The sequence below is a fragment of the Podarcis pityusensis genome, assembly GCF_964106645.2.
Source record: "Podarcis pityusensis genome assembly, chromosome: 6".
NCBI classification, from domain to species: Eukaryota; Metazoa; Chordata; class Lepidosauria; order Squamata; family Lacertidae; genus Podarcis; species Podarcis pityusensis.
The window spans coordinates 98,255,485-98,318,882 of record NC_138030.1 but is presented as its reverse complement, the minus strand read 5'-3'; the positions used below and the strand labels follow the sequence as shown (position 1 = coordinate 98,318,882).

General features: G+C 45.8%; 2 protein-coding genes and 1 long non-coding RNA gene across 5 annotated transcripts in view; 2 read left to right on the top strand and 1 right to left on the bottom strand.

Annotated features, from left to right (window-relative positions):
• The first annotated feature begins 8,085 nt into the window (after positions 1-8,085).
• On the top strand, positions 8,086-45,686 carry LOC308479925 (cysteine-rich protein 2). 3 transcript variants are annotated; one of them, XM_081010964.1, is made up of 8 exons: positions 8,086-8,151; positions 29,402-29,496; positions 36,187-36,244; positions 37,539-37,676; positions 39,417-39,485; positions 40,940-41,034; positions 43,989-44,046; positions 44,501-45,686. In XM_081010964.1, the coding sequence occupies exons 1-8, from the start codon at positions 8,109-8,111 to the stop codon at positions 44,566-44,568; spliced, it is 624 nt and encodes a 207-aa protein (XP_080867090.1). In that variant the 5' UTR covers positions 8,086-8,108; the 3' UTR covers positions 44,569-45,686. The 3 variants fall into 3 exon arrangements, with proteins under 3 accessions (XP_080867090.1, XP_080867089.1, XP_080867088.1); XM_081010963.1 differs by lacking the exon at positions 8,086-8,151 and adding an exon at positions 27,157-27,190; XM_081010962.1 differs by lacking the exon at positions 8,086-8,151 and adding an exon at positions 28,539-28,575.
• A 16,396-nt stretch (positions 45,687-62,082) lies between these two features.
• CRIP1 (cysteine rich protein 1) overlaps positions 62,083-63,398 on the top strand; it is a 9,287-nt gene continuing 7,971 nt past the window's right edge. Inside the window, exon 1 of the mRNA XM_081010966.1 lies at positions 62,083-62,254. Within this exon, the coding sequence (XP_080867092.1) occupies positions 62,215-62,254 (40 nt within the window). The 5' untranslated portion in view covers positions 62,083-62,214. The remainder of the gene's footprint in view (positions 62,255-63,398) is intronic.
• LOC308479931 overlaps positions 62,441-63,398 on the bottom strand; it is a 14,661-nt gene continuing 13,703 nt past the window's right edge. Inside the window, exon 3 of the long non-coding RNA XR_013987900.1 lies at positions 62,441-63,398. This exon is cut by the window's right edge and continues 1,909 nt beyond it. This is a non-coding gene — a long non-coding RNA (uncharacterized lncRNA).

Below are 63,398 nucleotides of genomic sequence, written 5' to 3'. Positions count from 1 at the left end.
CTTGCTTCAGGCAGATTTAAACACAAGGCACGCCTGGTAGCAAAGTGTTTTTCCCAGAGGCCAGGGCTTGACTTTGATGAGGTGTTTGCACCTACTGCACGGAGGGAGAGCATGCACTTGCTCCTCGCCATTGCAGCGAAACGCAAGTACAAAGTCAATCATTTTTATATCCAGACTGCATATCTGAATACAAACCTGGAGGAAGAGCTGTATATGTCTGAAGTGCCAGGTTTTGAGACAGGCGCAGACAAGGTGTATAGGTTACACAAAGTTATGTATGGCTTACACCAGTCTGCCTACAATTGGAACAAGTGCTTGGACAAAACCCTGGTATCTTTAGGGTTTAAACGCAGCATAGCTGACAACTGCATGTATGTTCATGGGGCAGGAGACAAGCAGGAATTCTGTTTGGTTTTCATTGATGACCTTTTGCGTATGGCAAAAGAAAACAATCAAATCAAAAGTTTTTCCACACAACTGGGCAAGAAGTTCAAGGTTAAAGATTTGGGTTGTGTTCAAACTTACTTGGGCGTGGATGTGTGCAGGGCTACTGATGGCAGCTTTCTGCTGAGCCAGAAAACTAAGATTGTGCAGCTGCTGGCAAGGTATGGCATGCAGAACTGCAAAAGTGCAAAAACTTTGCAAAATCGTTGCAGGAGATCTTGGGGTCTTTACAAGGCCCCAAAGGTAAAGGTGGTTCCATTAAATTGCGAACCACCTGAAAGAGTCAAAATGTTTATTCGGTTTTACGCCCATCATAAAGCACAACACACAAAACAAATCAAATAAAACAGCGGTCTCGTACAAGCCACAAGTAATATAACACAATTCACAGCTCACAAGGACAAATATTGGCAAATCAAAACAGAAATTTAAGATTAAAGTTAAAAATTTAGGCACTACGCTAAAATCAATATCTGATGTCAATATCAAAAATTCTTATAACTATCAATAATCAGCTAACATTCCCTTCCGTCTCTTGTACGAGAGAATGGCTGTTAGGAATTTAGCAACCTGTAGAGTAATATAGGGATCTACATCTTGAAGAACCCAGGCAAGCTGTAGGTCTACTGGTTTGTCAGCCATAGGCTGGATTATGGAGTTTAGTATACTAGCACGAGCTGAACTGTACATAGGGCAGATAAACATAACATGATGTAAAGATTCAGATGTTTTCATTTCACAAGCACACATTGAAGGGACTTGGCCCTTAGTGAATCTATGTCTCAGCACGTTTGTTGGAAAAACATTGAACCTGGCTCTAATGAAGGCATATCGGTGAGATGCGGCTATAAGCGATGTTAAGTAGGACGGAGCACGATAGATAGGGGTTATGCCGAGATTTAACGGCGAGCAGGCTCCACCACCAGCTAAGAAATTTTGGTATAGCTCCACATCATCCAGCCTTTGATTTATACACCTTTTTGCCGCGTTTAGATCCAGTTTGAGCAATTCCGTGGGCGAGATCTCATAGGACAGCAATTTGGCATGGATTTTTCCTGACCACAAATTTGTGAAGTCATCCCGCCACATGCATTGAATGAGATAGTGGTTCGGGAGTTTATGCCATAGGGATATCCAATAAATCAAAACTCTCCTCCATAAAACTAACTCCACTGAGGGGATCTTCATTTCTAAGCGAATAGCCGCATTACTTACTGTCAGGGGTTCAGGGACAGAGGCACAGGGTAGGCAGGAGATGGAGAGCGATGGGGATGAATCCCAGGACAGCGAGGAAGAGGATGACAATGACTCTAGAGATTCCATGAGTCTTTCCAGCGAATCAGAGGATTCCCAGAAGGGGGCGCCGGTGGTCAAGGCCAGGGGAGCCCCAGGGGGGACTTGTCAGGAGCAGGGGGCCAGCGGGGGATCCCAAAGTGGCAGCTGGGCGTCAGGACCAGCCTCCCCGCCAGAGTGCAGCGAAGGGGGTGGAGGTTTCAGTGTATCAGGGGAGGCGGCTCCGGCAGTAGAGAAAGGAGGGAGGTCGGAGCAAGCCACCCTCCCGGAAGGGGAGGGGAGTAGTGAAGGGAGTAGCGTAGCTGTCAAAAGGAAAGTTAGAGGTTGGGGGCGCGCGCCAAGTTCAAATGTAGAGGCGCGCGGAAGTACAGGGAGCCCGGAGGAGGGGCCAGGTCCCAAAGCCCGCAGGAGGGGGCAAGAGCAGTCTGATTCCGCGTCGGAGGAATCCAGGAGGGGCGAAACCCCAGCGGGCAGAAAGACCCTGCGGAAAAGGAAAGAGAGAAAGAGGTGGAGCAGCGCAAGCCTCTTAAACTGGTGCAAGGGAGGGACGGATTCAGAGGGGACTTCAGCGGTCTAAGCCTAGCAGACGTAGGGCTGCGCGCCTCGGATCTGAAGCAAACAATGAACTGCAATAAACACTTTTGTATATAAGAAAAGAAAGGCGTTGGTCTTTTGTGAGCTGAGACTTGAGGCAGCCCTGACACTTACGCATGTTGGTAGTTTTAAAAGTCGGCGTAAGAATTGGCTTTGAAGCGACTCTAAAGGTGAGAGGTTTGCAAAGGCAGCCCATAAAGGTGCAGCATAGGCCATTGTGGCCATCACTTTGATGCTATACACTTTCAAGGCCGCAGGGATGAATAAGGCCCCCTCAGAGTAGAAAAAACGGAGGAGGGAGTGTGATAGGGCTTTTGTCTTGTTTTGAAGATATTCAACGTGCGCTTTCCACCCTAAATTATATTGAAAATAAATTCCTAAATAATTAAATTTATGTACTTGTTCGATTTTCGTGCCCTCCAATTTCCATGAATATAATTTTCGACTCCTTGAAAATATCAGTACTTTGGACTTGGTGTGGTTGATAGACAGATGATTAGAATGGCAATATGACGCAAAAATCTTTAGTGCCCTCCTTAAACCCACTCTGGAGTAAGAGAGTAGTACCGCATCATCTGCGTAGAGAAGTAAAGGACAACGATAATCTGCTATACGGGGGGTGTGGATAAATTTTTGTGAGTCGATTAATGGGTTCCTCATATCACTGATAAATAAGTTAAAAAGAAGAGGCGCTAAAATACAACCCTGGCGTACACCCTTATTTACTGGCACTGGGTTAGTTAGGTCTCCAGCAGGGGATATTCTTACCCTGGCCACGGACCCGGCATGAAGTTGGGAGATAAGCCACAGGAGCCTTCTATCTATTCCCCAGCAGGCAAGTTTATCCCATAGTAATTGCCTCGGAATACTATCAAACGCAGCTTTCAAATCTATGAAGGCTGTGCAAAGTTGGCCCCGTCGAGGTGTCGAGTATTTCCGGGCTAAGTGATAAAGAATAATTGCCTGATCTGTTGTGGATCGGTTTAATCTAAATCCAGCTTGCTCATGCCCAATCAGGTCAGCCTCAACTGACCACTTCATCAGCCTTGCCAGCAAAAAACGGGCATATATTTTCCCAATGGACGATAGCAGACTGATATTCCGGTAATTCCCTGGGTCACCGGGAGGGCCTTTTTTGTAGATAGGAATTATAATGGCCTCCTTCCACGTTCCTGGTATTAAGCCCGTGGCATTTATTGCATCAAACGTTTTAGCTAAAATCCCTGCCCACCATGCAGAATGTAGCTTTATAGCCTCAACAGGGACCAAATCTGGCCCAGGGGCCTTACCAGTTTTCAGCTCAGCTATCAATTCTAGGATTTCAGCAGGGTCGGTATTGGGCCAGACGGGAAGGGGATTAGAAGGTCTCCAGTGAGTGGCCGGAGCTTCTGCCACTGAGAAATATTTTCTCAGGAACTGCTCCCATGTAGGGGCCGGGATCACCGTTAAGGGGTATTTCGTGTTTCTTCCCTTTATTAAGGACCAAAATTTCCGGGAGTTATGAGATTTTGAGGCAGAAATTATAGTCTGCCAGCGATTTAAATGCCATTCCCGTTTGGCCGATTTCTGGGCCTGTTTGTATGCTTTTTTAGCCAGGGAATAAGATGGAGGTAAGGCCAGAGCGCCGGAAAGTTTATAGTCATTATATATTGTATGTAGATGGAGTCTGGCTAGTTTACAAGCAGAGTTGAACCAAGGGGCGCCAAATTTAAAATAATCGTTTTTAACTCCATAGCTTGGAGAAGTAAAAAAGCGAGTTAAAACTTCTATCAGGCAAGAGAAAAAATTCATACAGGTAATAGGATCACGCGGGACTATTCCTACGTCCGGCTGATTGCCAGGAAACTTTTCTCGGATAAAATCCGTATATCTATGGGCGAGGGCAGGGGACCATCTAATCCCCTTTATTTTAGTGGACGGCTCCACAATCACCTGAAAGAGTCTCCTGCTACTATTTTCTGCAGATGCAATAGAGGCGGTGAAGAAAGTCTTCTTCACCGTCACCATCGCCTCTTGGTAGGCTCGACATTGAGCTCTAACCCATGTCCAGTCCGATTCAGAGTGAGTTTTCCACCACCAGCGCTCTAGCCGTTTCAGCGATTATTTCAACACCCTCAGCTCTGTGGGAAATCATGGGGCTGTCCGGGCTCCATGCAATCAGAGAGGACGCATCAGAGCCAGACAGTCAATAGCCCTGGTTAACTCCATATTCCAATGGGTCACCAGGGAATCAGCTGAAAGGCCATCAACATGGGATAAAGCATCCCCTACCACTCTCTGGAAACCATTTGGATCCATTAAGTGGTAGGGGCGAACCATCCAAATTGGTCCCATCTCCCTGCAGAGGGGAAGGGTTGCGGAGAAGTCCAGTTGCACCAGGAAGTGATCTGACCATGACACTTTTTTTGTTTCACATTTACTTAGTGTCAGATCACCCACGTCACTAGAGGTGAACACCAGGTCTAAGGCATGTCCGTGACTATGTGTTGGGCCAGATGTATTCAGGGACAGCCCTATGGAGGCCATGCTTTCCACGACGTCCTGAGTGGCCCCTTGTAAGGTCATGTTGGCATGGATGTTAAAATCCCCTAGGTGTCTCCAGGAGAACATCTGCCATGACCTGAAGCAGCTCAGGCAGGGAATCCCTGGTGCAGCAGGGAGGTTGGTACACCAAAAGGAATCCTGCTCCAGCTGGTGGTGGTTGAAGGTGGTCGAGTGAAGAGGTTCCATGAATACCTCTACGGCAGGACTTTCGACCTCATCACCAACCACAAGCCGCTCCTGGGCCTCCTCGCCGGTGATCGACCAACTCCACCAGTCCTCTCACCGCGCATGCTACGATGGACTGTTTTCCTGGCTGCCTACCACTATCAGCTCGTCCATTGCCCGGGAAAATCAATGGGCCATGCCAATGCCCTCAGCCGTTGCCCTCTTCCAGTGTTTGTGGAAGACCCGGCTCCTGCTTCATTGCTCCTCCTCATTGAGGATCTTCCGGCAGCGCCTGTATCGGCTGCCACTGTGGCCGCCGCATCTGTCCAGGATTGCACCATCAGCCGTGTGCTCAACTGGGTGTGGAGGGGGTGGCCACAAGGGCAGACTCAAAGATTAGTCAAAATGAAGGCGTTGGCTTGGTGTTACGTCTGGTGGCCTAACATGGATGATGCCATCACTGTCTGGGTTTCTGCCTGTCAAGCGTGCCAAGAATTGAGGCCTGCGCCACCAGCAGCTAAGGGACACACCTGGGAGATGCCCAAGACACCCGGGTCGAGGGTGCACATCGATCTTGCTGGCCCCTTTCACGGCCGGACCTTTATGGTAGTGGTGGACGCCTATTCCAAATGGCCGGAGGTGGCCCTGATGCCCTCCCCCACTACCTAGGCCGTTATCCGGGTGCTGTGAGGCCTCTTTGCAAAGCATGGGTGTCCTGATGTCCTTGTCTCCAACAACGGACCACAGTTCACGTCAGGCACTTTTGAGCGGTACCTTTTGGGACTGGGCATCCACCATGCCCGAATGGCACCATTTCATCCATCCAGCAACGGGCAAGCGGAGAGAATGGTGTGCTCAGCAAAAGAGGCACTGGCGCGCCTGGACCAGGGAGACTGGCACGAGCGAGTTGCTGAATACTTGTTTGTGCAACACATCACACCTCATGCGGCCACAGGGCGGAGTCCTGCCGAAGTACTTATGGCCCGCCACCTCAGATCTCCGCTTGACCGGCTGCACCCGGACTTTGCCGTGGCCGAACCCCCGGGCTGTGCTAACGCGCCACAGTCCTTTGTTCCAGGAAACCAGGTCTTTGCCTGGAATTTTGTGGGGGGCATTCCTTGGGTGCCAGCCACAGTAGTGGGAGTCACTGGACCTCGCTCGTACCAGGTGGCACTCGAAAATGGAGGTTTGTGGCGCTGGGACATAGACCAGCTTAGGCGCAGGGTTGGGGATTTGGACACTACCGCGGTGCCCCCAACCACGCTTGTGGCTCCGTAACAGACACTTACAGATGGTGAGGCTCCACCTACACCTCTCTTGCAGACTGCGGGCGGGGAGCCAAACCAAGCCGTTTCAGAGGGTCTGCCGAACTCCCCATAGACTCAGATCACTGCCGTGCCTGACATTCCGCCAACTCCACTCACAGAGGTTCCACCCACAGCAGTGGATCCAGGGGACTTGGGTTCAACGCCACCTAGGGTTGCGCCACAGCCTCAGCAAGAATTGGTTGGCCCCCCGGACCTGGGTACCGGTCCCCGCCGGTCCAGCAGAGTTTCCAAGCACCCAACCTATTTAAAGGACTTTGTTGTTGGACATGTAACACTGTCGGTCTAATGGAAGTGGGTGAAATGTAACCGATATGTTTTTTGCCTAATTGAACCATTACGTGTAGTGCTGTATGTATAAAAGGAAACCATTACGATTGTAACTAATAATAAATAATAATAATAATAAATTTTATTTATATCCCGCTCTCCCCAGCTGAAGCCGGGCTCAGGGCGGCTAACAATAATAAAATAATACAACATTCTAAAATCATTTCATTATAAAATTAATTCAAATCAAATTGATGGCAACCATTGGGCTAGAGTTCTGTGAAGCAAAAACTAACGCCTTATCTCAGTGGGAATGGTTGTTATGTACTGAAGTTTTCACCCTGGGCCAGCTGGGGGATTTGGTAGATAGTTTTCACTCAGGTAGATAGTTTTCACTTATTTGCATATGCAAATAAGGAATTGAAAGTGACATTCAGTGATTGGATCGTTACAGAAAGTTGTTACTGTTGTCATGTAGTTGAGCTCTATATAAGCAGGTTGGCTGAACCCTTCAGCCCTGTTCTGTTCTGGCCAGTGAATAAACAAGAGCTGTCTGAAGAATTGCTGTGTCGTCTGATATGTTCACCCACAACTTAACACCACCAACTGCTTAAGGACATTTTAAAACACATTAGACACTTGGAACAGGGAAGCAATAGCAGAATAACCCCTGCACTTCCCCAAGATTTTGTTCCAAATGAGTCCAGCCCAGGGACTGCACTTAGGCAGGAAGATGGGCCTCCACCAATGTAGGATGGGAGACACCTTGCTTGCCAGTAGTTCATGTGAAAAGGATTTAGGTGGGGGTCTTATTAGGCCACAAGCTGAACATGAGTGGACAATGTCATACAGCAGCAAAAAAAGCTAATGCTCTTCTAGGCTACATCAACAGAAGTCGAGAGTCCAGATGAAGGGAAGTAAAGTACCATTCTATTCTGCCTTGGTCAGACCACACCTGGAATACTGTGTCCAATTTAAGGAGGAGATTGACAAGCTAGAACGTGTGCAGAGGAGGGCAACCAAGATGTTCAAGGGTCTGGAAACCAAGCCTTGTGAGGAACAGTTGGAGGGGCTGGGTGAAGACGAGCCGCAGGGAGATAGGATAACCATCTTCCTATCCCTCGAGGGCTGTCCCATGGAAGAGGGAACCAGCCCCGGGCGAGGGAAGGGCACCGCCGCCTGCCTCTCCCTCGCCGGCTTCTCCCTGGGGGGGGCTCCGCCCGGAGAGGCGCGCCCCGCGGGAAGCGGCGCCCAGCGCAGCCGCCGCCCTGCCCCGCCCGTCCCTCCGGCTGCCGGGTCGGGGGGGGGGCCCGCTCCTCGCCCGCCCGCCCGCGCCACGGGCCCCGCCCCCTCTCGGTCCGGGCGGAGCGCGCAGCCAATGGGCGCCGGCGGAGGCGGGGCGCGGCGGGGGGGGGGGTCGGGCGGCGGCGCCGGAGACGCTCCACTCTGTCGCTCGTCCGCCTCGCGCACGCCATGGCATCCAAGTGCCCCAAGTGCGACAAGACCGTCTACTTCGGTGAGTGGCTCCTTCCTCGCCTCCATCCCTCCCCAAGACGCGCCCGCCAGAGCGAAGATGCTGGCTGCCGCGCCCGGGCGCTCTGCCCATGCTCAGAGGCCATGCCCGGGCGGGGACAAAGCAGAAGAAGCCGGCGGGCGCCGCCTTGGCGAGCTTTGCGCTTAGCCACGCCTTCGGTGGCTCCTCGTGCGTGCGCGGTCCCCTGGCCGCGCCATCCTCTGGGGCGAAGCGCTTCTTGCCCCCGAGCCCGAAGGAGCTGCTTCTGGGCGCAGCTGCGCGCGCTCGATGGAGCCTCCCTCCTCAGAGGCAGAGTAGCGCGGAGTATCCGGCGCCCTCGCGGAGCAGCAGGCCCGCCTTGCGAGTGCCCAGAAGCAGATAGGCGGCCGCTCTTGGGAACTGGAGAGACCGGAGCTAGACCCGGCAGGGATGCTCTTATGCAACAGCCAAACCTCAAGCCGCTCCACTAGTCCAAATGTACGGAAAATACTTTCTCGTTATCGAATCATTTGCTCTCGCAGGCCTCCTCCTCCAATCATTTCTCCTTGTCAAAAATTCACTTTTCCACCCGGCGCATTCATTCCTGCCAGATTCCCTCTCCTACTGAAAGGAAACAGTGGACGTGTCTTCTTCATTCTTACAGAACTCAGATTGTTGCTAGGTTACCCGCTCCTCTTTTGAGCACAGGGCTAATCATGCAGATGTCTCCTAAACAAAATGGTCAATTAAAAATGAGCAGCAGCAGCCCCCTCGGTCTGCAAGAACAGGCCGGTGGGTGTGAGAGAGAGAGTGTTGGGTGAAACCGTTTGCTAAGAGCATGTCGAGTGTGTTGGCGGTTGTAGAAAAATGGAGCCACTCCCCGACTTCACCCCATCCCACTTAGCATACCATAGGCTTGCAGTGAGCGGCTGCTACTGGCTCATTCCCATTTTTTGTTGTTATTGGAAGCTGTTTCTAGGCATGCAATGCAGGTGCCTGAGGTCAAGGAATTGAGAGGCATCCTGCATCCTTCTTTAGAACCTCTGTTGCCAAGAGCAGGACAGAGAGAACTGGAGCCTCAGTAGGATGCAGTGGGGCTCCCCATGCATAGAACCACACATTAATTTTGTATATTGCACGAGAGTTTGGAAATCTAATGTATCCATCTTTCAGGCAGGACCATAGCTAGGGGGTGGCAAGGTGGGCCCCGCCAGGGGCGCAGGCGATTGGGGGGCACAAAATCGGCTAAAAATATGTCCATAAATATAAATATTGATTATTGCCACATAAGAAATGATTTTACATAGAGGGTGAATTGAATGGGTGGAGGGGGGGTTGGAGAAGAGGGGGCAAGAAGAGCTCATTTGACCATGGCTAGAGGGCGCAATCTGGACGGTTCTGCCAGGGGTGCAGGATCACCTAGCTACAGCTCTGCTTCCAGGATGACCAGAATATCATATTCTCTGCCCCAAATGCCATTAATACAGAATGAAGGTGAATAAGTGAGACCCGGGCAGTTCATGAGCCACCACGTGATGGGTTTCTGGACATCATTTTAGGGTCCTTGGCAGCTTGACTGTTTTCGTGTGTTAAATTAAGCAAGTGCTGAACACCTCAGAAAGGCAATTTCTAAATCTTGGGTGTTGGTTTGTTTAGTTCAGTCGGTCAAAGGAGGCACGAAGAATGCAGGCAAGTCCTCTTTTACTGCCACTTTCTTGCCTTTGTCAAGGGAACGTTATGGCCTCTTGTTCAGCAGCAGATGGTTCAAAATGTGGGTTTGTAGCCACTGCATAATGGCCCGGCCAGATTCTGTTCTCTGTCTGGACAGCTTTTGTTCTGGGAATTGCTGTTTTAAATTAGACTGCCTTTAGGGGACCCAAGCGCTCACCAGATCACTTTCTAATGGAATTAGGGTGCAGCATTCCCTTGTTACACCCAGTCGGGCATCAATTCCATGCTGAGGATTTGCTGTGCATTGTTCGCTTTTCCTTCCTGGAATTGTTGAGGCTCTGTGAAGCATGACATCACAATGGTATCTTTCCTGCTTGTTAAGGAGTTATGCATAAGCCAGTGTGCTTGTTTCTCTCCCACCATCTGCAAGTAAACACACAAAGGAAGACGAATTCGCTGTTTTCTATTTAAAGACATTTGTGTGGGGGTGAAAAAACTCATTACCCCTTTCCTTGGGATCATGTTTGTGATGGGAATAACACATATTCTTTCTTCTGCTCTCTGGGGGAGTTCTGTTCTCTTGAGCATGATATGAGAGAGACAATCTATTTTTTTTTAATGACTCCTGTGAGAAATATGCATGGGAAGCATTAAAGTCAGAACTGAAAACCTGAATGAATTTCTCAGGAAAGATACTTGACCAGTTACTGGCCTGGTTTAGGCAGAACAATACTGGACCAGGAATTAGCCATGTGGTCTTCATTGCACTCCCAGCTTTGACAGAGCTTTCCTGGTTTCTTAAGTCATAGTTTCTCTTGCTATCCAAACTGGGAAACTGGTCTGAGTGATCTTGGAGATGCTGTTTGATATCCTGGTTTGTTGGTAGTGCTCAGATCCCAGTATTTCAGTTCAGATGTTTCTGGAAGCAGTGCTTTAAACAAGAAAAGCTTTGCTGAAGCTGGATGTGTGAGCAGAGGAAGATGGTGAGGTGAATAGGGAGCACACAAACATACAAGTTGTTCCTGGTACAATAAGACAGGTATCTTCAGACCCAGGACCCGCTTTTAACCCCATGCATTTGGGGACTCATTTCTTAACATTTTCCCTTATGTGATAGTTCTCCTGTTTGTGGCCCAGGCCTCCGCCTACTAATGGGTCCTCAGAAATGGTTTCTGTTGTCCCTTCTTTAGAGATATTTCCTGAAAGATTTATTCCCTCATGGACTTGTGCTTTTACTAATGAAATGCATCAACAAGGTTCTATGATTCTATGCGACAATGAATTCTTATATTGTGCCTGGCTCTCACTCTTAGCTGTAGAAATCACTACAGTGGGACCTCGGGTTAAGTACTTAATTCATTCCAGAGGTCCGTTCTGAACCTGAAGCACCACTTTAGCTAATGGGGCCTCCTGCTGCCGCTGCGCCACCGGAGCACAATTTCTGTTCTTATCCTGAAGCAAAGTTCTTAACCTGAAGCACTATTTCTGGGTTAGCGGAGTCTGTAAACTGAAGCGTATGTAACCTGAAGCGTATGTAACCTGAGGTACCACTGTATTGTGTTTGGAAATACTTAGGTCATGTGTACAGTTGTACCTTGGAAGTCGAACGGAATTCGTTCTGGAAGTCTGTTCAACTTCCAAAACATTTGGAAACCAAGGTGCAGCTTCTGATTGGCTGCAGGAAGCTCTACTATTAATGAATTATACAAATGGATGCCATGTAGCATAGAACAAGTCTTTTGGGTAGTGCCTCTCGTGACTCAAAAATGCCGGTCAGTTTTTCTGACTGGACTATGTATCTGCCATAATCTGTTCAGCCATTTGTGCACTGATGTCTAGTGGGCTGCTAGTTCTGATCTGGCCGCTGCTAGGCCAGGAATGTTTTGGTAGGAGTTGGTATGCAGTCTATAATTGATGTTTGACAGGAGAGTCACTGTTGGGAAAGGTGGCAGCTCGTGTCTGGAGATGGAGGAGGGTGGCAAATATCTCTTCCCCAAAGTGGGTGATCTTTGCGCAGGTCCACCACATATGAATGGTGGTGCCCAGCTTGGAACAGCCTCACCAGCTGATGGTGATAGAAGGGGAGTCAATCTTGTGCAAACAAAGGGGTGTGCTGTGCCATCAAAATATTGTTTTTAGTGTCATCTCCTGTGTTTTGGCCAATATAGATTTGAGCGGTGGGTTAACCCATAGCCTGTTCCATGTGTCTTCATCAACCTGGGTTCCCACATGGCTCTACAAGATATGGATGAGCCCTTCTTTGTGTCAGTAGTTCATAAAGCTGAGAAGACATACCTTTGTGTTATTGATTAGTTTGGGTGCAAAAACGTCATCTGTGAGCGCATTGCTTGTGAATGAATCACAGAACTGGGGTTGCAAAGCCTGCCTACAAAAGTTCTTAGTTGTATGTATTGTAGCCAGGAGTGAGAGACTGAGTTTGGAAGCTAGTGCTTCTTCTTTACCCATTGGTCTCTATGGAGGATGTCCTGCAGACTGCATATGCCTTTTGACTTCCCGTCCAGCTGCTATCATCTCTTCCAAGCTTTGTTTATTACAAACCCTGAAAGTTAAATTTAAAAAAAATTGGGAATATAATTAAATATGTAGCAAATAAGTTTGTCTCTGAAAAGCCTGGCAAGCTGATAAGCAACAGGTTCCTGAATGTTGGTTTTCTCTCAACTACCTATCTTGACAGTTAGAACAAACAAATGTGTGGATCACTGTTTGAGGAAAGGTTGGGAGCCAAACAGTGGATCTCTCCCTTTTTCACAGTTTGAACTGGATGAAGGAGAGATTTGAGATTTGAGAAGGAGGAGAGATTTGAGAAAGTTGTCTTGAACCTGAATTACACTAGTCTTGAATCTGCCATGGGTGTATTTTTTCTCCAGGATGTGAATTGCAATGACAGTTTCTGAAATGTAGGTTCCTATTGCTTGTTGTTGATGCCTCCCTGAAAAAAACAGAAGGAGTTTGATTTCCATTTTCTCTTTTGTGGACTGAGGGAGAATTATTAGCTCTCACAGTGGCTTGGGACATAACAGGGGGTTTGGCAAAAGACTTGGGAATCAAGTATGAGTGAAGTTGTACAACCCTTGCCAACTTCTAGGTTTGCCTTATTCCTTCTCAATGCCTTCATTTTGCTTTAGGAACTATTTGCACCACTCCTTATTGAATCTCAACTCATAGAGTCTGATTAGGAGGATCCTATCTCTCCTTAATAAAGCAAGATATGAACAAGCCTTTTGCCTGTTAACTCAGCTCCTTCACAACTCCCTTGACGGAGTGAACAATCAGATGAGGAAAACTCTAATTAATCATGAACCACTTCAAATAGTAGTTTGAACTGTAGTTTAATATTCTGGCTTCTTCCAAAGCTGATGACTATAGTTTCCCAGTTTGGAGCACATGGGAAGCTATGGTTAATGAGAGACTTTCTGGATTGTTTTATTATTCATTCACTACACTCCATTGTCTTTCAAGACAGACAGGTGTGAACACAATAGGCAAAAGACTTGTTCTTCTTATTGTCCCATCAAGGATCCTGTTTCACATTTTTGTTCATTTTAAAATAAATTCTGTCAAGCACATTTTTGTCAAAGAATGGCTGAAAATTTACTGCTTGGGGGTGCTGTGGTGTGATGTGCCTTTTTCATTAAGAAAGGAGGAAAATGGGGGTTATTGCATAGAGTACTGAGGACTCATGTACCTCATGTGGTACCTCAGGTTACAGACGCTTCAGGTTACAGATGCTTCAGGTTACAGACTCTGCTAATCCAGAAATAGTACCTCAGGTTAAGAACTTTGCTTCAGGATGAGAACAGAAATTGCGCGGTGGCGGCACAGTGGCGGCGGGAGGTCCGATTAGCTAAAGTGGTACCTCAGGTTAAGAACAGTTTCAGGTTAAGAACGGACCTCCGGAACGGATAAAGTTCTTAACCCGAGGTACCACTGTACAAGGAAAGTGAAACGGAAAACAACTCTCTAGTCTGCTTAACCTGACAAAGACGAAGGAGGAGCAGATGGAGCGCACAGTCATATTCACAGAGGGGAAATAATTGTCAAACCAAACTGTACCCATTTAAAGATTGCCAGACTCATTCGCACAGAAACAACTAGGTCACTTGGTAGCAGAGAGATAGTTGTGGCTGAAGGTGAGCTGCAAAGAGCAGGAGCTAATCACTGTATGAAAAACATCCTGAGGTCAACTACCTGTAATGCAGAACAAGTGTAAGATAACTTAGGTTTAATTTTTAAAAGAGAAGAGAGAAAGGTCACTTTTGGAGCAGGAATTTGCATTGGGGAAAGAGTTTTAACCAGAATGAGTTGATTTTTTAATCAAGGCAATGTATTAGTTTCAAATCCCTAACAAATATTAGCATGGATAAATCAAAGTTTCTCATTTTGTAGTACAGATTTCCAGAATGAGCTTGCATTGTATACAGTTTGGACCATAATTTGAGAGAAGCAAATTTGAGGAGGTGAGATCCTGAGTGTTAGAACTTTTACGTCCACCTGTGCTCTCTATGGGGGTTTTCACCCTTGTGCGATCAGGCAGATTCCTGAAGAGGGTTTTTCTGAGGCTTATAGGAACGAAGTGGGTCTTTTGATTAAAATGTACCTTTGCAAAAACAAGGGCTGATGGAAAGTGGAAAGTGGGATGGAAATTAAATGTTTACAATGTTTGGTTCATAAATACTCTGAATTTGAGAAATGAATATTTGGACAGTTAGTTGAAAGGCATAAAATATTAGATCACCCACATTGAGAGTGAAATGAAACCTCTAATTAAAGCTCCCACCCACAAAACAGAAACTGACTAATTTAAAGACAGTGGAGAATGCAGTTATGCATTTGTAAAGTTATAAAGCAGGGCTAACCTACAACTGCAGGGTGAGGCTTCCTTGTGCTTTGACATGGAAAAGGACATTGCTTTTTGCGACTGGCAATCAGCCTTTTGCAACTAGATGGAGATGTCCAGGAGCCACCCTTGGCACCTAGCGTCTCCACCTGTCTGGCTGCAGTCAGCTGGTCTGCTGGCCCAGCGGCAGCAAAAGACACACATCCTTTTCTGTAGCACTACCCCTGCCAAACACCTAATTTGCCCAGCAGTGCCACAGCAAGAGATGCATCTTTTGCTCCCATGCTACCCTGCAGACCACAAATTCACCCAGCAGATTTTTTGGTTGTTGTTGTTACAGGGCTTCCTGGTCTGGGAGCAAGGCAGCAAAAATAAAGGGGGGGGGGGAGAGGAGCGCCTAGACATTTTACTTTTAGACAGACCACAATCTAGGTCCCAGGAGCCCCACGGCTCCTAACATTCCTATCCCAGATCCTAACACTGGGTGTTAGGTTAGGGACAGGAAATGGTTTCCTTCAATATGATATAATTATCCCCTTTTACTATAGAGGGCCTAGGCTAAGTGCCTGCCCTCTTTTCCCCAATGCCTCTCCTCAGAGTGTCTTCTTCCCACCAAACTATGAAAACCCTCTGAGGCTGCTGCTTCCCAGAACTTTACTGGGTGACATGCCGCTGCCTACAGTTTCTTTCCTGGGCCATGCTGCCCTTCCGCAGGCCTTCCTGATGTTGCATGCCTTGCTGCAAGGGCTGCCTGCACAGTTGGGAAGGACCCCAAGACCTATATCAAAGCTCCCTGGCTCTCAGACCACAGGTGCACCTTTTGCAGATTTGAAGAGGTCTTGGCCTTCCTCTAGAGGAGCTTGGAACAAGCTCTCTGTTCTGTAGCTGAGCTGCTGGAAACTGTCGTCACAGCCCACCAGCCACCACATGCCTCTGAATGCATACGCCCAGCCAGCTGCTGTGTAGCAGCAGGGGAAAGAATGACATCCGTGGAACTGCCACCTCTTTGGAAATGCATGCATTGGATATGGTCGAGCTTAATCCCGTGTGTGGAATTAACAACTGCATATAGATACCCCTGACCCTTGGCTACGTCGCAGATGCTGGCTTCCCCCCTTCCTTTCCCACTAAGTTGCCTGCTGTGTCTTCCAGCCATGAAGGCAGGGAAGTTGGAAGAAATAAAGCAGGCTGTCATCTTTTTACTTTCTGAACTGTTGCATTCCGTACAGTAGGAAACATTTCTCTGCTTCATGACCAGCTCACTTTCCTCTCTGGAAAGAACACTGGGCTTCTGTCCTGGCTGCTGGCAGGCTGTCTCTGGGGCATCATGTTGTTGCTGCTTTCTGCACGGGCTGCTTGTTAGAGGCCGAATTTTGCTTTCTGGGTTGGATTTTGTTTCCTATGTTCCCTTTATGAGCAGCCCAGCAAGTTGGACTGATTGTAGTCTGGTTTCTTTCTTTTTGCTTTCCTTTTTATAGCACACCATCACTTCTTCCCTTATTTTGCTCCATTGATTTTGAATGACAAAAACATTAGCAGTTTCTCAGATACTTAAAATGAAGTGCTCTTTGAAAGCTTATGGTGTTTGTGGTTTAAGATGCTACAGAACTTTTTTTTTTGGCTGCAACATGGGTAATGTGGCTAATTGTACAGAATTTTGTACCACTGAAAACAGTACCACAGTGAATAGCTAAGCTTGGTGTGGAGTATGAAGAGAGCAAGTAGAAGCATTTTTAGATTTTCCCTTAAGATTTTTTTGTGAAGTTCCAGAGATTACATAAACATCATGATCTGGTTTAGGTTGAAGCATATAGTGAACATTTGACGGGGGTGATACCATGTGCACGTGTGCATGGAACAGCAAGTGCCTGGGTGTTTTCATTCCAAAGTGCTTTTTTCATTTGGGTGCTTTTTCTCTGGATTTGCCATCTTTTGTTTACTTACTATGGAGCAGCTACATGATTTTCAGAGTAAACCTTCAGCGTTCCGCCCCATCAATTTGTAGCTAAGATAGGCTTTTTACTTCCAATGCTTTGCAGGACTCAGAGGAAACGGCCTTATTCCAAGTCAGACCATTGATCCCTGTAGCTCAGTATTGTTGACTATTAGCAGCTGTCCAAGGTTTCAGGTGGGTGTCTTTCTGGTATTCTACCACCCAGCTATGGCCCTTCCCACTATTTAACCATTGAAAAAAGCAAATAAAAAATAGAGGACATGAGTAATTTTAAGATCTCCCCCTGCAGGAAGAAAAAGTGTCATCAGGGAAATTTCAAGGAGCAGATCAGAAGTACAATACTCATCACGAATCCCTAGCCCAGATCAACAGGAAGCAATAACATAGGCTGAATTTGCAAACAGAATCCTTTCACTTAGCAACATAATGGATCTTTGCTAAATGGGATATACTTGCGAGTAGACACTATAGAAAGAGCATGGTTAGAAGGGCATCTTTGTTGGGTAATCTAGAAAGCTATATAGGACTGTGTGGACCACCTTTTAATCCCATGTCCAGGTTATTGTAGAAAATACTGCATCAGCTGTGCTGAAGGGCTTTAAGGGAGAAGCACCTTCTGTTTCTCTTTACTTTCCTGCAGAGCTTCAACAGTACCATGGAATGAGCCATGAAGAGCCAGTTCTCCTTAGACTACTGTATTATGCAGTAGGGTGTGGTCCTTACCAGCTGCTGGGAATCCTTCATGGGGAGAGTGCTGGCCCAGAATGTGGCCTTCCTGTGGGGGTTGGTTTGGCCATTGTGAAACAGGAGGCTGTGCTAGATGGGCCTTTGGTCTGAACCAACAGGGATTTCCTTATGTTCTTAATTTAAACCTTTGAAAAAAGTGTTCACTGAACCTCACTGCTACATCCTGCAAAGAATGGATGAGAAGCTGAAGAAACCATGTCCCTCTTTTCTCATAGTTTATTTATTTATTTTTACAAAAGACTTCCTTCTTAAGTCCAGCTCCTTGCAGCAAACAAAGAGAAGGATGAAGAAGGGAGAGGTGGCTTCTGTTCCACAAGTTGGGCTTCAGAAGGAAGTGCCATCAATGTCTCACTGCTCCTGCTGTTAAGCTGTGGGTGAACATATCAGACGACACAGCGATTCTTCAAACAGCTCTTGTTTGTTCAGAGGCAAGAACAGAACTGAACTGAAGGGCTCAGTCAGCCTGCTTATATAGAGCTCCAGTACAACGTTACTGTAGCAACTTTCTAAAACTATCCAATCACTGAACGTCACTTTCGATCCTTCATTTGCATAAAAACTATCCAATCACTGAACGTCACTTTCGATCCTTCATTTGCATAACTATCTACAGTATCCCCCTGCTGGCCCAGGGTGAGAACTTCAGTACATAACACCACTCCTCACCGAGATAAGGCGTTAGTTACAATCGTAATGGTTTCCTTATATACAGCACTACACGTAATGGTTCAATTAGGCACAAAAGCATATCGGTTACATTTCACATACTTCCACATACTTAGACCAACAGTGTTACATGTCCAACAACATAGTCCTTTAAATAAGTTGGGCGCTTGGAAACTCTGCCAGACCACTGGGGACTGGTAGCCAAGTCCGGGGGGCCACCCAATTCTTGCTGAGGCTGTGGTGCGACCCTAGGTGGCGTTGAAACAAAGTCCCCTGGATCTGCTGCTGTGGGTGGAACCTCCGCAAGTGGAGTTGGCGGAATGTCAGGCACGGCAATGGTCTGCGTCTGTGGTAAGTCCGGCAGACCATCTGAAGTGGCTTGGTTCAGCTCCACGCCGGCAGTTTGCGAGAGAGGTGTAGGTGGAGCCTCACCATCTGTAAGTGTCTGTTCCGGAGCCAAGAGCGCAGTTGGGGGCACTGCTGTAGTGTCCAAGTCCCCAACCCTGCGCCTAAGCTGGTCTATGTGCCGGTGCCACAAACGTCCGTCTTCGAGTGCCACCTGGTACGAGCGAGGTCCAGTGACTCCCACTACTGTGGCTGGCATCCAAGGAATGTCCCCCACAAAGTTCTGGGCAAATACCTGGTTTCCTGGAACAAATGACCGTGATGCGTTGGCACAGCCTGGGGGTTCGGCCACGGCAAAGTCTGGGTGCAGCCGGTTGAGCGGGGACCCGAGGCGGCAGCCCATAAGCAGTTTGGCAGGACTCTGCCCTGTGGCCGCATGAGGGGTGATGTGTTGTACGAACAAGTATTCGGCGACCCGCTCGTGCCAGTCTCCCCGGTCCAGACGCGCCAGTGCCTCTTTTGTCGAGCGCACCATTCTCTCTGCTTGCCCGTTGCTGGACGGATGAAATGGTGCCGTTAGGGCATGGTGGATGCCCAGTCCCAAAAGGTACCGCTCAAAAGTGCCTGACGTGAACTGTGGTCAGTTGTCGGAGACAAGGACATCAGGACACCCATGCGTCGCAAACAGGCCTCGCAGCACCCGGATGACCGCCTCGGTAGTGGCGGTTCCACTCCAGCCATTTGGAATAGGCGTCCACCACCACCATAAAGGTCCGGCCGTGAAAGGGGCTGGCCAGATCGATGTGCACCCTCAACCAGGGTGTCTTGGGCGTCTCCCAGGTGTGTCCCTTAGCTGCCGGTGGCGCAGGCCTCGATTCTTGGCACGCTTGACAGGCGGAAACCCAGGCAGTGATGGCATTGTCCATGTTAGGCCACTAGACATAACACCGAGCCAACGCCTTCATTTTGACGATTCTTAGGTGGCCAACGTGCAGAGCCTCAAGGACGCGTTGACGGAGTCTTTGGGGAATCACGATGCGATCTCCCCACAGCAGACAGCTGCGATGAGCCGAGAGTTCATGTTGTCTGGTTGCGAAGGGCTGGAACTCCAATGCAAAAGGCCCTTGTGGCCACCCCCACCACACCCAGTTGAGCACACGGCTGATGGTGCGGTCCTGGGCAGATGCGGAGGCCACAGTGGCAGCCGATACAGGCGCTGCAGGAAGATCCTCAATCAGGAGGAGTGATGAAGCAGGATCCTGGTCTTCCACAAATGCTGGAAGAGGGCAACGGTTGAGGGCGTCGGCATGGCCCATCGATTTCCCCAGGCGATGGATGAGCCGGTAGTGGTAGGCATGCGCGGCGAGAGGACCGGTGGAGTTGGACGATCACCGGCGACAAGGCCCAGGAGTGGCTTGTGGTCGGTGATGAGGTCAAAAGTCCTGCCGTAGAGGTATTCATGGAACCTCTTCACTCCAGCCACAAGTGCCAGTGCCTCCTTGTCAAGCTGGCTGTAATTCCGTTCAGTCAGAGATAGCGTCCTGGAAAAGTAGGTGAGCGGTGCTTCTTTTCCATCTGGAAAACAGTGGCTAAGGACAGCGCCGATGCCAAAAGGTGAGGCATTGCAGGCAAGCACCAGCAGCCTGGCTTCACTGTACTGTACCAGCACACTGTCCGATAAAAGGAGAGCCTTGACCGCCTTGAAGGCCGCCGTCTCCCGATGACCCCAGGACCAAGGTGTCTTCGTGCTGAGGAGTCGGTGAAGAGGCTCAGCCACCGTGGCTTTGTGGGGCAGGAACATGTTATAAAAGTTCAGCAGTCCCAGGAACGCCTGCAACTCCTTCTTGTTCTTTGGGATGGGGGCCTGCTGGATAGTGCGGATCTTGGATGTGGTTGGGTGAAGGCCGGAGGCGTCGATAAGATAGCCCAGGAACTCCACCTGTGGAATGGCGATCTGGCACTTCTCCTTCTTTACCTTGAGCCCAGCCTCCTGGAACCTGGTCAGCACGGCACGGAGGCACTCGAACAGCTGCTGGTGTGAGTCTGCGGACACCAAGACGTCATCAAAATATGGCACCACGCCCGGAAGCCCTTGCAGGAGACGCTCCATAAGGCTTTGGAAGATGCCAGGAGCCACACTCACCCTGAACTGCAAACGGCGGCAACGGAATGCCCCTCGGTGGGTGACGATCGTCTGGGCTTCAGCAGTGGCATCATCGACGGGCAGTTGTTGATAGGCTTGGGCAAGGTCCAGCTTAACGAAGACCTTACCCTCACCCAGGGAATGTAGCAGATGTTGGACAACAGGAACCGGATAAGCGTGCTGCTGAAGTGCCTTGTTGATCGTGCACTTGTAGTCAGCGTAGATTCTGACCGACCCGTCTGGCTTGACAGGCGTGACGATGGGGGTTTCCCACTTGGCGTGGTCAACCGGCTCCAAAACTCCTTGGGCGATCAGCTTGTCCAGTTGTTCGTCCACCTTAGCCTTGAGAGCAAAGGGAACCTGGAGTGGCTTTAGCTTGATGGGGGCGACTTGTGGATCAAGGCTAAAGGAGATGGGCCTACCTGTATATTCCCCCAAAGTGCCGTCAAAAACCTCGGCAAAGTCTTTGACCAGGCCCTCAGTCTCTGCGTTAGAGATGCAGTTGATGCCGGTGACTTCCAGGCCGAGGGCATCAAACCAGTCTAGTCCTAGGAGGCTTGGCCGCTGACCTTCGACCACTACCAGTCGGAGCAGGCCTGAAAAATCCTTGAAGGCGATCCGGAATTGGCCAACGCCTACCACGGGAATGTCGTTTCCCTGGTAGTCTCTCAGGTGTATGCGGTGAGAGTCGAGTTGCCTTTTGGACACTCTGGGTACCAGTCTTTTGATGGTGCTCCAAGACTCGATGGACAGGGCAGACCCGGTGTCGATCTCCATGTCACATGGAGCTCCTTCAATGAGCACCGTGACATTCAGCTTGCGTCGCGTAAGCGAGTCGGTTTGGCCAATCGTGGTTCCAGACGGGTAGCGGCAGTTGGTGAGAGCGAAACAGCTTTCCTTGGCGGACTGGAGTGAAGACTTAGACTTGCGAGTCGGTGAAGGGGGGGTGTCAGACGGAGCCGATCAACAGACCTTAGCGATGTGGCCCCTTCTGGAACACTTTCGACAGATGGCGTCTCTGAATCGACACTTGGCACGGGAATGGTTGCCTCCGCAGCCGGCACATTCTGATTGGCCCTTGGACTTCTTTTGGAACTTCATGCACTCCCACTTTGTCTGGTGCATGTCATCGTCTTCACTGGAGGATGCCTCCTCACTGCTGGCCTCTTCATGATGCACTGGAACTGGCTTCCTAGCAAGACGCGGGCTGCTGGGTGAGAACCTCAGTACATAACACCTGCCTTCTATGAAATCCTGAAGAGCCTGAGAAGCAGTGGCCCCTTATTTTCTCTATGGGTAGCATGTGGCAGGGAGGGAAGGTTGTTTGCAGGAGGGAGCAGCATGAGGCACTGCTGCTGCCTTTCCAAGAGAGAAATCCTTTGTCCTTCCCACCTCCCAGAGGGACATGTAGTTTTTTGCACTTCCCAGTTGGGCTTTGCTGTGAGGTGCTGCTTCTGCAAAACCCAGAACAAGGGCAAAGCCACTGTCTTCCCTGAATTCTAAGCATGTGATTTGTGTCCCATGAAATGGAGGGTTAATAGCAGCCATTAAGTTAAGTTAAATTATGGAACTAAATTTGTGAAAGATGGAAAGGACTTGCTAGAATATTTAATTGAACTAGAATACAAAAAAGGAGGTGTGAGGAAGTCGAGGAAATAAGCTAATGAAAGATAAGGATATGAAAATATGGGGTTCTTTTGTATGTTTGTTTGTTCTCTTTTGGGTTTTTTTTTAATGCTTTTCTTTTCTTTTCTTTTTTTATTGTTGATGTTTTGTACTGCTATATTTGATTTTGTTTTTGAGGCTTTGTAACTGTTTATTGTTTATATTTCTCTTTTGTTTTTCTTTTCTTTTTTGCAATGTTTAAACTTTAATAAATATTTTATAAAAAAAAAAAATAGCAGCCATGACTAATGAAGCAGTGGTGATGATGTGTGACTGTGGCAACTCCTGCAGCACTACTATGGCACGATGTATATGCGTGCAGCAGCAAGCATATTCTCCTGTAAATATGTAATTATAACTTAGAAGAACCCTGGGTCCTGCAGTCTTTCTAAACAGCAAACACCTTCCCGTGGGTGCTGGGTGGGGAGAGAGGAAACCGTAAGTGGCAGACAGCCATCAACCCTGCCATCCTAATCAACTTGTCTGGACTATGTCACAAGCGGCTTATCCTCACTCACTTGGCCACAGTGTCAACGGCTGGTTTGAAAGCAAAATAGAGGTTGGTTTTATCACACTGGTATGTCCAACCTCTGGACAGTTTCATCCAGCAGCTTCATTTGGCATCCCAGAAGTGATAGCACTGATACTTTCAGGACATTTCCAAAGTAGCACAGAAACTTGGCCAACATGGTCTGTGGGGGCAACTTAACTTTTAAAACTCTGTTTCTTTCAAGATTCCACAAGCAGTTTGCCAGAATTTGCCACCCTAAAGTATTAAAAACTGCTGAGAGTTCTAAAGACCATAATGCAATAATGATTTGTGGATCTTGTGAGATTTGTGAGAGAACATAACATAGCGGATAATTTGTGAGACTGCAGCTGCCTCCCTCCCTCCCTGCCACTTCCATGGGTCCATTTACAACCAACTGCCCACAGAGTGTGAAAGTAATATGTACATATCAGCATATTTGCATTGAGAAGTACAATGCCTATGGACATAAAGGTTGTGTTTGTCTGCAATAGTGACTAGCCATTGGTAGGCCTCTACTCTAGGAACTCTTCCTTTAAGAACATCTAAGCTAGTGGTGATAACTACGGTACTTCTTGGGGAAGTGACTTCCCAAAGGAATTGGATTCCTTGGGTAAGAAGCTGGAAGTAGACCAGGAAGCATCTGAAATTTTGTTAGTAGAAAATCTGCCTCTGTTTGGATTCCTGCGGAGGGTGGGGTCTTTGCTTTGAGTGAGGCAGTTGACTTTGGATGGCCCCCATGGGCACCATGCCTTTCTGAGGAGGAAGAGCTGTAAGTCTGATTCATTTCCTCTTCTTCTTCAGTGCTTTCACTGTCATACTATTGAGGACAAGTTGAACTGTCAAGGAATTACAGAGAGACTAGGCAGGATATGAAGGAAATCATAGAATCATAGAATCATAGAGTTGGAAGAGACCACAAGGGCCATCGAGTCCAACCCCCTGCCAAGCAGGAAACACCATCAGAGCACTCCTGACATATGGTTGTCAAGCCTCTGCTTAAAGGCCTCCAAAGAAGGAGACTCCACCACACTCCTTGGCAGCAAATTCCACTGTTGAACAGCTCTTACTGTCAGGAAGTTCTTCCTAATGTTTAGGTGGAATCTTCTTTCTTGTACTTTGGATCCATTGCTCCGTGTCCGCTTCTCTGGAGCAGCAGAAAACAACCTTTCTCCCTCCGCTATGTGACATCCTTTTATATATTTGAACATGGCTATCATATCACCCCTTAACCTCCTCTTCTCCAGGCTAAACATGCCCAGCTCCCTTAGCCGTTCCTCATAAGGCATCGTTTCCAGGCCTTTGACCATTTTGGTTGCCCTCCTCTGGACACGTTCCAGTTTGTCAGTGTCCTTCTTGAACTGTGGTGCCCAGAACTGGACACAGCACTCCAGGTGAGGTCTGACCAGAGCAGAATACAGTGGCACTATTACTTCCCTTGATCTAGATGCTATACTCCTATTGATGCAGCCCAGAATTGCATTGGCTTTTTTAGCTGCTGCGTCACACTGTTGGCTCATGTCAAGTTTGTGGTCAACCAAGACTCCTAGATCCTTTTCACATGTACTGCTTTCAAGCCAGGTGTCACCCATCTTGTATTTGTGCCTCTCATTTTTTTTGCCCAAGTGCAATACTTTACATTTCTCCCTGTTAAAATTCATCTTGTTTGTTTTGGCCCAGTTCTCTAATCTGTCAAGGTCGTTTTGAAGTGTAATCCTGTCCTCTGGGGTGTTAGCCACCCCTCCCATTTTGGTGTCATCTGCAAATTTGATCAGGATGCCCTTGAGTCCATCATCCAAGTCGTTGATAAAGATGTTGAATAAGACTGGGCCCAAGACAGAACCCTGTGGCACCCCACTAGTCACTCTTCTGGGACCTGCAGGTCTAGAGCGCCAGTGTGGTGTAGTAGTTAAGAGCGGTGGACTTGTAATCTGGGGAACCGGGTTCGCGTCTCCGCTCCTCCACATGCAGCTGCTGGGTGACCTTGGGCCAGTCACACTTCTCTGAAGTCTCTCAGCCCCACTCAACTCACAGAGTGTTTGTTGTGGGGGAGGAAGGGAAAGGAGAATGTTAGCCGCTTTGAAACTCCTTAGGCTAGAGATAAAGCGGTATATCAAATCCAAACTCTTCTTCTTCTTCTTCTTCTTCTTCTTCTTCTTCTTCTTCTTCTTCTTCTAGTTTACAGCCAGAAAAGCATTTGATGTCTCAGCTTTTGAGAGGAGTTGAATAGTGGGCCTTAGCACTGTTTCTTCTGCTCCTGCTCCCCAGACCTGCCTATTAGTGCAGTGGCTAGCTAACCCCATGGCAATTGTGCCATGGGGTTGAAATTTGGTGTTTTTATTCCAAGGCTCAAAATGGCTTGTCCCTATTTTTCCAGAGCAATTGGATTTCTTAGCCACCAAAATGTGTAGTCACCCTGGAGACCGGACTGTGCCACGTTGGCCACAGCTTTTGGTATGTGAGAGCAAAGGCCGCATGCGTCTTCTCCTTTGCTTGAGGTTCTGCCTCTGGTGTTTGATGTGAGGCAAATGGGCCAGGAAGGAAGGCTCCATTTCGCCTGTTATCCTATGCACAAGAGAGAGTTTTAGTGCGCTCCCTGGCAGCTGATAATGTTGCAGTCAAGCTGGAAAGCCTAAGCATGTATGCTCTAATTCGAAAATAGCCTAAAATATTAAAAGGCAGATACCTGATCCACACAATGTCAGGGAGGACTTCAGTTCTAAGAGTAACTGAGATGGCAGCTGCTGCTTTGTTGCGTTCTCTCCCCCTGCCCGGTTGGTGCTTGGGGTACACTGGCTGTACACGTTCTCTGCTGCTGATATGGGAGATGCCAGTGGCTATTGCTGTTGAGTGTCAGCAAGAGGATGGTGCGGAATGTGCTATCAGGGTGTTTTTTTTCTTCTCCCTGTCAGGATACCAACACCAAAGTAATTTGCCTGAGGTTCTGAGCTAGGGTTACATGGTGTCTGAACCTCTTGAGCTTTCAGAGTCACTTTGCTTTTGTGATGAAGCAACTATTCTGTGTTTACAAATGCCATGACAGCAAACCATGTTGGGAATCTCAGGTGAGATACACTTACAGTGAAGTTGCTCCCAGTTTGCACACTCATTCAAGGAATAACAATTTCAGGTTTGTTCCAAATCTATTAAATATTTAGGTATGTTAATGTCAAGAGATGAAACACAGTTAGTTACAGTTCATATGAATAAATTAATAAAAGAGGCTTCTTCCGATATCGATAGGTGGGAGTCATTGAACCTTACCCTTTGGGCAAATGCTCTCAAAATGAATATTATTCCCAGATACATTTATATCTTGATAAGACTTCCAGTTTTTATATCTGGATCATATTTTCAAAAGATAAACTCATTGTTCATTGAAATGCCTTTGGGGCTCAGCAGCACCAAGAATATCCTTGCAGAGAATGCAGCTACAAATTAAAGAAGGCGGTTTCGAAATCCCAAATTTGGAATTACATAATTATGTTTACCTACTGTCAAGTACTAAATATTGGAATTCCACTGTTGGCCACAATTTTCCAATGTGGGCAACGCTAGAATATATGTACGTAGCACCTTTGGTTGGTTGGACAATACTAGGATTAAAATATCTGAAATGTCAGGGGACTCTGGAAACAATTAAATCACAGAAGAATATGGAATACATTGGCTAATAAAAACAAATTTGTTCCATTTTTACATGCTAAACTTACCCTGTGGGGAAACTTACCCTGTGAGGAAGATTAATTTTATGCTTTTGCTGTTTTAAGACAAAAATATCACCTATCAGATGCAGCTCAATGACAATATCTTCAAGTACAACATCTCCTAACAAGTGTGTTTGAGCCATCACCCCTTTCAGCTTCTGAGACACCTGAAATATTGGAGCAATTGGACAACTATTCAAAAATAAAAAGCCAGCAATTACTTTTTATAGATATCTATTAACAATACACAAATTCAATATGCAGACTGCAAGAGATGATTGGAATAAAGAATTGGAATTTTCAATATTACTCACAGTGGGAAAATGTTTTAAAATGTTTTAGCTTCAATACCCAAGGTGTCATTAGATTTAAAATTAAGACTAATACATCAGAAAATAATATTTAGAGTTTTTTGGACTCCTTTACAGTTGTATAAAAAAGGGGTAGCTAAGATAGCTAAGTGTTGGAGATGTGGCAAGGACAATGCCTCTCTGAAACACATGTTTGTACAGTGCTCTTTACTTAACAAGTTCTAGGAGAAAATGCTGGACTGTGTAACTATGACTATGCAGAAAAAGTTAAATCTTTCAGTGGATAATATTTTATTGAACTGTATACCTGCTGTATGGAAATTTTCAAAGGGAGAATGGAAATGGATTTTCTGTGCCCGAAAGGTGGCCAAGAGATTGAGGAATTGGAAAAATGAAGCTTTGATACCATTCAATCAATGGACTGACGATATGACATCACTGACAATTTATGAACAGACTGCTGACAGGTGCATAAATAAATATGGATAAATACGATAACATTTGGAATGAGTTTATACAAAATGCAGTAGGCTATTAATATTTACATAAGCACTAGGACAATAACACTATGCCAATTTATATAAGAATGTATGGGAATATTGTATATTGCTTCCCCCCTCCAAATTCCCACTTTTATATGTATCTTTGTTGTTGTTTTTGTCCCTCTCACTCTTCCTTTTTTCTGTATCCTATATTTCTTTTGATTGAAATCACCCTAATAAAATATAAATATTTAAAAAGTTGCTCCCAGTTCCAGTAACCACATGGAAGCAGCTTAAGGTCCAAATAGTTTTTACTGTTGCAGAAGATAAGGCTTAGTAAAACTGTTCTGGACGTGGATATATACAACTTGTAGGCTTTTGCAGATACAGATATATATATCTATATATATCTATATATACAGATATGTATATATCGATACATACAATTACAAAGTATCTCCATTGCTCCAGATAAACTCCAGCAATGCTTGACAACTAACACCAACAGACGGATGACTCATAGACTAACAAACATTACTGAACTGACATACATTAATCACAGATATAGTTGGGGCACTGGGCTGTTAGCAAAGCAACTGGAATGGCTAATCTTTCACATCCATGGGGTGATTTACACTTATGAAGGAAAGCAACCCTTTCTCATGTCCAGTTATTCCAACAAGCATTGCAAGCAAAAGCAATTTAAGAATTTCCAAAAAGGAAGGGGTTGAACTTGAAAACAGAGAGATTCTTTTCAGTGATCTAGGATTCACCCCAATATCTTAACTGACTTGAACACAAACTTGAATTAAACCTCTGCAAGTCAAATACTGGTTTAACAGTGAATGAGGTTAAGGTGCTTCAGTCCCCAAGAGAGAAAGGAAGAAAGGGGGTTCATATTATTTTTTCTGAGACGCTATTGCAGCAGCAGCAAGAGGAATAGAGGATAGAGGGTTCTTCAACTGGTACAGTGGTACCTCTGGTTACAAACTTAATTTGTTCCGGGGGTCCGTTCTTAACCTGAAACTGTTCTTAACCTGAGGTACTACTTTGCCTAATGGAGCCTCCTGCTGCCACTGCACCACCGCCACGCAATTTCTGTTCTCATCCTGGGTCAGCGTTCTTAACCCGAGGTACTACTTCCAGGTTAGTGGAGTCTGTAACCCAAAGTGTTTGTAACCCGAGGTGTTTGTAACCCGAGGTACCACTGTAATTCTGTCTATTTTTCAACTGCCTAGGTAGAGGACTGTCCACTGGGACAGCATCCAGCAACTGGGTCCTGGAAGCAGTGTAGGATTGAAGGGCATTACAACACTTTTCTAGCTACCCATTCCTTGTGGTTGTCCCCATGGAGAGCTCTGGAAAGAAAGGTGTGACTTCTCTCCCACATGCTTGGCTCTTACAAGAGGTGCAAAAAGTCCACAGAGAGAAATGGTCCTCCTTTTCTCTCTCTTGTTCTCCATGTTTGCTCTTGCATCTCAGCAGGAGAAACACAAAAGATGTCTCCTCTCTCAAAGTGAGGTTGAAGAAGAAAGAAGGAAATGAGGCCCTTATCCCTAAGAGTATCAGTCTAGACTGGAGGGAAGGTCAGCCCAGGTTAGGTCAGAAAGGTCAGTCTAGGAAACTTGGCAGTTCCTCTTTCTATCTGCTCTGTCCTAGGCAGACACATCAGCCTCCAGTGCAAGCTGAGTTGCATCCCAGTCTGGGGGGAGCATCTCATGCCTTTTCAAGATGAACGGAATCTGGGACAGGAAAAGAGGGCAAAGGGTTCACCCCTCCTGGCAGTATCCAAATTGCCCTCCCTGCCTCTTCTGCACATGAATTTGCCTTGCCTTGCTCTGCATTTTGCTTCTCAGGCTTTGAGAAGCAGATGCAAGGCTTCTGACAGGATCCTGCAGGCCTCCTGCCTCCTCTGAGGTGGGAAGTGCTTGCCTGGCTTGGGGAAGGAAGTGGGAAGGCTCTTGGACCCTGCCAGAGCATTTGGCCTCCCTCCCTAAGCCAGGCAGAAGCTTCCTGGGCTTTGGGAAGAAGGCACAGGGCTCTGATTTAGGGAAAGAAAAAGGTCTCTGAACTGCGTTCTGGAGCGTTCTGCCAGAAAAAAAGCGCTGGGCGTGGTGTTTGGCATGGGGAGCCAGTTTGTAGGTATCTGAAAGTTCATATTTTGATTACATGTTTTCTTGTTTCTCTGCTGTGCAGCTGAGAAAGTAACTTCGTTGGGAAAGGACTGGCACAAGTTCTGTTTGAAATGTGAGCGCTGCAACAAGACCCTGACTCCTGGTGGGCATGCTGAGGTAAGAGTCCCACTGGACATGGCCTGCTGCATTGGGGTAGTTTCTGGGAGCGCTTGCCTTTGATCTGTTAACTGGGTGGACATATTTTAGCCAATAGCCTCTCTTCTGAATTCTGCCAACAAAGTGTTTACCCTCAAGATGTTTGGGGCAATTGTAGTGTCATGCAGGATAAGGTGTTCCAGCTCTTCACTGTCACAATTACCCAGAGGAACAATTGGGGCAGCACCTCCCAGTCTGTGAGGCTCCAGCGCAGTAGGCGCTTTCCAGTTCACAGGGTTGTGTGGGATTTGTTGCATGTTAAGATGGGCTTCCAATTTAACTTTGCACAAGGATAGTTCATCAGATGTATCTTTTCAGTGGCAGAACAAGAAACAGGAACGACAAATTAGAAAGGAAAGAAATGATTCTACCTAATTCTGTGTTGCCTGAAAGCAAAAGCTTTTCATTTTTATATTTTTTTTCTAAGTTTCTGTGCCATTTCAGATACATTTATGAAATGATTTATGCCTATCTTTCCCCCTTTCTGTCTGTACGTGTAAATACTCCATTTGAATCTGGAGGGTGGTTCCTCTTGTTCCTTCTAAAAACTAAATAAGGAGGTTAAATCATACCTTAGACAATATCTTGATTAATTATAAAAATATTTCTACCTTGAACACTGTATCCATACATGGGGATACAAGGGCAGTTCACAATTCCAGTATAAACAATAAAATCATCAAAATCATTACAACACCTTAATAAACAACAAAGCAGCAGCAGCAATAACAAAATGTTAGAGCAGCCACAGAGTAGAGCATTTAAATCACCTAGCATTCCATTAAAGTGCAAGGCAAAACAAATGCATTGGCCTCCAGTGGCACCTTCTGCAGGCTGGGTGCAATTGAGAAGTAGGCCGCACTGTGGGTGGGCACAGAGCAGAACAGGCACGGAGTGCAATAAGCCTCATCCCACAAGCATGGTTTGCCATGTTTAGCTTTACTGGGCAGTGTAAAGACAAAAAACCCTGAGAGTGGCTGACTATAGAGGAGGGAAGCAGGATGTTGTACAGTCCTTGGGCCTCCCCCATTGCGTGGGGGCCCAGGCGCTGCCCAGCCAGCTCCCTCCCTCGAGGCTGCTGCTGCTGCTCCAAAGTGCTTGGCATATGCTCCTAAGCCTAGACTTCGAGTCATTGTAAATTGTTGGAAGGTGACTTCTACTCTTCCTTCCCACTTGGGAACCAGAAATTATTATTGCTTCAGCTCTTCTGCTCCTGGCCTAGGGGCACTTTGCCTCCGTCAGCTCAAGCAAACACCATTTATTCCCCAATTAATGTTGTAGCAGAAGGAAAGTGTATCTGGGTACTGTATCAAGTGTGCCCACATAGAGAGCTGTAGGTAGGAATCATCTGCTTTCAAGGCATGAGGTTCCCCATTATGTGAAATCTGAGAAAAGTGACTCACCCGAGAAGCACTTTCTCTCTGAAGGTGTGTCTTAGCCAGCACACTGGAGTGCTTCCAGGGAGCTGGGAAGGTTTCTTCCTGACTGCACCACGTCCCACACTTGGAGGAGTCACACCCAGCAATTTTCTTTCCGTGCTTCACGTGGTGGGTGAGCTTCTCTCTTGTCTGCTAACTGATGACAAGCCTGCTGTTGCTACTGGAAGGATGTTTTCTCAAGCTGTATTTGCTTTTCCTTCTATGGAAGTACAAGCAGTGCATTCCTCGCATTAAGGGAGAAATATGTTCATGCCTTATCACCATTTCCTCTCACAAATTGACTCCTGTTGACAGTTAAGTGCAGATACTGCCAATATTGTTTGCTATGCCTGTGATGTTCATGCTAGAGCAACACGGCACATTTACGTAGGTACTAGAGCACTGAATGAAACCTAATGAACAACTAAACATGCAATACCAGAATACATCCTCATACATATGCATCTCAAAACCTCAATATAAACAAGTATGGACATGTTCCTTCTATGTGGAAATATGATACTCCTGTCACTAAAAATTGTGGATGATTGACAAATTCTCATCTTCCATTTGTTATAAGCATATGAAAACACACATGTAACATCTGAAAAGGCCCATGTCAAAAAATTGCTGCTTTACAGCATAATCTGTTATTGCTGAATTATTTGCTTTGTTCATCTGTTTATAAAACTTAATAAACACAGTTTAAAAAAGAGAGGAACAGGAAAGGTGCTGGTTTGCTGAAAGGTTATTCTGGTGCCCCAGGGCGATGAGGAGGCAGGGAGAGAACAAGCCTCTTTCTTCTCGCTGCAAGCTGCTGCTACTGCTGCTTGCCAGATGAGTAAAAGGAAGGATATTTGGCAGCTGGTGCAGACGGCTTTGGTAGGCCTGCCATATGAAAGGCGGCGCTTTGTCCTGGATCTTAGGCAAGTCAATCAGATTTTTTGCCAGCTTAGATTTTGATGTGAGCTGGATAATTCAGTTGACTTCAAAAGCTTGCATTTGATATTTGATATTTTGATTTGATTTTTTAAAAAATGCTTTATTGGTTTTTTAAAAAAAACTACACAACACAAAGTGCCGGTAATCAACAGAAAGAAAAAAATAAACAAACATTCATTCCATAATTAGCGCTTGTTGTAGGTAAGTTTGTAGTTGGTTTCCACATGACCTCTGGTCCCTGCATTGTGGTTCCCAAATTACGTTATTTTTACTACACACTAAGCTTTATCTCTTCTAGGTTATTTTGATAACATTGCTTTTATAAAGTTCTCTTGTTACACGCAGAAAGTCAATCCAGACCTGCCAATGGATTTATGTTTTTGCAATGTTCTTTTAAATAAACTGTACACATCCCACTCTCTATTAAATTTTTGATCAGTGACATCTCAAAACCTTGCTGATAGTCTGGCTAGTTCTGCATATTCTTGCATTTTGTTTTGCCAGTATAGCTTGGATGGGATAGCATCCCCTTTCCAACCCTTTGCAATTAAAATTCTAGCTGCTACTGTAGCATACATGAAAATTATCCTAAATTTGTTTGGAATTTAGTTGTTCATTGTTCCTAGCAGGAAGGCTTCAGGCATCTTGGGGAAAGAACATTTTTTTTAATGTTTGTTGTAAATTATCTCCCAAAATTCTCTAATTCAGGGGTCGGCAAACTGTGGCCCGGGGGCTGGATGCGGCCCACCAGGCTGGTAAATCCGGCCCATGGACCCTGCCGCCCGCTCAGTTGGTCCCCACGCTGAGCTAAACCGGTGTGGCGTTTCATTGAAAAGAAGCCACGAACACCTTGCCGTGCGCGAGGACTGACTTCTGCAACGCTGGCACGGCTTTGGATTGGCTGCAGGAAGCTCCTGCAGCCATTCCGAAGCCTCGCCGCCCGCACGCTGAGGTAAACCTGGCATTGTGACGGGCGCATCACGGCTCGGCGCTGCTGCTGGTGGCTCACTCAGTGGCCGCGCTGGAGCAGCTTGAGGGTGAGCTGTGCGCGGCCTGCCCGCCAACCTGGCCTCAGACGACGGGCTGCAGCACATGGTGCACGCCGCCTGGGAGCTCTGGGCGTACGGGCTTGTCAAGAACGCCGGTGAGTGGGCAGCGCCGAGACGCGCTCCTGAGCACATGCAGAGTGCGTTCCTCCTCCAGGTCTGGAGGCAGCTGTGGGACTGGCTTGCAGGGTATTTATATTTTTCAAAATATAGTCTGGCTCCCCACAAGATCTCAGGGACGGTAGACTGGCCCCCTGATGAAAAAGTTTGGTGATGCCTGCTCTAACTCTTTTACAGTTTCCCCACATGTGGATTATTGTGCCTTCTGCCTCCCTGCATTTCCAACAGGTGTTTGGCCTAGATTTAAACATTCTGGCCAGTTTGACAGGTGTTAAATACCACCTGTAGAGCGTTTTCATGCAATTTTCCTTTTAAATCATAACATGCAGTGAATTTTAAATTTTCCCTCCCAAGCCTCTCCCATGATTCCATTTGGATATTATAGCCAAAGTCCCTAGCCCACTGCACCATTACGGATTTTACTTCTTCCTCCTTGTCTTCCCAGTCAAGGAGGAGCCTATACATTTTGGAGAATAAAGGTAAAGGGACCCCTGACCATTAGGTCCATTCGTGACCGACTCTGGGGTTGCGGCGCTCATCTCGCTTTATTGGCCGAGGGAGCCGGCGTACAGCTTCCGGGTCACGTGGCCAGCAGGACTAAGCCACGTTAGCGAAGTTCGTAACTCTAAGCATTTGTAACCCAAAGTACCACTGTATAATGATTTCCTAATCACATGGTTTGAGAAACCTTTATGCACTTTGGCCTTCTCATAACCTAGATAAGCATGCCAGCCATATCTATTATCAAACCCTTCTAGGTCCAGTCTTTTTTAATGTCATCCACTCCTGTATCCTGGAAAGGCAAGCTGCTTCATGAGACAGTTTCAGATCCGGTACTGCAAACCCTCCCCTTTCTTTTATATCGATTAATAATTTGTGCTTTATACTAGGTTTTCTGCCATTCCAATAATAATAATAATAATAATAATTTTTATTTATACCCCGCCCTCCCCAGGCTGGGCTCAGGGCAGCTGACAAGCAATAATAAAAACAAGTTGAATGAATACAACTTAAAAACAAGATTAAAATACAACATTAAAATACTGAAACATTAAAATATTAAAATGCAGCCTCATCACAGGAGGAGAAAAGGAAAAAGGAAAAAGAAAGGGGGAGGGAATCAAATTGGCTCCAAGCCAAAGGCCAGGCAGAACAACTCTGCCTTACAGGCCCTGCGGAAAGAAATCAGATCCCCCAGGGCCCTGGTCTCATAAGGCAGAGTGTTCCACCAGGCCGGAGCCAGTGTTGAAAAGGCCCTGGCTCTGGTTAGGCTAATCTAACTTCCTTAGGGCCCGGGACCACTAGGGTGTTGCTATTTATGGACCTTGAGGTCCTCTGTGGGGCATACCAGGAGAGGCGATCCCATAGGTACGAGGGTCCAAGGCCGTGAAGGGCTTTAAAGGTCAAAAGCAGCACCTTAAATCTGACCCTGTACTCCACCGGGAGCCAGTGCAGCTTGAAAAGCACTGGGTGAATATGCTCCCATGGCAGAGACCCCGTGAGGAGCCTCGCTGCAGCATTCTGCACCCGCTGGAGTTTCTGGGTCAGCTTCAAGGGCAGCCCCGCGTAGAGTGAATTATAGTAGTCAAGCCTGGAGGTGACGGTTGCATGGATCACTGTGGCCAGGTCAGGGAATAATAAATCTTAATATATCCTTCTGGCAATCTTTGAAGCAGTTCGCTGTTCCTATAACCGGGATGAGTTGAAACAAAAAGATCATTTTTGGAAGCACACTCATTTTTATCATGGAAATTCTTCCCCAAAAGGAGATATTTAGCCTATTCCAGATTTCCAGTATTGTTTTTTATCTCCTTCCAGGTGCTGGCATAATTAGCCTGAAATAAAATTGGTGTTCTTCACTGTGAGCCATATGCCCAGATATTTAACCTTTTTGCTAATTTCCGGGTCACAGAATTCGTGTATTTCACTTTTTTCCTGGGCTTCCATATTTTTGGATCAATAATTTGACTCGAACTGAAGGATACCAAACAGTCTCCCAGCCGCTTGTTGGCTTTTGCCACACTAGATTTTACTCTGAATATTTTTTCAGTTCCCTTAAGTATTTTGCCTTCTTGTAGCTCTAACCACTTGGCTAGCTCCTTATTAATTTGCTCTTCAGTCTCTTAGGGGATACCTCTCAATCTCAGAGTCAACTCAATTAATTTGGCGTTTTGGTCGATTTTATTTCCCATCCTTTCAAGTTTGTCATCTATTATTTTGGTGTTCTCATTCATATCTTTTTTCATCTCTAATATGTCTCACTTGCTTCTCATTTGAGGTGAGATGCTTTTTGAGCCCCCATGTGCCCTTCTCCTTCATAGAATCATAGAATCATAGAGTTGGAAGAGACCACAAGGGCCATCGAGTCCAACCCCCTGCCAAGCAGGAAACACCATCAGAGCACTCCTGACATATGGTTGTCAAGCCTCTGCTTAAAGACCTCCAAAGAAGGAGACTCCACCACACTCCTTGGCAGCAAATTCCACTGTCGAACAGCTCTTACTGTCAGGAAGTTCTTCCTAATGTTTAGGTGGAATCTTCTTTCTTGTAGTTTGGATCCATTGCTCCGTGTCCGCTTCTCTGGAGCAGCAGAAAACAACCTTTCTCCCTCCTCTATGTGACATCCTTTTATATATTTGAACATGGCTATCATATCACCCCTTAACCTTCATGTTTGGCTAGTACCAGCAACTCTTCTGGGAACTGGAACGGCCTTTCTCTTTTGAAGTCCACAGGAGTTAGAACTCCTTGTTCTCATCACTACTGTCTATATGTGTGTGTTTTTTGTTCTTTTTGTCATGCCTTTGCTCTAACTTTGTGATTTTCTAAATATCCCTGAAAACTGTGTGCGTATTTTATGTTCTCAGTATCTTTTAAAAATATTGATGTATTGTTTTTAAATTTTACAACAAGCACTTTGTGAGTGGATGGCAAATTTAGAATCTCAAATAAAATAACAAAACCTTTTGGCATCTCCAGATTCTTTATAGACTCAAGTTCACATGAAATAGTCAATGCCCTCCCTTTATGATTTAGTGATTTATCAGCCTTCAGTGAACAATTGCTTAAAACTAATAATCTTTTCTTAACACTGGCTAATCTAACAGTTGCCATTTCTGTCTTAGCACGATGGAAAGCCGTATTGTCACAAACCCTGTTACGCAACATTATTTGGACCAAAAGGTAGGTTTCTCTTTCCGGGTGGTTTGACCGTTTCAACTCCAGACACAAATGCTGATCTCTCTCTCTCTCTCTCTCTCTCTCTCTCTCTCTCTCTCTCTTACCTTCTCATCACCAAGGTAACTTGGTTTGAGTTTATATAATGTCTGTCTTCACATATCTCTGGTGTGGCACACCTTGTGGTTTGAGGTGTGCCCTATTTTAAATAGGAGCAACATTGAGCAGAGCAAAACATTACATGTAAACTTGTGGAACAGAGAAGTGCTGAGGTGGATGTTCCACTCTTTCCCTGCTACAACTACCCAAGTCCTATTCCCCCACCCCCAATGTTTCTGCCTCATGAATGAAATAAGAAGTGAAAAATACTGCATGCTTTTGATTATTATCCCAGAGGCAGGGATGCTCTTAAGACAATGACTAAACCAGCCTCCTTAATAACGACGTGGTCTGGCCCTCAGGCAACTCCTCCCTGTGCCTGGGATCACTGGGATCAGGTGTCCCAGTGCAATCCCCGTAGTGGAACCAGCTCCAGCCATTCTGTTGGCTAGGGCCCACTCCCAAGGCAGCTCTGACCTTCTCCCTTTAAAAACAGATTAACTTATACAAACTACAAAATAAACCAATAGGAAATAATGAAAGCATGAAATGCATGTTAACATTTGCTGTTAGGGGACTTCCTTGGGTTTAGGAATTGAGCTCTTATGATGAAATCCCCTAACATGTTACTGGATAGTGACAGTATCTGCATTACTAAACTCTGGCTTTCTAAGATAAGGGAACAAGGGAGGCCTTTAGGTCGGATGTTCAGATCCTTAGTAGCACAGGCTCTCAACAATATCTTGATTACTGTTGAAAACACCCCACCAACACAGACAGTGCCAGTAGAGGGATTTGCTGCTGGGTCCAAAACTTTGAAAGCACTGGGGACAGAGTAAGGGCTGGCGCTCACTGGGAGAGCACATAATTTTGTACGCAGCTTCAACTCACTATGTAAGACTGCGAAAGACCCCTGTCTGAATGATCCTGAAGAGCTGTCTTCAGGTCAGTATGCTAAGCCATAGGGACCAGTAGTCTGACTCAGTTATGAAGCTGCTGGCTCCCTGTATGTTCTGATGCTGGTTTTAGCTGGCTGGGCTAGGCTGAGGAACCTTTTTGCCCATTGCTGCAACCAGGAACATGGTCTAGATGGGAAGGTGTTTATGGCTTCCCTCAAATACATAGACATGGCTGTGGAGAACGGGAAAGCAATTCTTTTGGGGCAGAAAGCCCTTCTGACCTCTCCTGCTCCATTTTCCAGGTGTGAACATTGGAGGGGCAGGATCCTACATCTATGATAAGCCCCAAACTGAAGGGCAAGTGGCACCAGGCCCTATTGAGCACATATCCAAAGTGGAAGAAAAGAAAGCGAGCGCAGCACCCAAGGGACCCAGCAAAGGTGAGCATTGGGTCCCAGAAAAGGCAGCTGGCCCAGGAAGCAGGAGAAGGGGTGCTGCGAGGGCGTTGGGATTGTGGCAGGCAACAGCCTAGGCACCTCTGCTTCTTCCATTCCCTGCTGAGCAATTGGGAGACTCTGTGGTTGGCTCATTTCATGATTTCTGAAAACTAGCTTGCTATCCATTTTTGTTGCTCCTTGCATACTCAGTGCTGTGTGTATGTTGCAGTTCTACAGAAATGGAGAAAATTTCCATACATTTTAGGTCCAGGTAACCTGAAAAGCCATGTTCCCTCATAAGAACCTGCCTGGGTTCTCAGATCTTTGGGGGAGGCCCTTGTCTTGGTCCCTCCCACCCTCATAGGCACACTGGGTGGTGAGGCAGGACAGGGCCTTTTTGGTGGTGGCTGCTCACAGACTTGGAACTTCCTTCCTAAAGAAGATAGACTGGTTCCCACTTTGTTGTTCTTCTGCTGACTGGTGAAGACTGTATTGTTCCAACAGGCTTTGGAAACTGGCTGTTTAGAAGGAAATGGTGGGTCCTGTGCTGTGCTGTGCTGTTTTTTATTGTGCATATCTGTGTGTTTTAATGGTAGAGAGAGAAAGAGAAAAGTGACATTTCAAATTGCAAGGTACAAGAGGGTTTGTTTCTTTATTGCCTGGTGCAGTAGTTCAGTACATTTGTCAAATGATGCTCTGAGCTCCAAGCACCCATTGAAACCTGCAGACAGCGGCAGGTAAGAACTGTCTTGACTGGAAGCTGCCTGGCTTAAGGTGGGCAGAAACTGACCAGTGAGACATGATGTTGTCTCCCAACAATGAAGGCAACCTGTAGCACTTGAACCTTACGCCAATCAGGTTGAGCTTCTGCTGCCTCCTACGTTCTTTTTGCTGCATTAGCAGCACCAAAGTGACCTCCCTGCAGCACAAGCCTGGGCAGTGTGTCTGGAGGTCCAGGGCTGCCCAGATGAGGGCTGCCCCCTCTCGGCCTCACTGGCTGACATGGTCCAGAGGAAAGCAGAGCAAGACATTTGGCACCAGCTTGGCTGCAGGAGTTGCCAGAAGGATGCGTACAGTGTGCCATCTGACCATCTTAAGGACTCAACTCTGGATTTATTTAGGGTTTACTCCTTAGCCTTTTCTTCTCCCAAAGATACCCCACAATGCAGCAGAGGGTTAGTATCAGAGTTTTCCATCTCCTGGATGGGCTCTCTTTCCAGGGTGACAAGCCCCATCTGCCCCTCTGTCCACAGCACGGGCAGAAACCGCCTTCTTTACCATTGGACCCACTCTTGTCCGCTTAGTCTGCCAGAGCCTGTATTTGGTTCCTTCACCTGGTTAAGCCGGGCAGTCAATATTGTTTCCTGGGGTGCGGCCACTGTCACATGCTGGCAGCTTCTTGGAGCCACAGGTGAGATTTCTCACTGTGTCAGCTATAGGAGAAGTGCTGAGAGCAGAGACACCCCTTGTGCATCGACTTCCTAGACCTGACAAAGGCCTTTGACCTCATCAGCCAAAAATGACTCTTCACAAAGCTCCACAAGAGAGGATGTCTACCTCAGTGCCACAAGATGATTGTGTCCTTCCAGGAGAGTAGGTGTGGCGTTGTCCAGTATGATGGCTCCTCCTTGGATGCTGCATTCAGAGCTGGTTGGCTGAAGAGGATCAAGGTCTGTCAGATCCAGTTCTTGAGGTTGGAGCTGAGCATTTTGGAGAATTCATGCCTTCCCATTTGTGTTTCAGCTACCAGCATTACCACCTTCACTGGGGAGCCAAACATCTGCCCACGCTGCTCTAAGAAGGTCTACTTTGGTGAGTATTGGCCTGTCCTGCAACTGCCCCACCTTGGCTTCGGAAATACAGTGAAATGTTGCAGCTGGATGAAACCAGCGTCACCAAGCCAGAAATGGTCATGGCCTGGAATGGCAGATAACATTTGATTTTTCAAAAAAGGAATATATCATCTGTAGCAGACAAGCAAGCTCCGATAAGAAGTAATTGACTCTCTGGCAGTTCTGTGTAGGTATATTTACAAAAAGACACATCCAGAGCCCAGCTTCTCGCCTGTTCGCATTTACGTTTGTTGGTCAGTCTGAAATCTCGCCCCTCCCACAACAGGAAGGACGCCAGACTCCTGCCTTTCCCCTCTTGCTCTTCCGTTGCCTTCTGATTTTATCCAAACGCCTGGATTGAGGACTGAGAGGCTGACCTCCCCCCTCCTGCTCACTCTCACTCAACCCAGACTCAGACCTCTGCTTGTCTGCTGATTGCCTAGCAACGCTTTGACTGCTTTCCAACTCTTCCTCTCCTTAAGAGCTAATAGAGTCTTCTCCAAAAAGGGGGGTTGAACTGCCCTTTCTTGATTCTGACAGGCAGTTCTCTGCAAAGTTGGTCCCTAGTTCAATCTCTGAGTCTAACTCATCCCCTGCACTCTGGGGGGCTATGTTCCTGATATTCTGATTTCATAGTAGGGAGTGGGTTTGTGTGTGCTGGTGGCTAAAGAAACAAAGGATTTAAGGGTCTTTCCAGTCTGCTAAGACTCCAATCTGTAAGGGTACACACTAAGTTCTACCTTGGCCTATAGAGTTGTGCCAGAGCAAAGAATGGCCAAATGGAGCAAGTTCCACCAGGTCTGTTCTTGGAAGTTTTTGGCAGAGAACTGATCGGTCCAGTGACTGGCTACAATTTCTAGATTTATACTTAAGTAGCATGCTCACTCTGTTAGAAAAGTGGGGCAATTTCTAATGGGACTATTGATGTGCATAAGGGGATGGAATTCCTGCTGACCCTTGTACACAGGACTGAACGGAACAAAGTAACAAAGATTCTGCACCTAGAAAAGTTGAATTCTGTGCCCTATATAAATCATAAAGATTTGCATTGCTGTATGCAGTATCTATTCTGCTTCTGCGAGGGGCAAGAAGCTATGAAGAGCACTGTGGCCTCATCTCTCAGTCCATGGAACTGAACCTCCTTCTAGCTTTGGGGATTTTGCCCTAAATGTGCAAGCCTTTCATTTCACCCAGACTGGGTGGAAACTTGCTTTAAAGGAAAAGGGGAGCTGAGATTCTGAGGATGCTGAATTGTGGCCAGAATGTTGCATTGAGATTCTTGTGTCAAACCCTTCCGGCACTGCTTTGGATGTGGTTTGTCTGATTTCTGGAGGATTCTTTTGTCTGATGGTTTTCTGTGAGGCACAAGTGGCATAAGTTGCCATGAGGACAGATTGACTTGCAAATTTGCATGCCACTTCTTGTCTGTTCTAGCTGAGAAGGTGACTTCACTGGGCAAGGACTGGCACCGCCCCTGCCTGCGCTGTGAGCGCTGTGGAAAGACTCTGATCCCCGGAGGCCACGCTGAGGTAAGGCTTGGGTGCAAACGCTGCATTCTAACACAGGTGTCTCCGGGTTGGGCAGATATTTTGCACATTTAAAAGACATGTAGTGCTTGATAAAATTGTCACAAAGTGAATATTCACAATTTTTTTATGATAGTTTCATTTTTTTCTGAATGGCTTTCTCCTTATCTAGAAGTAATATTGGTGAAGGATACTGAGAACCCCCCCCCCCCCCGCACATCAATCCAATAGAATCTCTCTCTATGTGCATTTGCTTATGGAGATTTTCCTACTCTAAGGGATAGGTGTTGTTTTCAATTCATAAAAGGTTGTACACTACAAATTTCAAACCACTCACCATAATAGCAACACAGTCACTAGAAATGCATTGTTAGGGGTCATGGTTTTAGTAAAAACACAGAAGCATTTGCCTGTGGGAATGCCACCAGAAGTTTGGGAAATGGCTTACAACCTGAGGATTGGGTTAATGACATGCTTTGAGATAAGCAGGTACACACAAAATGTATCCTGGAGTAATCTATGGTTTTGAGCAACTTCACATGTGCACTTCCAAAATATCATGGTTGTGAAAGCCCTCTGAGAATCGGTAAAAACCATTAGCAGGAAATGCTTGTTACATAGAGATAATGAGGAAGAGGCTCTGATTAACTGACTTTTACCAGTGGCAGGTTAATGTGGCATTGGTTTATTCCAAACTTAGTTGTGAAGAGCTTACACAGTATGTATCAGCCCAGTTTAGAGAGGGGTTTTGCTCACCTTTCAGAAAAGGTCCACTCCATCTCCTCTGACTTTGGAGTCATCCTGCCTTAATGACTGTGATTTCTCATAGTGTACTTCTAGTCCCTGTGACCTGCACAGAGCATAGTCCTTTGTCTGCTCTGGAATATTAAACACTCCCTCCTGTTTTAGGTTCTCTTGAGCCACTTCATACAGTTGTTGTGGATTCCCAGCATACACTTCCAGAGCCAGATAACATTTATATGTTCTTCATGTGTGTAAAGTGCTTTTTTGACATATCATTTCATCTTCTAGAAGGAAAAATGCAATGTGAGAACTGTCAGAAGTTATAAACCTAGAGGCAGATTGAACCTTGTATGTTTAGCTGCCTGTTTGCTAACAGATACAGCAGTTTGATGACGAGCCCTGCTTTGTAGCCAGAAATCCTGGCTGCAGCTCTTCCCCTATGAACTCAAGTTGGTTTTGGCATGCACGGCTTCCTCTGCTACTGCTCTGAAAAGCAAACAAGCTGCATTCTTCTGTGTCCAAAGAGCAGCTGTATGTATGCAAAAGGAGCAAGCAAAGAAGGGCCCAGGTGCCCCACAGCATCTGAGACGTTGACCTGGGGGTCTCTCGGGGTTTGGCTTTGTCCCCTTTGCTATTTACCATTTATATGAAACTGCTGGGAGAGTTTGGGAGTTTGGTAGCTCCGGTATGCTGATGACACCCAGCTCTATTTCTCCTTTTTCAGCTTTCCAAGGAAGTGTCTTGGTTCTAAACTGGTGTCTGTCATCAGTAATGGACTGAATGAGGGTGAACAAATTGAAACTTAATCCAGACAAGACAGAGGTCTCTTGGTCACTGTGAAGGCAGAACAGACAATAGGAAGCCTGTGCTGGATGGGGCCACCCCCCCCCCTGAAAACACCAGTTTGCATTTAGTGTGTGCTCCTGGACTCAGCCCTGAGTGTGGAAGCCCAGGTCTCTGAGGTGGCTGGAAGTGCAGTGGCAGAGTTAGTTGCCAGGTGTGCCTCTTTGTGGAGATCTTGACTTGGCCACTGTGATACACGCCGTACAGTAGTTAGATCCTGTTTGGGTTCTTGTAATGAGTTCTACGTGAAAATGAGTTCCTATGAAAACGGTTCAGAAGCTCCAACTGGAGCTGCCTGTTTTAAAGGAAATGACTGCGATATAAAAAAAATTGTAATTATCTGTATGTTAATTACCCCCCCCCCCCCCCGGTATTTTTAGCTGTTTCTGTTTTATCTCTATGCCTCCTTGAATTCATGTTAAGGAGAAAGGCAGAATATAAATAAATAGAATAGGAGGGGGAAATTGCAGTTCTGCACTGTTCCTAGTGGCTATACACACTGTACATTTAAATCTCATTCTGTCTCCAAAGGATTCTGGGCAATGTAGTTTACCCCTGACAGTTACCATTCCCAGCAATCCATAACAAACCACAGTACCTAGCATTGTTTGAAGGGGAAACGTGTTTCAAATGGGCTATAAAGGCATAATGTAGACACAGCCAGAGAGTTCCAGCTCTGGATGCGAAAGCTCCCATGTTGTTCAGGCACAGAATACCACTGCTTCATATTAATGGCTTTGGCCTATGAGATCTCAGACATGCAGAATCCTTGGGTACCAGCCACAACAGAGGCAGGCCCAAGCCTTTTGGGTTGCCCTTGTCCTTAGGCACAAGGTCATTTCCAGGCAGGGAGATTCAGCATTTCACTATGATCGGTGCCACATGGGCCAAGTTGGATCCTTGGCCAGCATCTGCTTTTGGGAGGGGTCTTTTGGGAGAGCCAGTGTGGTGTAGTGGTTAAGAGCGGTAGTCTCCTAATCTGGGGAACCGGGTTCGCGTCTCCGCTCCTCCACATGCAGCTGCTGGGTGACCTTGGGCCAGTCATGCTTCTCTGAAGTCTCTCAGCCCCACTCACCTCACAGAGTGTTTGTTGTGGGGGAGGAAGGGAAAGGAGAATGTTAGCCGCTTTGAGACTCTTTAAAGGGAGTGAAAGGCGGGATATCAAATCCAAACTCTTCTTCTTCTTCTTCTTTGAGAAAGACCCCTGCCTCTCCCTTCCCCCAGCACTTCCACACATACCTGTTACTGGCCAATAGGAAAGGCTCCTTGGTCATGCAATAGTTGGCCATCCAAATAAGCCTTCCAGTGGTGGAGAGACTAGTCTTATGGTTTACAGCAATGTATTTCTCTCCCATTTTCCTTCCCTCCAGCATGATGGACAGCCTTATTGCCACAAGCCATGCTATGGGATCCTCTTTGGACCAAAAGGTGAGTCTGATATTGGGACAGATGGATTTTCCAGAACTCGGTTGTTAAACAAGAGACAAGAAGGTTAGCAGGCCTGACATAAACTGATGTAGTAAGAGATAATTAAAAAAAAATACAATGAGAAGATGATAATAATAATAATAATAATAGATACCAGTTTGATCTCAAACTTAAACATCATTGCCCACATACATGGAGTATTTTTGAAGTTAGTCAGTGCTGTGCTATGTCCCCAAACAGAGAGAGGCTTTCTTTCTCACATGGGATGGCAGTTACAAGTCAGATCTGCGTACTCCTCTTGGTCCAAGTGGGAGGAGCAACACCATTTGAAGCAGAAAAGAAACTTATCACAGAAAGTTGTGCATTCTGCTTTCCTCTTCTGCCCGCTGGGTGTTAACTGGGCCTCTCTGCTTTCAACCATCTTCCTCCATTGATGCTTCTGCTGTTTTTGCAGGTGTGAATACAGGTGCTGTCGGAAGTTACATCTATGATCAAGACTCTGAAGCAAAAGACCAGCCTTGAGAGCTTCTTCTCTCCATCTCCGCTTCCTGCTCAGCCCACTTCCACTCTGTTCTCTTAGACTAATCTCCGTGTGTGTTTAGATGTAGTGAAATCAACTCCTGGCTTGGCCCTGTCACAAGAGCGGATGACGTAGCTGTGCTTGCCCTGCTGTCTCCTCCCTGGGTCAGGCTGGCGTTCTATTCCCTCCTCTGTTTTTATAACAAAGGCTATGCTATAAAAGCACAGAGAGCCGCCTCTCTCCCCTGGGTCCTCCTTTCCTTTTCCCTTCATCCGTCAAGTGTGTCCTGGGCAATGGCCTGAGCTGTCCTCACATGGCTGCTTGCGGTCACACAAACCAGGCTTTATTCCAGGGACGTTCTGCAGCCAACTATCGCTCCAGCTTAGTGTGGGTCATTTAATGGCTGCCTGCCTAGAGAGGGTAGGACAAGCTGAGCAAAGCAGGGGATTTGCTTCATTTTTTGAGCCATCTTCTTCTGGGGCTGCTGATATAGCATCTAGATTCCAAACAGCCCCAGCTATCGTCTAGCAGGCGAAGACTCAGCCATCCTGTGAGCAAATGCAGCAGCTGGCTCCATCTGCCGGCTGACCTGGACTCCTGCATGCTTGGCCAGAGCTGTGTTGCTCCCACTTGAAATCTCATCTCTGGACGGAATCTGTGGGCTTGCGAGCCCAGGAGAGGACTTTTGTCATGACTTGGGAGAGGAGGTGAAGGCCTTCGGAGACCTGTGTAGGCCATCTGCCAAAGGATGTATTTGTTCCTTTTTGGCTGATAAGTTTAAATGTGAGGGGTACATTGTGTCTGTTGCTGTGGGGGTGGGGAAGGAGGGGACTCTGGTTACTTGCAAAGTATCCCATTGTGGGTGTGCCCCCCTGAGTGTTTGAGGTTTATTCATAACTAGATAGTGATTTGCTTTTTGCTTTGGAGAATGGCTTGCCCTTTCCATAGCCTGGTATATTAGCCAAAGACACAGCCAGTACCAGCTGCGGGGGGTTGGGGGTCAGAGGCTGAATTAATCAATCCGCTTTGCAAAGCCTGCACTACCCAAATTGCAGACCACCTTCTTTATCCCAAACTGCCTCGTCTAACTTTTGCTGACAATAAAGGTATTTGGCAAACAGTTTGTGCAGTTCAGTTGGAGTCTTTGTTTATGTGGAGAGGGAAGGGCTTTTCATGCTAACCTTGAAACTGTTTTTTGGCCTCAGAGGCACGGCTGGCGATGTTTTGTCCTGGCTCCCCTTCAACGGATGACAAAAAATGCAGTCTCATACCCAGAGACCCCTGAAGATTGCTATACACAAGGGCCTTTTCTTCTAAAAGTGTGAGGACAAAAAGTTGGCTCATTTGATTCCTGGGAGGAAATAAAACACTAATCAAACGAACCCTTAACTCCTAAAGTGTTTACTGCAAACAAGAAAAATTATTTTTCCATAAAGCCATCTGAATTTTAAAAATGAAACTATCATAATAGTATATTTCCCCCATCAGAGGGAGCTAGAAGAGCTAAGAGAACCACACAAAGTAGCCTTTTTCTGGGACTCCCGCTAGGTGGTGGAAGGATGGCTGTTAGAAAGCAGACAATCAATCCATTACACATTACCTGTTCATTCCTACCTCTTGGTGAAAATATTAACCTAACAGAAACAAAAGGAATGCGGGGGGGGGGGATCAACAGTTTATGGTATAAAACCATAAAGCTCCACTTTAAAATAAAAATGTGGATTGGAAAATAAATACAATACAACAAAAGGTGTCTAAGAAAATCATGTCCTCCTTAAGAGTATTTTTTTTTTTTTAAATAAATTTTAAATTTAAATTTAAAAATAAAAAGAGGGCTGGTTTAATCTTCCTCCTTACAAACAGAAATTTAGGGATGCCTCTCTCCAAAACACTGACACTGTATGGATAGCTCTCAAGTTGTTCGCAGGAGACAGAAAATGGGCACAAAGAAAAGACTATTGTAAAACCAACAAGGAGAATAGAATTCCAGAATACAATCCTTGAGATGGGGTGGTCGTACTCCCAAAGGATTATTTGTCCACTAGAGGCAGATATAGACTTTCTGGGTCATCCACATCTCTTCACTGTGCTGCATAGACTTCATTTTTTTAATAGAAGAAAAAGCAGCAGCTGCAGTCAAGACAGTCCAACCTGGCTGGAAGTCGGCAGAGACACCAGCTGAGAGCCTCCAGGAAAGAGCCCTTTAGCTCTCGCTGTTCATCTTGGACTTGTCAGGTCAGGAAGCAGGGGCATGTGGGACAGGAAGCGCCTCATTTGCAGTGACCTCATTCCAGTCATTCTTCCCCACCAAGCAAGCTTTTGCTCAGTTTGCTCCAGGGTAAGCCAGCATCTGACAGATTGTGGGACAAGCATCACATTGTAGTTGCAGGCAGCAGTTCCACAGGCAACCCCACTGCAATCATTCTCTCCAGTCACCGCCTTGGATAGATGGCAGGGGGGAGGCTAGCATAGAGATCTAGTTGCTCTACTCCAGAAATGCCTTCCCACCCAACAGCCACTCAGTGACCCTCTCCCAGACAATCAATTCAGTATCCCACAGCCCATGTTACAGCCTGCAGTCCCACAGTGTATTCATTCTGTAGGTTACACTGGCATTTTAATCCTTGATAAAGTCCCAAATGGTCATGGTATTTGGGCAGGGCCAGCACAAGACATTTTGGCACCTGAAACGAACCCAAAATGGCACCCCTCTGCCCGCCAGGAAAAATCTACATCAGGAACAAGGGGAGAATAAAGATCTAGACTGGGGTCTGCTGCCCCTGTGGATCCTGCCATCTGAGGCAGTCGCCTCACCTTGCCTCACGAGTGAGCCGACTCTGCATGTATGAGGCAATTTGAGTTACTGTTGCTGTGGGGAAAAGCAGAAAAGAGGCTGGCATTCAGCTGGCTAGCCGAATTCTCCTATGTCCCTCTGCCCATTAGATACTGTGAGACAAGTACCCTGCTCTCCTCAACTGTTATAAACTATAGAATTAGCAGTTTGACTAGAGCAAAGAACAGTCAAGCAGCAAACTCAGCATGATGTGAAAATTAAAAGTGCAAATATCAGAGCCCCAGAAAAAAAATATTAAAACTATCCTCTTATAAGTTTACAGTGGAAAGACTCCCCTAAATTCCTGGATTTAGTGGGGAGCCTGCAGCTTAAACCAGTTTTTCTGTGTCCAGAAAACTGCCTGGCAGAACAACAAGATTTAATCACTAGATTGGCTCAGCCATTAACCCATTAAGCAGGCCGTTAATGGAGACTCACTTGCCAGACTGAAAATGAGGAAAGCCCCTCCCTGAGGGGAGAGATGGAGACAAAAGCCCAGAATTTCAGGAGGGAGGGGCAGAACTGCAGTACAGGATGAGGTAAGTGGACAGGCGAAAGGCACAACTTTTGCAGGCTGCCTAGGTGGGGGTGGGGGTTGGCAGAGCATGAGGCGGGGAGGCTGTTTTATGCTGCAGAGTGCACCAGACATGAAGTTTGGGGGTCTCTTGGAATGTGAGACTGCAGCAATGGGAGGAACAGGACACTTGGGATGTGAATGCTCTGCACTCACTCTATCTAGAGACAGATGGGGGGCGCAGATGGGGGGGCCAGGTGCTAGTCAGCTGTGCTACGCCACTGCATCTAGACACATATAACCTGTGTGTGTAAATCAACCCTAAATCATAGAATAATAGAATCATAGAGTTGGAAGAGACCACAAGGGCCATCGAGTCCAACCCCCTGCCAAGCAGAAAACACCATCAGAGCACTCCTGACATATGGTTGTCAAGCCTCTGCTTAAAGACCTCCAAAGAAGGAGACTCCACCACACTCCTTGGCAGCAAATTCCACTGTCGAACAGCTCTTACTGTCAGGAAGTTCTTCCTAATGTTTAGGTAGAATCTTCTTTCTTGTAGTTTGGATCCATTGCTCCGTGTCCGCTTCTCTGGAGCAGCAGAAAACAACCTTTCTCCCTCCGCTATGTGACATCCTTTTATATATTTGAACATGGCTATCATATCACCCCTTAACCTCCTCTTCTCCAGGCTAAACATCTCCACCTAAACATTAAGCAGAGGCTTGACAACCATATGTCAGGAGTGCTCTGATGGTGTTTCCTGCTTGGCAGGGGGTTGGACTTGATATCCCTTGTGGTCTCTTCCAACTCTATGATTCTATGATTCTAGGTGAGGTCTGACCAGAGCAGAATACAGTGGCACTATTTAGAACCTCAAAGCCAAAGTGAGAGCATTTGGGTCAAAATTAAGGGAGAGAAGAATAACAGTGACCTCATTGTGGGAGTTTACTATAGTTCCCCAAGCCAAACGGAGGACATAGATGATGCCTTCCTGGAACAGATGGCCAAGCATGCAAAAGGAAGGGAGACAGTAGTAATGGGGGACTTCAATTACCCGGATATTTGTTGGATGTCAAACTCAGCCAAGAGCATAAGGTCAAACAGATTCCTCACTGGCCTTGCAGACAACTTCATTGTCCAGAAAGTGGGAGAAGCAACAAGAGGAACAGCCATTTTAGATCTGGTGCTAACCAATGTTGATGACCTGGTTAGTGGGGTAGAAGTGGAAGGATCATTAGGCGCGAGTGATCATGCTCTTCTGAAGTTTACTATACAGCCGAAAGGAGCAGCCAAGCATACTAGGACTCAATTTCTTGACTTTAAGAAAGCCGATTTCATAAAACTTAGGGAAGTGCTGGGTGAGATCCCATGGACAGTAATACTAAAAGGAAAGGGAGTTCATGATGGCTGGGAGTTTGTTAAGAGGGAGATAGTCAAAGCACAAAGTCAGGCAATACCAATGAGACGGAAACATGGAAGGTGCCTAAAGAAGCCAGGGTGGCTATCTAAAGAACTTTTAACTGAGTTAGGATTAAAAAAGGATGTGTACAAAAAATGGAAAAGAGGGGAAACCACCAAAGAGGAATTCAAACAAATAGCCAGCACGTGTAGACACAAAGTCAGAAAAGCTAAAGCACAGAATGAACTCAGGCTTGCTAGAGAGGTTAAAAGCAACAAAAAAGGCTTTTATGGGTATGTTCGTAGCAAAAGGAAGAACAAAGAAACAGTGGGGTCACTCAGAGGAGAAGATGGTGAAATGCAAACAGGGGACACAGAAAGGGCTGAACTCCTCAATGCCTTCTTTGCCTCAGTCTTCTCCGATAAAGAAAACAATGCCTGACCTGAAGAATTTGGAGCAAATGATTCAGCAGAGGAAACACAGCCCAGAATAACTAAGGAGATAGTACAAGAATACTTGGCTACTTTAGATGTCTCCAGGGCCAGATGAACTGCATCCAAGAGTATTAAAAGAACTGGCAGATGTGATCTCAGAACCACTGGCAGTCATCTTTGAGAATTCCTGGAGAACAGGCGAAGTCCCTGCAGACTGGAGGAGGGCAAATGTTGTCCCTATTTTCAAAAAGGGGAAAAGAGAGGACCCAAATAATTACCGCCCAGTCAGTCTGACATCAATACCAGGGAAGATTCTGGAGCAGATCATTAAGCAAACAGTCTGTGAGCACCTAGAAAGGAAAGCTGTGATCACCAACAGTCAGCATGGATTTCTGAAAAATAAGTCATGTCAGACTAACCTGATCTCGTTTTTTACAGAATTACAAGCCTGGTAGATGAAGGGAACGCAGTGGAGGTAGCCTACCTTGATTTCAGCAAGGCATTTGACAAGGTGCCCCATGATATTCTTGTAAAGAAGCTGGTAAAATGCGGTCTTGACTATGCTACCACTCAGTGGATTTGTAACTGGCTGACTGACCGAACCCAAAGGGTGCTCATCAATGGTTCCTCTTCATCCTGGAGAAGAGTGACTAGTGGGGTGCCACAGGGTTCTGTCTTGGGCCCGGTCTTATTCAACATCTTTCTCAACGACTTGGACGATGGACTCAAGGGCATCCTGATCAAATTTGCAGATGACACCAAACTGGGAGGGGTGGCTAACACCCCAGAGGACAGGATCACACTTCAAAACGACCTTGACAGATTAGAGAACTGGGCCAAAACAAACAAGATGAATTTTAACAGGGAGAAATGTAAAGTATTGCACTTGGGCAAAAAAAATGAGAGGCACAAATACAAGATGGGGGACACCTGGCTTGAGAGCAGTACATGTGAAAAGGATCTAGGAGTCTTGGTTGACCACAAACTTGACATGAGCCAACAGTGTGACGCGGCAGCTAAAAAAGCTAATGCAATTCTGGGCTGCATCAATAGGAGTATAGCATCTAGATCAAGGGAAGTAATAGTGCCACTGTATTCTGCTCTGGTCAGACCTCACCTGGAGTACTGTGTCCAGTTCTGGGCACCACAGTTCAAGAAGGACACTGACAAACTGGAACGTGTCCAGAGGAGGGCAACCAAAATGGTCAAAGGCCTGGAAACGATGCCTTATGAGGAACGGCTAAGGAAGCTGGGCATGTTTAGCCTGGAGAAGAGGAGGTGGAATCTTCTTTCTTGTAGTTTGGATCCATTGCTCCATGTCCGCTTCTCTGGAGCAGCAGAAAACAACCTTTCTCCCTCCTCTATGTGACATCCTTTTATATATTTGAACATGGCTATCATATCACCCCTTAACCTCCTCTTCTCCAGGCTAAACATCTCCACCTAAACATTAGGAAGAACTTCCTGACAGTAAGAGCTGTTCGACAGTGGAATTTGCTGCCAAGGAGTGTGGTGGAGGTCTTTAAGCAGAGGCTTGACAACCATATGTCAGGAGTGCTCTGATGGTGTTTCCTGCTTGGCAGGGGGTTGGACTCGATGGCCCTTGTGGTCTCTTCCAACTCTATGATTCTATGATTCTATGATTCTATGATTCTATTACTTCCCTTGATCTAGATGCTATACTCCTTTTGATGCAGCCCAGAATTGCATTGGCTTTTTTAGCTGCCGCGTCACACTGTTGGCTCATCATAAAGACACCAGACTCCTTGAGAGATCCGAAGGGTGGCAACATTAAAACGGGCCTTCTCTGCAGTGGCTCCCCATCTGTGGAATGCTCTCCCCAGGGAAGTTTGCCTGGCGCCTTCATTATACACCTTTAGGCGCCAGGCAAAAACATTCCTTTTTAACCAGGCCTTTGCTTGATAGATCAACATCCTATACCCTTTAAAAGGTGGCTCTTTTTTGGGGGGGGGGTTATTGAATTATTTTTATTTTTGATGTTATATATTGTGATTTTTATTGTGAACTGCCCTGAGACCTCCGGCTATAGGGCAGTATATAAAATCAATAAATGAATGAATGAATGTTGAACCTCTTTGTCCAAAAGAATAACATTGCCTTTTTTGGTGCTGCACCATATTGTTGACTCATGTTAAGCCTGTGGTCCACTAAAATCTGTAGATCCTTTTCACATGAACTACTGGCCAGCCAGTTGTCTCCCGTCTTATATGCTTCCTAAGTGCAGAACCTGCCATTTGTCCCTATTGAAATTCCTGTTAGTTTTTGACGAGTTCTCCAATCTGTTAAGATCATCTTGAATCCTGATTCTGTCTTCTGCAGCACTAGCTACCCGTCCCAGATGGGTGTTATCTGCAGATTGAATGAGCATCCTCTCAATTCTTTCATCCATGTCATTTATAAACAAAAATGGGCCCAGGATAGAACCTTGCGGTTCTTTTTCCAAGGATGAAGAGGAACTGTTAGTGAGCATTAGTGGGTTTGATCAGTCAACCAGCTACAAATTCACCTAACAGTTACCTTGTCCAACCCAAATTTCAGCAGTCCCTTTATCATGAGGGACTTTACCAAAAGCCTTAGTGAAATCAAGATACACAGCATTCCCCTTACCTACGAAGCTTGTAACTCCATAAAAAAAAAAAAAGAAATGATATTCGTCTGGCATGACTTATTTTTGAGAAACCCATGCTGGGTCTTAGTAATCACAGCATCTTTTTCTAAGTGCTCACAGACCGACTGTTGAACTATCTGTTCTAAGACCTTTCCAGACACCAAAGTCAAGCTGACTGGTTGGTAGTTACCTAGGTCTCCCCGCCTCCACCCTGCTTTTGAAGATAGGGACATTGTCTGCCTCCAGTCTACAGGGACCTCACTTGTCCTAAAATTCTCAAAGGTTATAGACAGAGGTTTTGAGATTCCATCTGCAAGCTTCTTTAGAACCCTTACTTTGTTATGGCTGATGGTCAAAAGGACCAGTCAACTTTGAGATCAGGGAAACCTTGGACACATAGAATGCAATCATCTGCCGGCTTGCCCGCATCGGCAATACAATCTAAGTCTGGTGGGATGTCTGAGGAACTTTTAGCCAGTGCTCCGACTAAGATTAATGAATCAATACAGCAATTAAGTACAAAAGTGGGGGAGACGAATAGTAAGGTGGAAGAGACGAACCAGAAAGTGGATATTGCAAACAGGAAAATTGATTTAAATACAGAAACATTAGGCAATTTGGAGAAAAAAGTAAACAGCAATACGGAATCTATCCAGAAACTATTGCAAGACTCAAAGTCTATACAGGAAAAAACTGCTGCCGTAGAATTTAAACTGGGGCAATTGGAAACTGAAAAAGTACCAGACTTGCAAAAAGAGATTGCAGAACATAAGTTAACGTTATCTATGATTGACCTGAAAGACAAACAAACAAATCTTAGAATTAGAGCTGTTCCTGAGCTGGAGAAAGGTACCTTGATAGACTTTTTGACACAAGAATTTTTGGACTTTTGGAAATCGGAATTGAAACAAGAGGATTTTAAGATTGTGAGGGCTTTTCGATTGGGGAAAGGAGGAAGAAAGATCAAAATAAGGGACTGTTTGATTACTCTCCGATCCAAAGAAGAAAGGGACAAAATTTTGGGCTTACATTACGAAAAACCTTTGACAATTATACAATCAAAAGTGGAAATTTTCAAAGATATTCCAAAACATCTTCTTGACTTAAGAAAAGACTTTGGAGATTTGGTGGACTTGTTGAGAAAAAATAAAATCCTTTTTAGGTGGGAATTTCCCCAAGGTCTATCCTTTAGCTTCAAAGGAAGAAAGACCAAGATTAGATCAGTGGAGGAAAAGAACAAGTTTCTGAGTGCATACGAAGAAGATCTACTGAAAGGATTGGGAAAAGACATTGCGATACCGGATAAGGGTCTGGAAAAAAAAGGGAAACCAACGCCACCGACGGATATAGACAATCTTCTTGGGGCTGTTGGAGGAGAAGGAGAGTAACTACAAAATGACACTACAAATTTTAAGCTGGAATATTAATGGCCTAAATTCGTCGGCAAAAAGGGGGAGAGTATTTCATACATTGAAAAAAGAACATTTGGACTTGATTTGTTTACAAGAGACTCATGTGACAAGGCTACATCGGAAAATTTTGATAAATAAAAGATTGGGAGAGGAATTTATCTCATCGGATAATGTAAAAAAAAGAGGGGTAGTACTTTATGCGAAGGAAAGCCTGTCACCAAAATTTATATTTAAAGATGACCAAGGAAGATACATAGCAATTGAAATTCAATTCCAAGGTCAGAAATTTTTGATAATAGGCGTATACGCACCAAATGAGGGAAAATCAGAATTCTTCAAGAAACTGCATGAAACTCTCCTGGATTATTTGGATTACAACATTATTTTGATGGGAGATATGAATGGAGTAGTGTCTACAAATATGGATAAAGCCCAAAGACAAACAGTGACAAAAGATGGAAGACTGCCAAGGACATTTTTTGAAATGACTGACAATATGGATCTTGTGGATATTTGGCGAATAAAGAACCCCTTGGAAAGAGAAGGAACCTTCTTCTCTGAAGCAAATATGACATGGACAAGAATAGACCAAATCTGGACAACTAGATGACTGGCTCCTAAAATCAAAAAAGTGGTGATTTGCCCGAAAATTTGCTCTGATCACAATCCAGTAAAGATTGAAATGATATCAACGCCAATTGGGGCCTTTAGATGGAGGATGAATGACTCCTTATTTAGGAATGAGGAAATTATTAAAAAGGCTCAGAAGAATTTGAGAGACTATTTTGAAATAAATTTGAATACTACGACAGAAAAAAGAGTGATTTGGGATGCCAGCAAAGCAGTGATGAGAGGATTTTTGATACAACAAAATGCAATTAGGAAAAGATATCAAAATGAGAAGAGAGAAAAAATTTTGGAGAAAATTAAGGATGGAGAAAAAAGACTGAGAGCGAAACCGAACTCACAGGAGATTTTAAAAGAGATAAAGCTACACCAAGTACAATATATGAAATTGATGAACCAGGAGATAGAATGGAAGATCAAACAGATGAAACAAAAGACTTTCGAATCGGCAAATAAATGTGGGAAATTATTGGCCTGGCAAATGAAAAAAAGACAAAAGCTGAACACGATTACGAACTTGGTTGTAGAAGGGAAGAATATACAGAATCCTGGAGAGATTCGGAAGTGCTTTCAGAATTATTTTAAACAGTTATATACGCAGGAGACCCAGAAAGAATTAGACATTGACCGATTTTTGGAAAATAATGGATTACAAAAAGTATCTCAAGACAGTAAATCAATATTAAACTCTACAATATCTGATCAAGAAGTGGAAGGAGCCATTCAGAATATGAAATTGGGCAAATCTCCAGGGCCGGATGGACTAACTGCAAAGTATTACAAAACTTTGAAAGAATGGTTACTGCAACCGTTGAAAGAACTTTGCAATGAAATACTACGGGGAGGAAAAGCACCCGAGTCGTGGAAAGAAGCATACATCACACTTATACCAAAAACCGAAGTGGAGAAGACACAGTTGAAGAACTACCGTCCCATATCCCTATTAAATGTGGATTACAAAATTTTTGCCGAAATTATGGCTAAAAGATTAAAAAATGTATTGGTAAAAGAGATTCATAAAGACCAGGCGGGCTTTCTCCCTGGGAGACATCTGTCAGACAATACTAGGAACATTATTAATATTTTGGAAAAATTGCAAGTTAATATTAATACTAAAGCTGTTTTAATATTTGTAGATGCGGAGAAAGCGTTTGATAACATTTCTTGGAGTTTTATGAAGAAAAATCTGCAGGGGATGGGGGTAGGCCAAAGTTTTGAAAATGGTATAAGTGCAATTTATTCGGAACAAAAAGCTAAGCTTATTGTGAATAATGTAGTTACAGAAGAATTTAAGATAGAGAAAGGAACAAGACAGGGTTGCCCAATCTCCCCATTGCTTTTTATATCGTTCCTGGAGGTCATGCTCAATATGATTAGGAAAGACCAATTGCTTAAAGGTATACAACCCGGAGCTAAACAGTACAAACTGAAAGCTTTTGCCGATGACATAGTTTTGACATTACAGGAGCCAGAAGCTAGTGCAAAAAGAGTGTTACAATTAATCCAAGAATTTGGCCAAGTAGCAGGTTTTAAATTGAACAAGATGAAAACTAAGGTATTAGAGAAAAATCTTACAGAGACAGAGAAGGAGAGGTTTCAGAAAGAGACAGGATTAACAATTGTTAATAAAGTGAAATATCTAGGGGTGAATATGACTGCCAAAAATGTGAATCTGTTTAAAGATAACTACGAAAAATGTTGGTCAGAGGTGAAGAAGGATTTAGAAATATGGTCAAAATTGAAGTTATCATTGTTGGGCCGAATTGCAGCGATAAAGATGAATGTATTGCCTAGAATGTTGTTTTTGTTCCAAACATTACAGATTGTGGATAAAATGGACTGTTTCAAGAGGTGGCAAAGAGACATTTCCAAATTTATCTGGCAGGGCAAAAAGCCTAGAATAAAATTTAAGATATTAACAGATGCGAAGGAAAGAGGGGGATTTGCCCTGCCAGATCTTAAACTATACTATGAATCAGCCGCTTTTTGTTGGCTGAAAGATTGGCTACTTCTTGAAAATGCGGACATTTTAGATCTAGAAGGTTTTGATAATGTGTTTGGGTGGCATGCATATTTATGGTATGACAAAGTCAAAGCGCATAAGGCCTTTAAGAATCATATTGTCAGGAAAGCATTATTCAATGTTTGGGTGAGATATAAGGATTTGTTGGAAAGTAAAACACCAAGGTGGCTATCACCAATGGAGGCTAAGGCTCTGAAAAAAACAAATATGGAGACAAACTGGCCAAAATATTGTGAAATTTTAGAACAAGTTGGAGATAAATTAAAATTGCAGAGCTTTGACAAATTAAAAACCAAAGTTCGAGATTGGCTGCACTATTATCAAATAAGGGAGGTTTTTAATTTAGATAAAAAGATTGGCTTCCAGGAGGAAAAATCTAAACTGGAAACGGAATTGCTAGAACCTAAAACTAAAAACCTGTCAAGAATGTATAACCTGCTGTTGAAATGGAATACACAGGATGAAATGGTTAAATCTGCTATGATTAAATGGGCGCAAGATGTTGGGCATAATATCATGTTTGCTGACTGGGAATGGTTATGGACCGCAGGTATAAAATTTACGGCTTGTAACGCCTTAAGAGAAAATATAATGAAAATGATTTACAGGTGGTACTTAACCCCAGTCAAGCTAGCAAAAATTTATCATTCGCCTGATAATAAATGTTGGAAATGTAAAGAAAATGAAGGTACTTTTTTCCACCTTTGGTGGACATGCCCAAAGATCAAGGCCTTCTGGGAAATGATATATAATGAACTAAAAAAGGTATTGAAATATACTTTCTTGAAGAAACCAGAGGCCTTCCTCTTGGGCATGGTCAGCCAATTGGTGTGAAGGGAAGACAGGAATTTCTTTATGTATGCGACAGCAGCGGCAAGAATACTTATTGGGAAATACTGGAAGACACAAGAATTGCCTACCCGAGAAGAATGGCAGAGAAAAGTGATAGACTATATGGAACTGGCTGAGATGACCGGCAGAATTCGAGATCAGGAAGAAGGGTCGATGGAAGAAGATTGGAAAAAATTTAAAATATATCTTCAGAAATACTGTAATATAAAAGAATGTTAGAAAAGGTTGGAGAAGAATATTAGACCGTATTGGCAGACAGAGTATAATGGAATAAGTAAATATGAAGTGTAAAATAAAGATAGAGGAGAATTAAATACTTTCGAATGTTAAAATAAGTAAATGAAAAGAAGGTTAGAAGGATTTGCTGGAGATACGATTTAAACTAGAATACAAAGCAGAGAGGTGAGAGGAAGTCACGGAAATAAGTAAATGGGAAAACGGTTTTAAAGGTTTAATTTGAATTTTTGTTACCTTTTTATGGTGATTTTCTGTCTTTTGTATTTTTCTTTTGTATTGTTTGTTTTTTGTATAAGATGTATGTGATTTGTTTTTCTTTTTCTACTTTTTTCTTTTTCTGTAATTTCTAAAATTGGAATAAATATTCATAAAAAAAAATAATAGAACCCTTGCTTGCAGCTCATCAGGCCCTGGAGATCTGAATTCTTTTAAAGTAGCACCTCTTTTCCTTTCTTGGGCTGCAGCTCCCTCCTTACACCTTTTATTCTCTTATCACCAGGTTGGGCATTGCTTTCCTTTGGAGTGAAGGCAGAGGCAACACAGGTGTTGAGCAGTTCCATCTTCTCTCTGTCACCCAATAGCATTTAAAACATAAACAGTTGTAAAAAATATCTGCACATTCACAAAAAATGGAATGTAATCATTGAAAAATACACAAAAGAACCCCCTCAATTTAAAAAAAAAGTTTGTTTCTTTGTTGTTTTGTTGTCCATTCACTCAGTTAGAAGAGCTATTCATAGTTCATATGAGTTTTCACCATCCTAAATAAGTTGGTGTCATTTGCAAACCTACACAGTTCATATGACAGCATTATGGGGAATAACTTCGTGAATGTTGATTGTGGTGGAGGTGGGAGTTACCTGTTTGCTGTGGGAGTTACCGGTACCTGTTGCCATGTAGCTTTTGTTTCCAGTGACATTGTTTTTCTTTCTGCTTTGCTTCTGGGAGAGCTTAGGATCACAACAACCTCATGCTCACGCTGTGATTGCATAAAAGACCAGAAACAGACTCCAAACAAAAGGTTGGTTGCTGCACAGCTTCTAATACTCAAGCAAGAAATTTGAGTTTCAGCTTTCAAATACTGGCAGATACAGCCTACATGTCACCTGTGCAACATTTAGTTATGTATTTTATAAATATATGTGTATACTGCAAAAAAACAAAGCTGTTTACAAGAATAATACCATAAAACCTACAAAGAAATTAAAACAGATCACTGATTGGTTCATCGGTTTGTAAAATCCAGGCCGATTCCCTTCCACCTGGCTTTTGAATCTTCCTTTCCTGAATAGTTTTCTTTCCCTTTATAAAAGAAGTAGGGAGTGCATGTCAAAGTTAAGACAGGACTAGTCAGTCGAGGACTCCCCCAGTGCTTTTGACTGTATCCACTATGGGGGGCTAACAAAAGATAAGGCGTTCCCAAGAACCAGCAGATGTACTTCTGGAATGCTGCTTCGTGTACAAGGAATCCTGATTCTGTGCTGCACTTAACTGTCTGACAAGCCAGTCTGCTAAGGGAATTTTGCTTTGATGGCCAGCAGAAAGTAACACAGTTGCTCACGAAGTTAAACTCAAACTCTGAATTTTACCTGGGTAGAAACAAAAAATAAAAAAATGTCCAGTAGCACCTTAGAGACCAACTAAGTTTGTTCTGGGTATAAACTTTCATGTGCATTGTATAATTGCTCTGTTCAGGGGCACCAACTACTGGGGACAGAGCCGTTTTTGCCCCTCCTCATGTCCAAAGAAATCAGTGGGTGGAGAAGGAGGGTCAGAGCAGCCCCTGACAGTGTGGCAGCAGCAGCAGCAAGAGGAGGAGGAACAGCTGCCAGCCATTGAAACCACGCTGCCACGCTGCCACCGCTGCATTCAGCTCTGCCCAATGTCCTGACATCATGCGAGACGTTGCCCCCGCCATCGCCCTTTCAAGCTGGCGCCTCTGTCGCTGTTCAAGTGCTTTTCTAAAAGAAAAACAAAACTTAGTATGTGTGGGGAAAATAGAAACTTAGCTAGGGTTAAGAAATTAATTTAGCCTCCCTGCCTCCTGTGGGAGCGAATTCCAGTTTTAACCCTGCACTGTGTGAAGAAGCCCTTTCTTTTATCTGCCCTGAATCTCTGAACATTCAGCTTCATTGGATGTCCATGAGTGTAGTATAGAGAAAAATCCTCTATCCACTTTCTCCATGCCATGCATACTTGTATAAACTTCTATCATGTCACTTCTTGGGCACCTTTTATCTATACTAAAAAGTCCCAAATGCTGCGAACGAACTTCATAGGGGAGCTGCTCCCTTGATGATTTTCATTGCCCTTTTCTGAACACTTTCCAACTCCTATAATGCCCCTTTTTAGGGGAGTTAACCAGAACTGTGCACAGGAAGCCTTGCCTGGATCCAAAGAAGTTTAATACCGTGTAATATGTGGTCGTACTTTATTGCCCTACGTGAAGACAGATGGGTGAAGCCTCCTGATCTCAGCCATTGTTTTGGATTGAGCTTGGCTATGCGGAGCAGAGAGTTGACTGGCCAGAGAACACGAAACTGAAAGAAAAGTATCCAAGGCTCTCTCTGCAATAACATGTGGAAGGATGCATGGTACAGGAAAGGAAGAATATAGCTTTGAGGTTTTGGGACGAACTTTTTGTTTCCATAAAAATGCTTGCCATTTCACTTGATACAGCTGAACCCTGACTGCTCTAATGAACCCGTCTCCATGGGATAAATGCCCCACATGCAGACACTGCCTTCAGGAAAGCACACACACACACACACCATAGGTGTGTGCAGCGGGGGGCGGGGGCGGGGGGCGGCACACACTAATTTAAAAAAAAGGATCTAGGGAAGCAGAGAGGTGCAGACAGAATAAAAAGGATGCTGAGGAACTCCCTCGTCCACAAGGCATAGATCCATTCCAGCTTTTTTCTTCTGCCTCGGTCTGTTTCTATTTCATGGCTGTGTCTTCCACTGAGCTCCTCTGGCCATCCTCTGTGGGGATGAGGGGCTACTACTTTGTGGTGTGCAAGCAAAGAGGAACAGTCATTCTGCCACCAGCCTTTCAGATTTGCTCTGCCTCTGGCCAGCTTGGCACAAGTATTTTTCTCTGCAGGAAAAATCTCCTGTTTTGACTTCCCAACAACTCTTGGTTGTTTGATAACTTTTTGTCTCTTTACCTCTTCCTTGTCCTTATTTGTTTGTCTTGCTATTTTCTCCCTTCTCTCATTGACATAAATTGATCCATCCATGGGTGCACACCTCAACAAAATTTGATGGGCCACATCTATGATACACAAACAGAACACAAGATCCTGTCATTCATCTCATGACAGCATGTCTACTTTAGCCCTCATCAGCCTGCTGGGAGGGGAGAAAATAGTTCAGCTGGTGGTGACTGTATATAAAGATGTATTTAATACTAGTGGTAAGGTTGAGCAGAGCTTGTGTCCATCAGATTGAGGGCAACCAGCTGCCCCCGCAGGATGCTTCATGGGAGCCAAGCAGCTATTATGGGAAGGAACTCCAACACTCAAAGGACGAAGCTCTAACTTTTCTTTTTGTGGAGACAAGGTAAGACAAAAATGCTGAGCTGAAGTTACAGGAATTCCACCCAAAATCTGTTTTATGCTGGGTTACTTCAGCATGTAAGAACAACCAGCAGTGTAGCTGTTCTATTAACATACATATGGCAATGGAGGCAAGAGTCCCACTCTCCTTCCTTAGCCTCAACTTGTTCCTGTGCCAGCCAATGACATATTACTGATTCAGACAGAAGGGTTCAAAGGAGAGCAATAATGCTCTGATTCAGATGAGATAGGGAAGTGCTGAATCAGTGCTTGAGCACATTAACGCACTGAATGAGAGCCAATAAAGTGAAACTCAATTCAGGCAAGATGGGTTCATGCGTTCAGGTTAGTAGTCCAGCCAGTGTTGGATGGAGCTGTACCCCCTTAAAGTTCACCATCGGGGTGCGTGTGTATACCTAGACCCAGGTATGTCACTAGGGGTGCATAGGGACTCTGGACATAGAATGCCTTCTATCAGTTTGCCACTGGGGAATTGCCCTATTCAGTGGTACAGCAGCTGCTCGGCATGCAGAAGGTTCCAGGTTCAGTCCCCCATGGCATCTTCAGGTAGGGCTGGTGGGAGAGAACCCTGCCTCCAATCCTGGAGAGCTGCTGCCGGTCAGTGTGAACAACAGCTGATAAGCTGACGTGGGATAAAACAGCTCCTGTCTTTCTGTATTCATTACTGGTCAGAGAGAGAGCTTAGCCCCATATCTCCATCTCTGGTAATCGCTAAGGGGCCGCCTTTGGAAACAACTGAATTCTAACTACCTGGGTATTTCGGGTATTTCCGTTAAACAACTACACCGGTTGGTACCCAGGTCATTTCTGAGCCCGCCGAGTTCAAAAGGCTGGTGCGAACTTGGAGGAGCTTCGCTTGCGTTTAAGCCAAGGGCCGTCGGCTTCGGGCGGGACGCTTCCTCGCGGCGAGGAAAGGGCGAGGCGTCGCTGGCGGAGCTTCGAGGGTGCGGCCCAGGCGGGCGGGCGGGCGGGGCCGGAGGCGCCCAGGCCAGGCAGGATCCTCTCCGCCAGCAGCGAGCAGCCAGTGCAAGGGCTCTCCGCTCGTAGCTGCCACCGCTGCCTCCGTCGGGGAGACCGAGTGCTCACCGCCGCCGCCGCCGCCGCCATGCCCAAGTGCCCCAAGTGCCAGAAGGAGGTGTACTTCGGTAAGACTGCCCGTCGGGGCGCCTAGAGAGGGGTGGCGGGAGGCTCTCTTGCCCTGGATCGGGGGCGCGTCTCTCGCGCGGGCAGCCCTGCTTCGGGGACTGGGCCAAGAGGGAGGGAGGGTCGCTTGGGCTGAGCTGCCGGCGGTCCTGGCGGCGGGAGGGTCGGGCAAATGCGCGTCTGGACGGGACGGGCTGGGCAACCGGCTTCCCCGGGGAGAAACGGAGGTCCAGTTGCAGGACCTGGACAGCTCTGTCCAGATTTGCGGGAGCCGAGCAGCCTCGGAGCCCGCGCTCCCGGGGATTCCTCGACGCCCAGCCCCTCGGCGGCAACAGTGATGGGACACGGAGATCCGCAGGTTCGGGCTCTTTGCGACGACGACGTGGGCTGCTCCGCGGTGTGGCGAAGGCACAGAAGAGTAAAGTTCGAAGGCTTGGCCAAGCCTGTTGTCTGGCAGACCCAGAAAACTGGGAAGAACCAAGACTGTATTGTCAAGGAATCTGCTCCCGACAGCCCTGTTTGCAATGCAGGCCCAATAAAATAGCGCTAAGTGTGTGGGGGGGGGGGACAATAGGATAGAGGAAAATGAGTAGGAAGGAACCTGGAGAAAACAAGATGAGAGGATGGGGACTTCCAGACATAAGTTGCCATGTTGATGCAGCAGGTCTGGTCCGGCATGGATGATGCAATGGTACCAGATGAGGAAATATAATAGACCATAGGAGGAATGTTCAGTTAAGACCAGGGGGCCATGGTTGCTTGGGCACCCACAGTAATACAATGGTGGAGGCTGGGCACCCACAAAGTCGAGGAGAAAGGCCGGCAGGCTGCGAGAGAAAGTTCAGCTTCGCCCTCTGCATCCAGCCAGTGAGGCGGCCTTTTGGGGAGCCTGGACATAGAGGCAGAGTCTGTGCCTCTGCGTCCGAGCCCCTCCCTGCGTGGCGTCGCACGTCCTGAGGGTGAGTTGGCACCCCAATATTAAGTATCACTATGGACAAGTAAAGAAGTTGGGCAAACATTTTACAGAGGGGAGTCACATGTAATAAGCATGTATAAAAATTTGGCATCAATATGAACTGTTCTTATTCCTCAAACCCTCCCCATTGACTTCTCTATGAACAGTTCAATCTAAAAGGACAATTGGGA

Excerpts from the sequence above, each read along its gene's own strand:
- LOC308479925 (XM_081010964.1), top strand. The coding sequence starts at position 8,109 with ATGGCATCCAAGTGCCCCAAGTGCGACAAGACCGTCTACTTCG. Across the intron at positions 29,497-36,186 it reads CTCCTGGTGGGCATGCTGAG|CACGATGGAAAGCCGTATTG; the intron begins GTAAGAGTCCCA and ends TTTCTGTCTTAG. Across the intron at positions 37,677-39,416 it reads ACCCAAGGGACCCAGCAAAG|CTACCAGCATTACCACCTTC; the intron begins GTGAGCATTGGG and ends TTTGTGTTTCAG.